Below are 72089 nucleotides of genomic sequence, written 5' to 3' on the forward strand. Positions count from 1 at the left end.
GGATAATGATGAAATATCTTTTAGAATCAGAAAAGGGAGGAATGGAAGATCTCTTACAGAGGAGAACCTGATGTAAGTGCTATTATAATTGTATCATCAGATACCATGTTTGACCCTCAGCTTAGTGGTGACACAGAGATAGTTATACATCTTAAGTTCATACTTTTTCTCCTGAGAAGCAGAATTTTTATAGTTAGAGTTTTAAAAATCTTCTGAGGGGCTTTATATAATTTTACTAAATGGTGCACAGAGTTTTCCTCACTAAAGCAGTAGTGGCAAGAATATAATTTTTAATAATGATCCACTAGTGTGACTAACAATCATATCACACATTTCTGAAAGTCTCATAGTTTGTTTTGTGGAAATTTTAACTCTAGATGTTAATTATTTTAATCATATTTTTCTCCTATTTGTATGCTGTGTTTTTCAGATTATGTACATTGCAGCTTGGGTCAAGCTATTTATCTGATTCCTGGTAAGTTAAGAGACTGGTTTAGAGAGGTGTTCATGAAATGATTTTATTTAAGACTTAAAACATATTTTAGTGAATATAAGATAATGAAAACTGGTAAAATTTATTGTATAATGCATAAGAACAAGAGCTTTTCTGTAAATCTGCTTATAAAAGACAATGTCTAAAATGTATGTGATCATTTCCCATAACCTATAGAATTGTTACTTTTATTGAACCAGGTACTGTTGTTTTCTCTTGATAAGAATAGAATTATCTCAGTATGATCTAGTTTAAAATACAAATGTTCAATATGACCCATTTAGGCTATAAGTCAGATTATTGAGATCAATTTGAAATTTCATTCTTCATGAGCTTTTTTTTCCTTTCTGAATGAATAGCTTGTAAGTTATTTTAAAAGTTAAACCTGGCATGTTTCATGAGCAGACAAAGAAACCTTATAATTTTTATAGTTTAATGTACAAAAAAGCTAATTATTTAATAATTCACTCATTATTAGTATTAGGAAATGACTGGTATTTATGTAGACTGAAACATACAACTTTTCATCTGTGAAGAAAATAACATTGGGTTATTTTTCTCTTCTAGTGGCAAATTTAAAGACCTGCTATGGCAATAAAGAAAGAGACTGAATTTGTCACTTTCACCTAAAGAAAAATGACAGACAAAAATCAAACCTGTGGTGTGGGACAGGATTTGATGCCCTATATGACTTGTGTGATTCACATACTGGAAGAATGGTTTGGTGTGGAGCAACTGGAGGATTATTTGAATTTTGCAAACTATCTCTTGTGGGTTTTCACACCACTAATACTTCTAATACTCCCTTACTTTACTATCTTTCTTCTCTACCTTACTATTATTTTCTTACACATTTATAAGAGGAAGAATGTATTAAAAGAAGCCTATTCTCATAATTTATGGGATGGTGCAAGGAAGACAGTGGCAACTCTGTGGGATGGACATGCAGCAGTTTGGCATGGTAAGCAAAATTACTTTGATCTCTGTGTTGCTCTCCATATGTGGCATCATTACATTTTGTTGATTGAGTTGATACTAAAAAATATAATGGAAAGACTATTTCCTACTACCTGTTTGTATGCATTGTGCATATTTAGGCCTTTTTAAAATTATTTCTTCCAAACATATTAGTTACACACTAAACAAAGGAACACTCAGCATTGTGTGAGGGAAAATATATAAATATAAGGGAAAATATATAAATAAGGTGTCTAAAGGAGTAAAAGACTAATTAAAATGCTATAGAAAGCTATTTTAAAATGCTTTATTTAGCACTTTTTTTTTTCAAAATAAGCTTCACTTTCCCAATGTAGAGATTTTGAAAAAATGAAATATTAAATAGTAATAATATTAAGTTAAATATAATTTATATACCACGATTTACACATTTTCTGTTTGATTTGTTTCAGAGGTCATTGTGTCTTCTGAATAAATGAGTGACAGTAAGTTTTTGTCCAGGATATTCATTCTTTTATTTATTATTTGAGAGACTGTGATAATTGCACTCTTAGTGATTGGTGGTTGGAGCTTCTTGGTTTGACTATTATAAAAGTTGCCCTCTAGTGGCCATTTTTTCCTTGACCAGTTTTTACTTCATTATTCTGCCAATGCTTTCCTATTTGTTGGTCTTTTTTTGCTTTTAGACTATCCAGAACTACAGCGGAATCAGTACAAATGTAACAAAGATGAGCTTTCTATATCATGTTGTTGAGCATCAAAATTATTTCACAGAAGGACATGGAAGGAAGCACAGACTTTGAAATATTGTATATTTGGTATATATATCAGGCTGCTCTTAGCAAAGGTCACCAGTGACATGCTTATCAGGTTGATATCATTTTAATACTACATACATTCTTACATACCTACAAATCTTTTTTTTTTTTTGTGGGCTGGCGGCCGGGGAACGAACCGGCGCTTTGGGTAGCCTAGCAGCCCAGCGCTCAACCGCTGCGCCACCAGGGGAGGCCCGCCTACAAATCTTTTTTGAACTCTATGGCATATACTGTTAAATGTTTACCAGGCATTCTTTTAAACCTTTTTATAGCTAGATTGATTTTATGTATTACTCCATTTTATTGTTAACCCTTGAGAGAATGAGGAACTGAATAACCAACAGGTTATTTGCCCAAAGCACACTCTTTGTATTAGGCAAGTAGGAAGAAGAGCTTGGATACAACCTCACATCAGGCTGTAAGGCCTGTGCTCTTGTGATGTGTGCTGATTCCCAACTTGGGGATTCAGGGACAAAAGCCATGATACTCAATAGGAACCATGTGCCTTTGATGTATTGAGTTGTTAATATTCACTCCCTAATAGAATGCTTTTGCAATCAGTACAACTCTCTTACCCTTTGATGGTGTTTTACATGAGCCCTCCTATGAGACTGCACCTTTGTTGATTGCATTGTTCATTATCTTTAAAAGATGCAAAATTTAGTGATACCAGTTGTAATACTTGTTGAGAATAAATATCCTCCTATATAAATGCTCCCCCTATATCATACCAGGAAAATACAAGTTGGAGTAATTGTTTTGTTTCAGGAGACATGATTAATCTGAATACATTCAAAAACTAAAATTACTTTGTAGCAGGCTATATAATTGGAAGTATTTTGAAATATGTACTTACTACTCAGGGGAAGTAAAACACATAGTTTATTGTTTAATGTTTTGCTACAATTTAACATTTATATTAGGATAATACTTATTTTAACTGATTTACTTTTTTTTTTTTTTTTGATTTATTTATTTATATAAGTACTGGGTACAGTCAGAAGCACGGGAGGGTGAGAGAATTCACCAGAGCCAGAGCGGGGAGCAGAACAGGCAGACTGATGAAATACACTGCTGAGGGGAGCAGCGGGCGTGGCAGCAGAGATCTGTCACACCATGTGGGACCCTCAGCAGTGGCCAGGGATCGATCGAACTGTCGCTGCAGAGGCTTCTGGCAGCTTTGCAGCCCTGGCGCTCAACTGTTGCGCCACCAGGGGAGGCCCTTAACTGATTTTCTTTACCTTGTTTAGTAACATATAAAAGATATGTGAAACTATGGAGAGCTGTGTGGAGATTTCTTGACCTACTAAACATAGAGCTTCCATATGATCCAGCAATTCCACTCCTAGGTAGTTACCCAAATGACACAGAAACAGTAATTCCAAAGGGCACCTGCATGCCTATGTTTATAGCAGCACTATTTACAATAGCTAAGCTATGGAAGCAACCCAAATGCCCAAAAATAGATGACTGGATCAAGAAGATGTGATACATATATACATATATATGATGGAATAATACTCAGCAATCAAAAAAGATAAACACACGCAGTTTGCAGCAACATGGATGAAGCTAGAAGGGATCATGCTCAGCGAAATAAGTCAGAAAGAAAAAGAAAAATACCGGATGGTCTCACTCATAGCAGGAATTTAGAAAATCTAAATAAGAGACCAGGAAAAAGACTAATCATTACAAAGTAAAAATCAAAATCAACAAGCAGCTATAAACCAGAAATACACTGTGGGGGGTGGGCCCGGAGAGAGAGGTGGGGAAAGGAAGGACTAGTGTCAAAATGAGGGGCGGGGGTGCAATTGTATGGGGAATATAACCAAAATGAAAATGCATACATTGTGCAAAGATGAAAAAAGATGTAAGAATTATATAAAATAAAATATTTAAATTAAAAAAATAATAAAAGATATGTGAAAGTTTGGATTTTAGTGTTAGATCAGTTTTATCATTTTGAACGTATAGATATTGGTGTCATTGATAACCATAATCATATCGTTTTGGTATCACATTGGTTTTAATTCATGTTTCTTTTTTTCTCTCTTTTTTAATAATTTTTTAATTTTTTACATCATTGTTCATTTTTAAACAATATTTGTTTCCCCCCATCCCCTCAGGTGTAGTCCCCATAGAGTTTCCTTCACCAATGCATCCGTGCACCATCACCTCAGTCTCCTGTGCCCATCCCTCCCTCCCTCTATCCCTCTCCCACCTCCTCCCCTTCTGGATGTCTCTGATTTATAATTGTCTGTTTTTGCTTTGTTGTGTTTTGTGCTGTTACTTTTATTTTTTTTACACTGATGTCTTATTGGGTTCCCCTATATTCCTGCTATAAGTGAAACCATCCAGTATTTTTCTTTTTCCTTCTGGCTTATTTCGCTGAGCATAATTCTTTCTAGCTCCATCCACGTTGCTGCAAATGGCATGTAATTTGTGTTTCTTAAGGAATCTTTAAAGGAATTTTTTAAATAATAAAATTGTTCATTGTAGAAAATGTGACAATCACATAAACTATAAAGAAGAAAATAATAGTCACCTAAAATGTGCCATGCATTTGAGTTCTGTAAAACTCAAATTGTGGTATGTTTATCATTTTTATGTATGGCATAATAGTGTTTTTTTGTGTCACCAAGCATTCTTAGTGACTTCTAATGACTACCTGGAGCTATTACTTATTGGACCAACTTACATAGTTTGTTTACTATAAATATCTTTGTATAGGAAACAGTCCAGTATTTTCTGGATTAAATTTTACCCTCATAACTGTACATACATGCTCTGATTTTTCAAAAAATTCTGATTCTTATGTGCTTTGCGATATAACATCTGTAGTATATCAAGAAACAGTAATTTGGTATTTCTTAAGTACCTGCATTTCTAGATAACTGTCTTGGTGATGGGTGAATGGAGTCCCTATCCTCCAAGTTGCTTGCAGCCTTTACACTGTAAAAATTTTGGTTTATGTTTCATAAAACATTTCTGGAAAATATGAATGGTATTTTAAAAAGCTAGGCTTGTCAAGTTTAGTGATTTCCCCTGAAATTTAATATAGTAAGGAAGATATCTAGATGTTTTTGAGAAAATTAGAAAAATTTTATTTTTACCACAACTGTAAAGGTACTTAGGACCATAACTTTGACTTCATAGAAATCAGAAGTATTTTATTTTTGAGGCTTGTCATGAACACCTGTTTCATCTTGAGTGTATATATGTGTGATTGTGGCTTAGTTTTTGTTTTACAGGAGGACTTTTTTCGTTGTTTGAAAGTGATGTTTATGCTTATATAACACTCATAACTGGTTCAATTAACTGGTAATACAAAAATTTGAGACAGTGCAGAAGTTTGATTAATTGGCCATATTATATCAGTTACTGATTTTTACTTTAAAAATGTGTAATAGTAGCACAAACTTTTATATTTTATTATATTTAAAGAAAAAGACATTTTATTCATTGAAAGTTTCCTATAAATAAAAACATGTAGCAGTTTTTTATGGGAAAATTAGATTTCAGTATCAAGAGAACATCTCCTTTTTAACTGAGTAGGATAAGTTTCATTTCTTGTTTTCTGAGAAAGATTATTAAACTACCTGTGTTTAAACTAGGTTCACTCTAGTTGTTGGATGGGTAACCTTGGACAAGTAACTGAACTTTCTTCCTTCCCCCTTCCTTCTTTCATCCTCCCCTTTCCCCTTTGCCTTCTCCTTCCTTCTTTCTTCCTTTTGCAACAAGTGATTATTTTAACTTCATTTTGAATTAAATTTAGAATAGGAAAAGTGGTAGAAATTATACTGAGAGATCTCATTTATTTTTTTTGCCCAGCTTTCCTTAATGTTAACAACTTGATACCCATTTGTACAATTATCAAATTAAGAATGGTATATGTTATTAACTACACTGTAGACCTTATTCAAGTCTTACCAGTTTTGCCACCACTGTCCTTTTCCCCGGATCTTATATTGCATTTATGTCTCTTCCAAACTGTGACAGATTTTTTTTCTTTTATTATCTTCACACTTTTGAGAGTCCTACCAGTTATTTTGTAGATTGTTCTTCAGTTTATATCTGATGTTTTCCATAATTAGATTGCAATTAAGCACTTTTGACAAGAATACCACAAAAAATGAAAATGTGTCTTTTTCAGAAAGTGCATTATTTCAGAGTTCCATGAGGCTGCTATGTCTTATTACTGATGACATTAACTTTCATCACTTGGTTAAGAAGGTGTCTGCCAGGTTTTTCCTCCATAAAATTTTTACTTTGTAATTGATAAATATGTTGGGGGAACTACTTTAAAACTATGCACATAACTTCTCAGAGACTTAATTTTTTTTGAAGCTCACTTTCCTCTTCTATAATGGGTTGTTATACAGAATGGGTAATGGGTATAATAGGACTCAGTGAAATTTCACTTTTTTAGCATAATTTCTATTAACGATCTAATGTACAGTGTTCGCTGTCATAGTTATAGAACATCTTTCTCTAATAACTTAGAAGGCACTGAAGTACCTCATCTGCCTCATGATCATTATTAAACAGACCTACACTGTTACTTACCCTTCAAGGTCCCTTGTATTTTCAAGGCATAGTTTTAGTTATCAGTTTTTTGACTTAGATAAGAAATATATTTGCCACCAGTATACATACATGAATATTCTGTATCATAAAAGTATACCTACTTTCTACATGTGATTTGCTCTATTTTCTGCTTGCTTTTATTTAACATGATAAGTACCAGTCATGACTCACTAAAGTGATTTTACAACTCATTATTAGGTTACCACCAACAATTGAAAATCACAGCTGCAGGTTAGCATGCCGTACCTGCAGTAGGAGGTGTGGTGTAGGCAGGAACATAGACTGTGCAGTCAGGCAAATGTCGGTTTACATTCTGGCCCCACCTGTGTGTGACTAAGTTCTGTGGGTTTTTCTCACTTGGGTTTCCTCATGTGTGGATGGTTTTTGTGAGGACTAAATGAGATAGCAACTCTTACAGATCCAGTACAGTGCCTGACATTCTTTGGGATAAAAATTACTCTTCACAGAGGTGGTAACTTTAGAACAAAACTTTAAAGGTTGCATGGGAAAAAAAAATATTTTACACCACTGTATTTAAAAACAAAATGGACAGTTTTGCACGAAAATAGAAATGGTCAAAATTGGTCAACAAGGAAGAAACAAATCAATAATCCTAAAATAAATAGGAACAGTGGTCAGTGTTTACCTCCTCTCTTCACAAGGGGCCAAGAGCCCACAATTTATGTTATACTTTTAAGTAATAAATAAGTTGCCCAACTTAAACTGTTTCAAAGCTTAGAAATAATGTAGAATTACAGTTTGTTTTCCATGGCTAGCATAGCTTTGCTGTCAAAACTAAGGAGAGCACAAACAAGATTTGCAGGTCAGTCTTATCTCAAAAACAGTTTTATAAAGTTCAGTATTTACAATGAAAAAAATCAGAGCCATGGAGGACTTTTTTATAAGTTCTACTTTAGCTAACAAAGAGAATATATGAGAAATTTTCAACAAACATGGTACATAAAGGAAAAATATTAAAACAATTTCAGTAAGTGGGGAATAGGACAAAGAGACTCCAACCACAATTGCTTAATGCTGTCCCTTAGGGTCCTAGGAATAAGTATAAACATTAGAAAAGACTTCTGAAAGAGCCAAGTGAGTTACTAACTTATCAATTCTAAAAAGATTGCTTTGCAGAGAAATGAGTATAAGAAAATACAGATTTCCTAACTGATCCTATGCTCATAGGCTACCAATAATCATTTTCAAAGTCAAAAGGAAAAATTCTATTTAAATCTAACAAAAACATATACAGGCTTTATGGGGCAACTTTATGGGGAATTAAAAAAAAAAAGATTTGAATAAGGAGATAGTCTCAATACAGGAAAGATGTTACTCTACATACTCCCAGATAGGTAATACTGATGCAATTCAAACACAAATTTTCATGCCACTGTCTATAATTCATATGAAAGAGCAAATAAAGAAGAATAAGACAGATTTAAAAAAAAAAATGAGCGTGATTTCCCTGTCATATCAAAGACATTAACTTTATAAAGCTTAAAATGTTGGTATTGGTATAGAGAAGATTTACCACAAATAGATCAAACTAATTAGAGTCCAGAAATGTGAATTAGTAAATGATTAAAAAAAGTGGTATTCCTGGGTCTCCCTAGTGGCATAGGGGTTAAGCCTCAGGGCCAACACTGATATGGCCTGAGTTCAATCCCAGACCAGGGAGCTCTACTTACTCTGCTCCCCAATCTGTCTGGTGAATCCCTTTACTACCCCTCCTCATAGCTTTGCCTTTGGCCTACACCCTGTTTCTTCTATACAAAAAATAAATAAAATCTTTAAAAAAAAGTGATATTCACATCAGCAGGTAAAGACATAGGAAAATCTTTGATGATCTCCAGGTAGAGAAGGTCTTAAAGAAGATAAAAACGAGGTTATTCAAAAATGATAACTATCAGTAGATGACATGTTAAATGACCAAGCAGATCAACAAAACAGATTAACACAAGGTATTTGCACTATATCTTAGAAAAAAATGTCCAAAAATAGATGACTGGATCAAGAAGATGTGGTACATATATACCATGGAATATTACTCAGCATTCAAAAAAGATAAACACATGCAATTTGCAGCAACATGGATGACGCTGGAAGGGATCATGCTCAGTGAAATAAGCCAAAAAGAAAAAGAAAAATACCGGATGGTCTCACTCATAGCAGGGATCTAGAAAACTTAAATAAGGGACCAGGAAAATGAATAACTGTAAGAAAGTGAAAATCAAAATCAACAAAAACTATGAACCAGAGACACTTTTTGGGGGGTGGGGGGCGGGAGGGGAGGGATTGGGGTCAGAATGGGGGGATTGCAATTGTATGGGGAATATAAAAATAAAATTTATTAATTAAAAAAAAAAAAAAAAGAAAAAAATGAATTAAAAAAAAATCCAAGATAAAAGTGACCCAAGCATGTGATCAGGAATCATAATAGCCAGTAGTTAGATGTATGAGCCCACTAGTTAGGAAAAGGCAAATTGAAATCAATAAAATATTTTTTACTTTAAGACTGGCAAAAATTAAAGTTTGATAACATTAAAAGATAACATTAAAACATGGGAATGTGGAGAAATGTGAACTCATTCATAATGCATGTGGGAAGTACTTTAGGACAGCCAGTTAGAAGAACAATTTGATAGTATCCTTTAAAATGGGCATATCACAGGACCAACAACTTTTCTTCTCAGTATCTGTTACAGCAATATACTCACGTGTTCAGTGCACAGGGATGCACATAAAGTGATGTTAATTGCAACACATTTGAAAACAATCCAGTTGAATAGGGAAATGGCTAAATGAACTATGATAGAAATTTATTATAAAATACTTAAAATCCATTAGAATATGATCATGTACTATCAAGGGTATGCCTCCAAGATAGAGTAAACAAAAAAGATAACTAGGTCATAGGGCTTCACTTATGTTGAATCACACATCAGTACCAGCAAATATAATGCAGGATGTATTTAGTATAGATGATTAGTTGTTCATGAGTAAGCATGCTAAATGATGAACTTGTAAAGGGAGAGTGAAGCTAGATTTTGAAGGATCTTGAGTGCAATTCTCAGGAGTTTGTTTTGTAGGTAGTTTAATTATATTTGCTTTCCTGTGGAAGATTCAAGAGTATGGCGTTGTTAATTTACCATTGTATGTAGGTGTGTAGGCTTAAAACTGACAAATTTAAAAGGGATCTATCTCTTCTGAGAGTATCTTTATTTAAATTCATGAAATTAATGTCTGAATCCAGTAGGCAGTTAACTCATTTACATAATAAATGCTGTGGTGATGAGACTAATGGATCTCCATGTGAGTTTCAAATCCCCTCTCTCTAGGCTGAGTTATCTTATCTGGGAAGTCAAAAAAAAATCAATGATGGTGGGGGTGGTGTAGTGACATACGTCTGAGAAAGTATGAACCTATTCTAAATCATACACAGTTTTGTAATCCGATGTTATTAAAGAAAAAAATCAGGACAGTTTTTAGAGAACTTGTTATCAGAGCAGAGGAGGTAAATAAATCCATATTTAATGGCATCAAGTAAGAGCCGTTTTCACAGAATAGGGATATTCTTAATAGGGCCTAGACTACTCAAAAATCTATTGAGGTTCACAACCCCTGGGCAGTGGTTAATTGGACAGTGACAGTTGTGTTTGTGATTGCTTTCACTGAGCTTCTACTTGTCAGATCTAACTGTGATTGCTGTCCTATGGGCAGGAGACAATGGGACTACCTTTTGAAACTAACGTTAGGAAGGGGAAGGGAGTAATGCATTTATAAGGTTTGGGAGCTAATGCACACAGAACTTGGTGAGTAAGTGAACACAGGGTGTGAGAAAGGAGGACTTAGTGCCCTAAGAGTTCTGCTAGTTGGGGAAATATGGGACAGTAAGTGCTCCATTTATAGACAACCATGTGAATAGAAGCACAGAGAGAAAATTTATTCAGGGTGCCACTATTAATTCATATGACGCATGAAAGACTGACTATTATATGATAGGCATTTTGGATCAAAATGGCCTGGCAAATGTTGAACTAGAATGATAATCCATTGGTGCTCTCTGAGTGAGGAGTGGTTTGATCACATCTATGCTCTGAGACTGGCACACTTAAATAATATTTGGAGTTCATGTTTAGTGGTACTGAGGTAAACACTTTGTCAGTGATTGAATTGATGTTTTCTGCTTTCGAACAGGTGATTTGTTAATATGAAAATAGTTCAATTATTAAAAAAAAAAAAAACACCTCTATCCGTTCTCTTCTCCCCCACACTTATTCCCACCCCCTGCCTTCTTCACCTCTGGTAACCTCATTTCTGTTTTCAGTATCCACTAGTTTGTTTTTATAGTTATAAGTACATTTAGTTGTATTTTTATGTTTTGTTTCCTTATATTGGGTACAATATAAGGAATACTATACTTGTGGTATAGTATAGTCATACTATACTTGTGGTCTTTATCTCTATGATTAATCTTGATTCCACAGTCCCTTGAGTTCCTTTTTCTTGCAAATGACAGAATCTTATCTTTCCTCATAGCTGAGTAGTAGTCCATTGTGTATATGTAGCACATCTTTATCCAATTATCTTATCAATGGCCACTTAAGTTGTTTCTGTATCATAGCATTTGTAAATAATACTATAATAAAAGTTGTGATACTTAGTTATTTGAATTGATAATTTCATCTTTAGTATGGTAAATCTATTTTTATTTAATTTTTTTGAGGAAGGTGCATACCACTTGCTACAACAGCTGCACCAGTTTACGTTCCCACCAACAGTGTATAGGATTCCTCATCACATCCTTGCTAGCACTTGTTAAGTCTTATTTAGTCATTCTCATAGGTGTGAGATGATACCTCATTGAGACATTGAGGTTTTAATTTGCATGTCCCTAATAAGTGCGTATTCTCTTTGAAAAAGTGTCTATTCAGATCTTCTGCCTATTTTCAATTGGGTTGTCTCGGTTTTTTTTTTTTTTGGTTGTTGTTAAATTGGATGAGTTCTTTATATATCTCATTCAGTAATCTGTCTTTTTAGTTTGCTGGTACTTTGATCCATTGTGCAAAGATTTTTTTTTTAATTTTATTTATTTACATCATTGTTCATTTTTGTATAATGTTTGATTTCTCCCCTCAGGTGTTATGCCCATAAAATTCCTACCCCCAAGTGACCCATGACCACCCCCCAAGTCACCATGACCATCACCATAGTCCCTTGTGCTCTTCCCTCTGCTCTCCTTACCCCTCCCCTGTGGTATGACTCAGTTCTATAGTATAGCAGCAAAAAGGCACAGAGCAGGATCTCTATGACATGAGCAGACGGGTGTAGGGCCAGGACTGGAAGGACACAGAGCAGTTTTTCTGATCTCATGCAGACCGGGTAAAGGAGGAGTCAGAGTCCTCAGTGGTTTTTGCAGGTCTTTTATTGGGGTTTACCCAGTACACAGCAGGCGGGGGGGCCGGGAGGCTGGCAGTCCTCCCAGCTCCCAGCAAATCCTCACTCTATCTGGGCTCTCCGGTGATCTCTGCTTCTGCTTCTTGGCTTCTCTCTCGGCTTCTGCTGGCGTCCCCATGATGCCACCCTTAAAAGCGCAGTCTTAGCCCGGGTGAATCCCATCTACCTATGTCCACACCCTATTTCAGGTGCCCGCCATCAGGCATGCATTCAGGACCACAAGGATCCATCATCTATCCTGATGGTGGGAGGGCAGAAAAGCCTGACATTTTCTTTACCCTACATGGGTAGGGGAGAGTCCTGGAGCCCTCGGTGCCTTTTTCAGGCCTTTATTGGAATTTTACCAGGTACACGGCAGGCAGGGGTGCTGTGGGGCCAGGAGGCTAGCAGGCCTCCTAGCTCCCAGTGAATCTTCACTCTTTCTGGGCTCTCCAGCATTTTCATGTGTGCTCATTCTCTTCTGCTTCTCTTTCATTCTGGTGTCCCCATGACACTGCCCTTAAAAGCCACTCTCAGACCAGGTGTAGCCATCTATGCATACTGTAAAGGCAGGTTGACCACATGGCAGGATCTCTATGACCAGAGCAGACGGAGTAAAGGAGGAGTCCTGGAGCCCTCGGTGGCTGTAAGGGCAGGATTGGACACGGTGCAGGTTTTCTGATCCCATGCAGACTGGGTAAAGGAGGAGTCAGAGTCCTCAGTAGTTTTGCAGGTTTTTTATTTGGGGTTCACCAGGCATATGGCAGGCAGGGGTGCTGGCTGGGGGGCTGGGGGCTGGGAGGCCTGCCAGGCCTGCAGGCCTCCCAGCCCCCAGCAAGTCTCCACTCTATCTGGGCTCTCTAGCGTTCGTTCTGCTGCTTCTCGGCTTCTCTTTCGGCTTCTGCTTCGGCTTCTACTGCTGCTACTGGTGCTGCTGCTGCTGCTGCTGGCGTCCCCGTGACGCCACCCTTAAAAGCACAGTCTTAGCTCAGCTGAATCCCATCTACCTATGCCCACACCCTATTCCAGGTGCCCGCCATCAGGCATGCATTCAGGACAAGGATCCATCATCTATCCTGATGGCGGAAGGGCAGAAAACCCTGACATTTTTCCTTACCCTACAGTGGCTTTTGTAGGCTTCTATTGGGATTTACCAGGTACACGGCTGGGGTGCCGGGGGACCTGGAGGCTGGTAGGCTTCCAAGCCCCAGCAAGTCTTCCCTCTTCTTGGGCTCTCCGGCCTTCTCTGGTTTTCTCCGCTTCTTTGCTCTCCGCTCCACTGGCGTCGCTGTGTTGCCACACTTATAAGCCTAGTCTCTCAGCACAGGTGCATCCAGTTACACATCCCCACACCCTACTCCAGGTGTCTACCATCAGGCATGCATTCAGGACCGCAAGGATCCATTATCAATCCTAATGGTGGGAGGGCAGAAAAGCCTGATACTTTTTCACTTACCCTACACATGCCTACACCCTACTCCAGCTGTCTGCCATCAGGCATGCATTTAGGACCACTGGGATCCATCATTAATCTTATGGCGGGAAGGCAGAAAAGCCTGGTAATCACTTACCTTACATACAGTATGCCTGCTAGTTTTGTCTTTTTTTTTTCCTGACCCCTTGTTTGGTTTCCCTACATTCTTCCGATAAGTGAAACCATCCAATATTTTTCTTTTTCTCCTTCTGACTTATTTCATTGAGCATAATCCTTCCATCTCTATCCATGTTGCTGAGAATGACATGAGTTTATCTTTTTTGATTGCTGAATAGTATGCTATGTGTGTAAATATCACATCTTCTTGATCCAGTCATCTGTTTTTGGGCATTTAGGTTGTTTCCATATCTTAGCTATTGGTAAATAGTGCTGTAATGAACATAGAAGTGCAGGTTTCCTTTTGAATTAATTTTTGGTGTCTTTTGGTAGATTTCTAGGAGTGGAATTGCTAGGTCACAAAGTAGTTCCATTTTAGTAGTTTGAGGGTCCTGTACATGGCTTTCCATAGTGAATGGTTGCACCAGTTTGCATTCCTACCAGCAATGTAAAAGAGTCCCTTTTTCTCATTGTCTTCCCTGGCATTTGCTGTTGTTAATTTTTTTTAATGTGAGCTATTCCTACTGGTGTGAGGTGGTATCTCATTGTGATTTTGATTTGCATTTCCCCGATTTTAAGTGATGTTGAACATTTTTTCATATAGTGTCTTTTTAACTCTTCTGCCCTTTTTTTGACTGGATTGTTTATTTTGTTCTTGTTGAGTTATGTAAGCCCTTTGATGTAAGTCCCTTATCAGTTGTGTGGAGTGCAAATATTTTCTCCCAATCTATAGGGTGTCCCTTTGTTTTGGTTATTGTTTCTTTCATTGTGCAAAAGTGTTTTAACTTGATGTAGTGTCACTTGTTTATTTTTGTTGTCATTTCCCTTGCTGTTGGGATTGAGTTCCCAAAAGTATATCATTAATGTCATAGAATGTGTCACCTATGCTTTCTTTGTATTGAAATCTTATGTTCAAGTCTTTAGTTCATTTGGATCTGTTCTGTGTGTAGAGTAAGATCCAGTTTTATTCTTTTACACGTGTTCATCCAGTTTCGTTTTTTTTTAAAGATTTATTTATTTTTACACAAGAGCTGGGGTACAGGCCAGAGGCACGGGAGGGTGACAGGATTCACTAGAGACAGAGCGGGGAGCAGAACAGGCAGATGACCGAAATACACTGCTAAGGGGGGCAGCGGGTACAACAGGAGAGGTCTGTCACGCCATGTGGGAATCTCCCTGGCCAGCCTGGAATGGAATCCGCGCTGCAGAGGCTGCCTCCAGCTTCACAGCGCTGCGCTGCGCTGCGCTCAGCCAGCTGTGCCATCAGGGAGGCCCATTCATCCGGTTTTGCTAGCATCATTTGTTGAAAAGACTCTCTTTTCTCTATTGTATGGTTTTAGCTCCTTTGTCATAAATTAGGTGTTGAAATAAGTGGATCATTTTTTTTTTGGCTCTTGATTCTGTTTCATTGATCTGTGTGTATGTTTTTATTCTAATACCATACTCTTCTGAGTATTATTGCAGTTTAAATTTGGTAACATAATATCTCCAGTTTTCTTTTTTCTCAGATTTGCTTATCTATTCTGGGTCTTTTGTCATTCCATATAAATTTTGACACTTTTAAATTCCATTTCCTTGAAAAGTACCATTGGAATATTGATAGGATTACTTTGAATCTCTATATTTCTTTTGGTAGGATGATCATTTTTATTTTAATTATTCTCCTCATCCATGAATATAGGATATCTTTCCATCTTTTTATTTCTTGCTATATATTTTTCAGTAGTGTCTTACAGTTTTCATTGTATCTTTCATCTCCTTTGTTATATTTCTCTTCAGTATTTAAATCTTTTTGATGTGATTTTAAATAGTATTGTTTCTTAATTTCTTTTTCTTTTTGCTTGTTATTTGCATGTAGAAATGCAGCAGATTCTTCTCTATTGTTTGTAGCCTGTTACCTTACAGTATTCATTTACTGTTTCTAAGTTTTTGGTGGAGTCTTTGGGGTTTTCTGTATATATTATGTTATCTATAATTAATGAAAATTTTCTTATTTTCTAGCCTGAATTCCTTCGATTTATTATTATCTAATTGCCCTGGCTAATACCTTTAATATTAAATTAGATGAAAGTGGTGAAGGTGGACAACCTTGGTTTGTTTCTGATCTTAAAGGAAAAAGGGAAAATATTCAGTTTTTACCATAGAATATAATAATTGATTATAGATTTTTAGTTTATGACTTTGTTATTTGAGGTGATATATGTTTCTTCTATACTCAATTTGTTGAAAGTTTATTATTATTTAAATTTTTTTTAATGTTCTGGAAAGCAAGAAGAACCTTAGGAATATTCTGTATATTAATATAATCCCTCAAAGAAAAGCATGCTTTTCTTTGCTTCAGTGTGTATTGGTTAAGTGCATGGTACATATGCAGAATCTCTCAAAGAAGTATTTTCTATTTCTTAGAAAATTTTATCAATGAGACAGTTGTTCCTTTTGGTAATTACCTCAGTGATTATAGCGTTAATTTACATTAAATTACTTGAAGTAGAATTAGGTAATTGTTAAGAAATGTTGAAACTATGTAAACACATAAAATCTTGAAATATCAGTAAATTTAATTTTTATGAGCATTGTCTTGAGTCCATTTAAAATATTATCAAGTGGTTTATTCCTTCAACACTACAATTACAGTCATTACACCTAATTTAATCTGTTAACTTTATCAGTTTAATGAAGATATTATAACCTATCTAATGAATGAATATACCATTTTAAAATTTAGACTGAATCCATTATTGTTTGAATTCTTGTTTGTTAGTGAATCAAAAAGGTATAAACTTAAAGAAATGAACAGATTGATAGTTTGAGATTTCCATATCCTGGACTTTTATCTCTGACATGTTAGTAGCAGACCCTCTTGAGACATTGTTGGGCAGTCTGGCCTTAGAAATTTCTTTATCTATTATTGGTATTGGCACTCAAAATTTCTTCCTTTTTACTCTTCCCTTTATTTTTTTGAGCCTAATTCTGTCCTTGGTCTCTGAACACTTGCTTTTTTTTCTTTTTTTTTTTGCCAGCACAAACTGAGGCCTTCATCTATGATGGTATGACAGAGTGGTAAGAAGGGAAGGGAAAGCAGCTCTTACAACTAGAGAGATGATCACATTTTATCTGCTCATGTTGTCTGTTCTCAGTCCTGTGGTAAAAATACCTAGGGTATTTTCTGCTAAGGCTTGGGTGGAGCTATTTCTCACAATCTACCAGCAATGAAAGATTACTGTGAAAAATGACTTGGCAGTTAGTAGCAATATGAAGGACAGTAGACATGTTTATCTCTTTAACTGATCGGAGAGAAAGAAAAGGTGGGCTGGAAGCCAGTCTTGAACTGCGATTAAGTTAGTGGTAAACCTAAAGAAATCATCTCCTTTCCCATTTCCACCACCCTTTCACCCTGTCATTTGTTCCTCTTGCTTAAACTCTTGTTCTTCTTTCCAGACACTTAAAGTAGGGTTTACATTGTGGCAGGAAGGATTGGTAAGAAACTACATGAATTCTAATCACTCTACAGGAGAGATGTTGCCTTGACATCCAGTTCAAATCTCTGATGACAATTTGTTCCCCACTCGTAGTAAGTGGTTAGAGTCAATGAAATCCCCCTTTTTTTTTAAAGATTTATTTATTTATTTATTTATTCATTCATTCAAGCACTGGGTACAGTCAGAAGCATGGGAGGGTGAGAGAATTCACTAGAACCAGAGCAGGGAGCAGAACAGGTAGAAGGACCGAAGTACACTGCTGAGGGGAGCAGTGGGCGGCAGGAGAGGTCTGTGCGCCATGTAGGACCCTCCTCCGGTGGCCGGGGAGCAGCCGGGGATTGAACCGGTGCTGTAGAGGCTGTGGGCAGCTTCGCAACCCAGCGCTCAACCGCTGTGCCACGGGGAGGCGCAGAAATCCCTTTTGTTTTTTATGAATAGAATGGGGGAAATTTCTAAAGAATTCATATGTATACATATATAAATGTCTTATGTGTGTATATTGTTTTATATATAATAAAACTTATGTATAAGATATATAATATATGATGTAATAATCAAAAATAAAATATATAAATGCTTTACATTTGTGAATAAAATAAAATTTTGCAGCATTATTAAATTATCCATTTGTATATAAGTTTTTTTGCTTTGAGTCACTAGTTAAGAAATTTTTGTATTTTTATTAATGAATTATTTTTTGAGTGCTAAATTTTATTTTAGGCTGTGTTAGGAATGGTTGTGTCAATTGTTATCTTCTACCCTTCGCTTTCCTTCCCTTTTCATCTACTCCTTTTTCTCTGTTCAATTCTCTGTTCATTTACTCACAACCTGCTATAAGCAGTGGCATCTTATACTCTATAGACCTGCTCTCTATCAAGCTTACATGGAAGGGTCCTGAGTCTTTCTTAGAAACTAGCAGATTCAATAAAGTGTGCTTGATATTTCAGACATGTGTGACTCTTTGGATATCCTCAATTAACAACCCCAAATAGTCCAAGTTCTAATGTTGTCTTTTCAGTTGGAACCTGAAGGTTCTACCTTAAGGATTCTATGATTCTCTGTTCCTGCATGATTTTCTTATAGAAGACAATACAATTGTTGTTTCTAGTCATAAACTTAAAAAATAATATTCCAACTATTATGTGAAGCACGTATAATATGATTATTTTCCTCCTATTGGCTGAAATTTCTAATCTGATTATGCATGTGTCCACTTTTTCAACTAGATCCTTGAATATACTGCGCATAGTTATTTTAAAGTTACTGTTTGAGAATGTAAACATTTGGATTTCTTTCATTTGATTAAACAGTCTCTTGACAGAGCATTGGTTTTGGTAGCTGTTTTATATGTTCTATAGTGATTTTAGTTTTCAGTTAAATTCAAGACATTGTAAGAGAATAGAGACTGAAGTACACAGTATTTGCAACAGAAAATTGGTCCTTCTCTGTGAGACCGCTAGTGAGTGTCAGTGTGGTGAGGGTTAATTAATTCAACTCACTAATTGAATTGGGTTTGGGTTTTGTTGTAAGTTACCTTCGGTTCAGCACAGACTTAAATCCTACCTTGCACAGGATCTTGGAGTGCTGGAAGGTTTTTCTTGGCATTCTTGTTCTAACCTTAATCTTGTATACCTGTGCCTTGGAAAGAATCTCTCTTATCCTTATCTCCTGCTCTTCTTTCAGGAAAAGGTTGCCTTTGTAGCTCCATGTGATACTTATGGGGGGGATGCGAGTGGTGGGGGCATTCCTTGATTTTCCTGGTTTAGCTAAAATTTTATTAGCCTTGTATTTCTGGGACTTGGGAGTGAGATTTTCTCAATGTCCTTTTTCTCTTTCTGGTGGCAGAGAGACTTTGGCCTGTTTAGGTAGGGATTTGGGGTTGTGGGCAAGTTTCCTGCTTTTCCTCCTAATGGGAGCATGCTTTATGTCATTTCAGGGCCCTGGATTTACCTCCAACTTCTTGAACAAATGTGTTGGCTTCTACTCTTCTTTAACATAGTGGGCTTTTGCCTCAGTCAGGGATGTTGGGGCCATGCAGGGAAAGGGTTTGGAGACTAGAGCTCTGTCCCATCAGATGCTTTTTGTATCTACCCTTTTCTTAGAAGGGTTGGAGGATTTCCCTTATCTCCAGTGTCAGATTTTCCAGTACAAAAGAAGCTTACAGGAAGCCAGTGGGGTTTTGTTCTCTGTACTGTTAGCAGAGGCTCGCATGGGTCTCTTGCCTGCCTTGCTGCTAATTGTGAGTACCCGAAAGGAACATGGAGGAAAGCTAGTGAGTGAGTATGGACTCTTGTTCATTTCTGGGCTTCTTAGGGATCCTACATTCAATCCTAGCCTGCACTAATATAAGAAAAGATTTGAATTTTTGTATTAGTAACCACTCTTTAATATAAATTAAGTAATGAATATATTTAAATATGTGAATTTTGTGTTTCTAACAGGTTATGAAGTTCATGGGATGGAAAAAATACCAGAAGAAGGGCCGGCACTTATAATTTTTTATCATGGAGCTATTCCCATAGATTTTTACTACTTCATGGCTAAAATTTTTATCCACAAGGGCAGAACTTGCCGAGTGGTAGCTGATCACTTTGTCTTTAAAATTCCAGGTAAACATTAATCATTGATAGAGTTTAAAATGTTTATCTTACAAATTATGTGATTTTATATCTTTGAGCTTATATCTTGAGCTCGATTTTATATCTTTGAGCTCTTTATGATAACATTTGGGAAAGGCATTTGTCTTTTTCAGGGTCACATACTTAGAACTCCAATTTGGGAATATTTAATTATCCTGTTTAGATATTATATCTAAATATAAAATAGTATGGCAAAAAAAATGTCATAATAAATCCTTGTTAATTCTTTTTTTTTTTAAAGTTTTATTTTTTTTATTTATGCATAGAAGAACTGGGGTATAGGCCAGAGATGTGGGTGGTGAGAGGATCACCAGAGACAGAGTGGGGAGCAGAACAGGGGGATCTACTGGAATACACTGCTGAGGGGAGCAGTGGGCAAGACAGAGGTCTGCTGCGCCATGTGGATTAGCTCCCTGGCCAGGATCCAACTCATGCCCTCATGCCACAGTGGCTGGGGATAGCTTTATAGTGCTGAGACTTAGCCGCTGTGCCACCAGGGAGGCCCCTTTATTAACAAGCATTTATATTTCCAATTTAAATCTTGAACTTCCCCTTTTTAAAAATGTAACTTTTGCCAAACAATGTTTTTATATTTTGTTATAGAAGGTTGATTTTGCATAACTTTTTCCATGAACTATTTATTTTTGGAGTTTAATTTTACTGTAATTAGAGTCTGATTACTGTCATTTTGGTGGCAGATCAAAATTAGTAAAAAAAAATTAGGATTTATTGTCTTACATAAGAATATAGCATTGCCTAAGATATCCTACCCTAAAGAATTTATTATGTCTCTTATACTTGACTTGATTAGTGAACTTATAACTCTTAAAATTGAGCACTATATTCTTTTTAATCTTTTCATAAAGGCTTTGTACCTTTTCAAAAAGACTAAGTAAATGGTTTAAGCACAATAGAGTTTTTAAAAAGGTTTAGAAAAAAATTCTGAAATAATATCATTAAGATCAAATCTTATTTTCCTCTGCACCAGTCTCCAGAAACAAGCCAGTATGTTCCCTTTAATAATTAAAGCGAAACCCACCCATTAACTAGACAGACAAACAACAAACAGTGCATTAAACAATCTCAAAGCCTTTTATAGACATGATTAATGCAATGTGTAACTTTGTGTATAAACTAAATTGGCTATAAAGGGCTTTTCTTTAGAAAGTAAATTCACTTTATAATAAATTTGGGAAATAACAGTTATTTTGATTTATTTTACTTCATTTTAATTTGCATATTTTCACATGTAATGCAAATTATTTTATTCTTTTTAAAAAAAAATAATGGTAGCATTAACATTTTACCATGTTTTATGAGGAGTAATTTTAATGGATGACTGAAATATTTACCTAAGTGGTTTTTTCTTATGGAATGTTAGATTGCTTCCTATTTTCAAAAAGTAAATAATAGAATGTGAAAAGTTTTACTTAGCATTTGGCTTTTAATGTTTTTCCTTCTTTATGGTCTTGTAGTTTTTTAAGCTCCCCCCGTTCATACATTTATTATGAGAATACATTTACTAAATTAGTGAGCTTTTAATGTAGTGTAAGATGAAAGTTATTTTAGTCTTAACACTTATGATCTTGCTTCAGATCTTGCTTCAGATCCTCACAAGAAGTTTGATTAATTTGCCCAGTTTTCACTATCCATCCCCATATTTCCCAGTCTCAAGAAATGAGGTGAATGAGCATTAGTCCTCTGATGTTTGAGTTTAGGGTTGGGTAAAATATTTAATTGCTGATAAGATTATTTCTTTTATCCATAAATAGTTGTAATTTGAAAAACTGTATAATATTAATATTCAGAATTAGCTGTTCCTAAATCAAGCACTTGCTTTATTAAAAACTCAATTATTTTGCTATTAATGATTTTTTAAAAGCAACCTCTGACTTTTAATTTCAGTCAATTTGATTTTGGCTTACTAATTTTGGTAGAACTAAGTATAGTTAGATGCACATTCTCATATTAAGGGTTAAGGTGAGGTTAGATTTGTGATTACTGATAGGAGGTGATTTCTGATTGCTCTAATAAATGTTGTAGACAGTCTTTGGCTATGCGATACTGTAGAAATAGCTGTGCACTAGACATACCTGGACTGGAAGCTCTGCCCTGCCATTTGCTGGATGTGTGACTTTGAGCAAGCTGCTTATTTTTGAGTTAGCTTTCCTCATCTCTAAAATGGGGTAAAGAATCCCTGTCTTTCAAGGATTTTGTGGGTTTTAATTAAGAGTTTGAACATGTAAAGTAGCCAGAATAGTAGGTGATCAATAAGATATAGCTATTGCTTCACTAGCAGTATTAATCCTATATTAATTTTAAGTGTTCTTGTTAATTGAAAAGAAGTAAAAATGTACTGATTTAAGTATACACTGCAAATTATATAGGTTGTAAACATTACTACTCTTGAAGAATTGGACAAGAAGTACTTAAGATGTATCTTCATGCTAATGTTTCTTACAGGGTTTAGTTTATTACTTGATGTATTTTGTGCTCTACATGGACCAAGAGAAAAATGTGTTGAAATTCTGAGAAGTGGTCACTTGTTAGCTATTTCACCAGGTGGAGTTCGAGAAGCCCTAATTAGTGATGAAACCTACAACATCATATGGGGTAATCGTAAAGGCTTCGCTCAGGTTGCAATTGATGCAAAAGTGGTGAGTTGTGTAAACCTAATTATTAAAGTAAAGCTAGGTTGATTTGAAAATAGATACTTAAATAGTGAGCCAAAGTAAATAAGAATTTAGACATTACATTACATTACTTTAAAAATCCATGTATCTAACGCTTAAAAGGTAGCATAGAAAAATTTCCTTGGTCATGGAAGCCATCTTAACAAAGAAATCAACCTTAAAAGCAATAAATTGGCAAATATTTAGCAAAGTTTTATTTTTACATTTGAAAATCTGGCCTTTTCTGATTTATAAAATTCTTTGTATTTCTTCAGTTATACTTTTTTCGTAAGTATAATCAGTCCAGTTCTGTATATCTTGATCTTTTGGTACAATTGATTGGTGTGTTTCAGTGATGGTTGTTGTTTGGTTTCATTACAGTTCTTTTTTCTGTGACCAATTACAATAAAAATCAAATAATATATGACTCCTATAATTTTTTTCAACAAATGTGATCAGCTAGCACTGTGAATGAAGAGGAGAAATAGATGTTAGTGTCCTGTAGACCTTTTATAAAGACTTTTTGCAAATGTGTTTGTCAATAAAATTAAGTGTTCCTCTGGAATTCACCATAGTTATTATACTTAGTATACTGGAGAATGTGAATGCCATTTGTTCTTTTGCTTTGGAAAAGTATTTCCATTTTTGGTCTCTGTATTGTGCTTGGTCCTATGAAACATTTATTACTTATGGAATGTTTCTTCTTTGTTTTCTTTTTATTTTCATTTTAGATTGTCATAAAAAGAACTCATACTGCCTTTGACAAGGTGGTATTCTTTTCTCACACCAATTAGTTAGAGGCTGCTGCTAGTACTTTGACATTTCAGTATTTTTGTATACTCACTGCTGCCAAATAAAGAGACCAGTCTGCACCCTTTAACTTGCCTGTTCATCTTGCAAATATAGATTGTTGATTAAAAAGGAAAAGATTATTGATGACTCATTCCAATCCAAGATCAGTATTTGAAGAAAAATGGAAATTTTCTCTTTATTTTTTAGTTGTAAAGTTCCAATAAAGTAAAATCCATGGAGTTCTATTCTCTCCTGTACATATGTATACATTACTCCTAGAAATACATTATTGCCATAGTGCTTTAATAATGTGATCCTAGTGTAAGGGTCAGTGTGCTTGTCCAAGTATTTCATAATAGACAACATAAGAACTTGAACATGACTGTCCTATAGTGTATTATAAATTTCCTAAAGACAAGGCCATCTAATTATGTTCTGCATCCCTAGAACAATGACTTGTATTTGCTAAGCTATATTTGTTGAATTGGGTTAATTTTTTATAGTACATGTTAAATACTTCTGGAAAGGAGCCTTTTGAATTTAATTTTATGTTAATAGTGACATAGAATACTCATATAAAGAACACTTTATTTTCTAAAATGTTTTAAGCACTGGTGTAGAAAACAAAACCTTAAACTCTGAATAATATAGAGTAAGAGTACAAAAGGATATTTGTACATTTATACAAAAGTTAAGTATAATCAATGTAATACATATTAAAACAATGATAAAAACCTAGTCAAAGATAATTTAGTTTTTAGGATTATATTTTAAAAGAATTATATCTCCTAAGGTTTAAGATAAAAGTGACAAAAGTATATTTGGAATCTCAAATTGATCATGAGATTGTAATTCCTTATCCCTAAGTTTACAGTTTTAATGAACATTGTCTGGAAGATTGCCTGAAAGGCAAAATTATTATATAGAGAAAGTAACTCTTTTTCCTATCCATGGAAGAGTTCCTATATAATCAATTTAGATAATCTAGATAATTTAAGATTTTTCTGTTCAGAATTTGAGAAAACAGCCTTTTACAAGTTTAAAAACAAGCAAAATTTTTTAAAATTGCTTACTTATAACATAGCATAAATTTGATAAATACTCTACAACCCCAGCCTTTTGTAGTGTTTTTGAAGACTTTTGTTGGTACTCCTGTATAGTAAGTAGGTGACATATGTAATTATTCCAATGTTACAGATGAGGAAACTCAGGCACAGAGAGATGAAGGGCTGGAGGGACCGGGTCATACAGCAAGGCAGAAGCAGAGCAGAGCATACAGTTCAGAACTGCAGGCAGCCGGTGCAGTTGCCATCCCTGACTGCATTTCACAGTGAGTCCGCTGACCTGAAGATTAGAGGGCCTTCCAGATACATGAGAGAAATTTTTCACTTATTTATGGATATAGTTGTAAATTGCACAGATAATATATTTGGAAAATCCGTTCATAGGCCTCACAGAATTATTATGAACTTCGAGTAAAAATTTTGCACTGTCCAGAACTAACATTTAGATTGTGATGTGATAATAGGAAAAAAGAATAGGCTATTAATTCAAGTTTGTAAAATATTGGTAGAAAATATTTAAGATTCATTTGAAAGTTATGGATAATATAAATTTATATAACTTAAATTACTCATTTTGTGAATTCCTGAGAATTATAACTTTTATGAGAATTTTTAGGTAACTTCATAACTAATAAGTTATGGGAAAAATAGCCCATTTACTCTAATATAACAGATGTAAAAAAAAAGTGTTTCAATAAAATTGTTTATATGTATTATCTTAATTTTAAAAAAACTTTGATAGAATAATTATTATTGTCATTTTATATATGAAGAAACTGAACCTTAGACAAGATAAGTATCTTTTCTAATAGTTCTTTTTCTTTTTAGTGGCAAAGACTCCAAGACCATATTAAAGTAACTTATTCTCCTAAGAGTAGTTTTAAGAAAATAAACATTCTATCTCTTGCACACATCTATGCACATACACACACATACAGAGACACATGTACATGTAAACAGTTCAATGCTAGCTTGTATATGAAGTATGTATAAGTAAAGGAATGTATAATTATTCTATAGTATCATGTTATAACAAGGTCATGCTTGTAGCTTTAAGACTATAAGCTTGAATGCAAACTTAGAAACCATATGCCCAGAGAGTAGCCTGCAAAACAGAACCAACTAGGGTAAGCTTTCTCCTTTACTACCTTCTAGGTTCTGGGATCTGTTTTTTAAAGGATGATGTGTAATCTGGAAAGTCTTTATGAAGTTTATGAAGTGCATACTGCAATACAGAATTCAAGCCTCATGCTCACTAGTAGACATTTGTAGCATAAGTGATCAAAGAAGGCAAGATAGGGTGTGGATATGTGTGTGTGTTGAAAGGTTTCTGCTCCTTCTTGGACATTTTAAGTTCCCAACTCTAAAAACATAACTTAGGACATTAAGATTTCAACCATCATTTTATTTTACGAAACTGGTGGTGGTTTCCTAGATCATAATCTCTAGTTTTTTTTTTTTTTTTCCAGAAAAAGTCAGTGTACTTTGTCTTATATGTCACTTGTTAAATTCTTCATCTGACTGGTTTCCTTTAACTTGAATTCTTTTTTTCCTAATTGATTTTAAGATTGCCACTATCTATTTCTGACCCTTTGTATTCAGAGAATACAAATTAATTCATTAGATGTATTATTTCTCTGTTCTGTTTATTTATTCCTTCTGTAATTCATCCTTTACATTTTCTTTTGCCACTTAGTGTATTCCAGGCACTGTTTTAGGTTCCAGGGGGTAGAACAGTGAACAAAATGTTCCTGCTATTGAGTTTCTTCCTTCGGATGACTAGAAGCAATAAATAAATCATTGATCATATATATCTGTATATACATGTTAATGGTGATAAGTTTTATGAAGAGAGCTATTCCTGTAGCCTCTTCTTTTTGTCCTCTGTATTTTACTGTTTTCCAAAGCTGCATAGGAATGGCCTTTTAAATGTCAGCTTATTTAAATATGTCAAACCCTGTTCACTGAGGCAGGTAATTCTGTATTAGAGAAATACTCATGATAGATTCTAAGTGATACCTTCTTCAGGCTTTTTTGCTGTATTTTAAAACAACATTTAATTCAGTATATTTTGTTTACACTTTAAATGTTTTATTGTATATTTTTATCTACTTAAGTTTCACATGGCATAATCTCCTTATGTGGTCCTTTGCTGCAATCCATTTTTAAAATGATACTTAGTTAAGTTTTCTATTTTTAAAAAGTGTATTTTATCATTGATATTCATAGAAAAATAAAAACCAGGTAAAATTCATGACGCAATTCTTATATATATGCTTTTCCTTTTTTTTGCAGTGTGTCTTATTCATATTTCATTGTTGTTGAACTTTATTAGATATAGCAAACTCAAAAAAAATGGTGTTTCTCAAAATACTATGACGTCTTCCTAAACCTGACTTTTAAATGTATGTAAATTTCCTTGTAGAGAGATCAACTGTCTTGTAACCTTTTCTTCACTGAACACCCTATTCTAAAGCCCATAGAAACCTATTTAATTTTCCACATTCATTTACTTAATGAAATTAATGATAACTGTAATCTTTATTTTGAGTTTAAGGGTTTATGTGGAGTGATAGGAAAAGTTGATAAATGAAATATGTATGTAATACCACTAGAGGGTAGTGTTTCCAATTTATAGTTTTGCACGTGATCTGATAAATCACACTGATAAATATACCTTTATTTTATTTATTTTTTATTTTTTATGCTCAATTAATATTTTTAATATTTTATTTTATATAATTCTTACATCATTTTTCATTTTTGCACAATGTATGCATTTTCATTTTGTTTATATTCCCCATACAATTGCACCCTCCCCTTAATTTGACCTTAGTCCTTCCTCTCCCTGCCCCCTCCAATATACCTTTATTTTAAAGATAACTTATTTTCATAAACAGGCCCTCAGAAGTTTGCATTAGTGACTCATAGAGATATTACATGGACTAATTTATTTTTAATTCAAATTCTCTTTAGCCCATTATTCCTATGTTTACACAAAATATTCGAGAAGGCTTTAGATCACTTGGAGGAACAAGTAAGTTCTGATTCATATCACTTTTCTAATTATAATATATTTTAAATATTTGGACTTTGAGACCCTGTAAGGAATCCTTTTGAATTATTACTTTAGATAATAGATTTAGTATATTGATGTTTAAAGTCTGAATGATAACTGGTTCTAAGCAATGGTGGTTCTTAGTTGTTGGATTGTTTTAAGAGTCTCATATGCATACTGAATGGACTTTTTTCCATAATTGACTTTATAAAATTGCAGTATGAATTGTCAAATTTACTGTGTTAAACTGTGCTGTTGAGGTTGAGAATAAATATATGTATTCTAACCCCCAGAGAAATTACAGTTTAAAAAATAGATGACAGTGTGATATTGAATTAAGATTAACAACCAATGGATATCACTTGCTTTATTTGTTACTTTTTATTTTCTATTTCTTGTTTTTTAAAGAATATTTTGAATCTTGATATATTTACACTGAACAGTGCTTTTTGTTTACCTTCAATTTATTGATGGCAAAATAAACTTTGAGTCTCATTATAGAAGAGATAACATTTGAGCATGCTTTTCTTGTTGTCATGTCTCAGTTGTTTTCCTTTTCTTTTAGAAATTTCATTATTTGTTTTGTGCATCCCATGGTTCATGTATTATTATGTTTTATATCCCTAGCATTGTATCATTAATATTCTCACCTACATACAAATTCCCTCCTAAAGCACTTTAAACTTCTTTCTTTTGTCTAATGTTGGTCTGTTGTTGATATTCCACTATTTTAGGTCATGCTTTTTCTTTTTCTCAAATTTAAAGTAGAAAGGTGGATTGATGTGATATTTAACATCTGTTCTAGAATTATTTTGTACAATTTTCTCTGAGATCAGTTCTTTAGAATTTGTCACATATCAGAAATTACTCCTAATCTTGTTTTAAAATTCCCTTTTGACTGCTTTTTGACTTTTCTTGACTTTAAAAGTAGAAAAATACCATAAATTAGTATCTAGTGATTTTTTTTTGAGTATTACTTTGGGCTTTATGATATATTCTATGTTTCATATGTAGAAAGTATTTTAAAGTTTAAGTGCAGTTTATAGATATGTTGTCTTCTTTGAATTCCATTTTTTTAAAACTTAGTTTTATTTTTTTTAATTTCTTTGAATTCTTTAAAAAAAAAACTTAACCATAGTTCATCAGTTTATTTTACACTGACTGCCACTTTTTAATCCTGTTAAATTTTATATTTGGTCATTAGCATTAAAATTTTTTTGCTTTTTGATTTCCCTAATTTATAATAATTATGTTCATAGTCTTTACCTAGTTTATTGGTGCATTTTAGTTTCATTTTTATGTAAGTTTATTTTATGCTTCCATCTTTTCTTTCACTCATGTAAGTCACATATTTGTGAGTTTCTGGATTTTTTTAGTGTAATTTTGTTTGTAGTCTTTACACTTTGCTTTGCAATAATGGGAATTAATTTGCCATTTTTAATTCTCATATTTGTAAAGCACATTTTTTTTAAACTTTAAAGCATTTCTAAGTTTACAAAAAAATTGAGCAGAAAGCTCAGAAAGGACCTAGATACCCCCTCATCATGTCCAGTTTCTCCTATTAGTAACATCTTGCAATAGTTTTGTACATTTGTTACCATTGATAAAAAGCTCATTTTTAAAAAAACATAATTATTTGTGAAGAGGAGATACTATTTGATATCTTCTATGTTTTACATAATTAGTTGAAAGTTTACAGTTATGTGTTGAGTATTTATTAACCAATTAAAATGATTTTGTTTACTTTAACACAGGGTTATTTAGGTGGCTTTATGAAAAATTCCGCTATCCATTTGCTCCAATGTATGGAGGTTTTCCAGTGAAATTACGTACCTATTTAGGTGATCCCATTCCGTATGATCCAAAGATAACAGCAGAAGAATTAGCTGAAAAGGTAATTATTCATTCTTTCTTACTCTTAGGATAGATTTTTACCTTTAAGTATTAAAATTTTATTCACTTATTCTAAAAGCATGTTCTAAATTAGTGGTGAGTTCTCCCCAAGGGACATTTGGCATTGTCTGGAGACAAATTTTTTTATTATTATAATGGGCAGGCTGCTATCTGGTGGTGCTGCATGCATCTAGTGGGTAAAGGGTAAGGATACTAGAAAGCAGTCTGCATTATACAGGATGACTCCCCCAATTTCCCAACAAAGAACTATCCGTTCTAAAGTATCAATAGTGTTGAGAATCCTTGTTCTTGGCACTGATGATTAAAGAATTTAGTTTAGTGATATTTAGAAGAAGAATACTTGGACCTTCATGAAAAGAAAGATATTATTTTTGCCTGGTAGAAATATCTTGGGAGGAAAATGGAATGGAAGTCAGATTGTTCCTAGCTGAACTTTCTCTTTGCTGTGTGACCAAGGATACTCTTCACCTCACTCTTCTAGTCTGCAAAGCAGGAAAGAAAATAGTACCTACTCATAGTTTTCCCTGAAGGTTACATGAGATTGCTCTGTTTGTTGTTTAGAACAGTGTATGGCAGATAGGAAATTCTCCATGTAGAGTGGCTGGTGCTTAATCTTAATCTTAGAGACTTGCAGTCCAAATCAATGTTATAAGGTGGATAAGTGTTACCACACTGTGTGCTTACAACAGAGTGTCTCAACCTGGGCACAGTCACCTTTTTTTGTGGGGGCTGACCTTTGCATTGCAGGATGTTTACCAGCATCTCTGTTCACCTAGATACCAGAAGTATTCCCATCCCCACCCCTAATCAATCGTAACAGTGAAAATATGTCTCAGCACATTGTCATAGGTGGGCCACAATGTCCCCTGGTTGAGAACTGCTATCTTGAGGTATAATGGAAGCAGAAAGGAAAAGCATATAAATTTTATCTAGATGCTTGCTGGAGGTAGGTGATATTTGAACTGAGTTTTGAAAAACAAGAGGGGATTAACTGAACAAAGAATAGAGGAAATATATAATGGGAAGGTGATATGAAATATAGTGTAAAATCTTTGAGGAGTAGATAGTTTATTGTAGATGAGGCTAGAAATGTAGGAAGGGTTTAGACTTTGATGGCCTATAATTGATTTTGTTTCTTGAAAGCCAGGGTGGGTGCTGTTGGAAGCAGATGAATGTCTTAATAGGTTTGAACTTAGAAAGATTACTGGAATAAGTGAAAGTGACTTTGGGAAGAGTAGAAGCTCAAAAAGAAAAGGGACGGTTTTGTGAAGGAAAATACTAGGAAAAGTTTCCTAGAATGAGGTAACTTTGCACTGGGTGTTCAAAGATGGGCCTGTGGATTTTGGGCATGAGGGAAGTGTATGAACAATGAAAAAGTGACAGGAAAGTAGATTGCATAGCACAACAGTGTTGAACAGTCTAAAATGATTAGAATAAGAAGATTGGGAAGTACTGCCTAATAAATCCTCCTCTAGGAATTTTGCAAAGCCCAGGAACTCAATAAAATTTCTAGAAACCCTCTGCCAACAATGTCCATATTACTTTGTCTCAAAGAGCATTTTCTAGTCTCATCTGACCAAAATTCTCCCTGTTTTTCTTTTTTTTTTAAAGATTTATTTATTTTATTTATGCATACAAGAACTGGGGTACAGGCCAGAAGTGTGGGAGGGTGAGAGGATTCTCCAGAGACAGAGTGGGGAACAGAACAGGTAGACTGACTGAAATACACTGCTGAGGGGAGCAGCGGGCAAGACAGGAGAGGTCTGCCGTGCCATGTGGGTAGCTCCCCGGCTGGCCAGGATCGAACCTGCGCTGCAGAGGCTATGAACAGCTATCCAGACTGCGTTCAACCACCTGCGCCATGAGGGAGGCCCACCCTGTTTTTCTTTGTGTAGCACTTACAGCTATGAAGTAAACGTGGGTCGTTAGCTTAGTGAGTAGAGTTTGATTGAGATGAGACTGAGAAATTAAGTAGGAGCTACATTTTTAGGCCCTTAAACATCAAATTAAGGAATTTGTCTACCAACTACTTTTCAATTAGGATAAACTTTGGAAGTTGCTCATGTCAGTCCCACCCTAATTTTTTGGCCAAAACAAGTAATTGTAAATTCATCTTTAAATGCTTTGTAAAGGTGATTGTAGCAATTGTCATTGCTTAGATACATATAAAAAAAGTGCATTCTTCCAATTCCTAACACAGTGTTGGATATTTAAGTACAGATCAATAAATGTTCAGTGAATGAATGAATTAAATAACTATTTCCATATTTACTTGAATATGGAGACAAAGTACAGATTTGTGAGATTTTATAGAGCCAGATTACTCACTAATTCTGAATATTTGCCTGGAGGATATCTAGATCTATGTTTATGTAGGTAATTTTTGGAATATTGTACATGAGTTTGGGAGAGTAGTCAAATTGATGCTGAAGATTTAGAAATTGTATTGAGACAGTTGTTGAAGCCATTACCTTTACAAGACAGGTTAGAGAGAGAAAGAGAACTGAAGAGGGTGTAAGAGATGTAACATTTAAATAGGAAGGCCAAGGAAGAATCAAAGTTGAATGAAAGGGAGTGGGAGAGAGGTAGGAAACCAAGTAAATTCGTGGGAAAGAAGTCGGCAGTAGAGGTTTTTTAAAAAATAGAAATGATCAACTCAACTTACCCATTTTTAAGTTTTTAGTTTGGTAGTGTTAAACAATGTACATTGTTCTGTAGTATAATAGATTTCTTAACTTTTTCATCTTGCAAAACTGAATCTCTCAAACCACTAAACACCAACTCCCTATTTCTTTTTTTTTTTTTTTTCCTATCAATACCTTACTCTGGTTCTTTTATGGGTGCACAATATTCCAATTTTTCCAGTTTTATGGAGATATGAGTGACATATAACATTGTATAAATTTAAGATGTACAGTGGCAAGATTGATACATGTGTATTACAGAATGATTGCCACAATAAGTTAGTTAATAGTTCCATCCCTGACATAATTACCACATTTTCCGTGTGTTCAGTGACAGTATTTAAGATCTACTCTCTCAGCACTTTCAAACATGTCATGAGGAGGTGTTACCTATTATCACTATGCTCTACATTATATCCTCAGAAATTACTCTTGTTGTAATTGGAAGATTGTGCTCTTTACCAACATCTTCCCATTCCTGCCTTGCCCAGTTCCTGCCAAACACCATTCTATTCTGTTTCTATGATTTCTGCTTTTTTAGACTCTACATATAAGTGAAATCATACACTAACTCTGCAGTTCTGCCTCTCCATAAATGCTGTAACTACCCTTCTACTTTTTCTCTAAGTGAGTTTGACTACTTTAGATACCACGTTAGATCCTATAGTATAATGATCCCTAAATTTTCACAAATTCAAAGTTATTAGCATCCAAATTAATGTAGAAATGAAACCATATTTGAAAAATGGGTGACAAATTCAATTTAATTTGGTATTAGAGATTTTAACTAGAGCTATTAGGCAAGAATAGGAAATAAAAGGAATTCAGATCGGAAAAGAAGAAATTGAAACTCATTATTTATAGATTATGATGATGTTATGTATAGAAAATCCTAAAGACTACATCAAAAAGCTATTGGAAATAATAAATGAATATAGTAAAGTGACAGGTTACAAAATCAACATACACATATTTGCTGCATTTTTTTATAGACAAATAATGAACAATAAGAAAAAGAAATTAAGAAAATAATTCCATTCACAGTTGCAGTAATTAGAATGGAATACTATTCAGCAATCAAAAAAAGATAAACTAATGACATTTGCAGCAAAATGGAGGTGGAAGGATTATGCTCAGTGAAATAAGTCAGCAGGAAAAAGAAAAATATTGGATTGTTTCACTTATAGGAGGAATATAGGGGAACCAAATAAGACACAGTGGTGGGAAGAGGGGGAGATAACAATACAAAACACAACACAACAAAACAAAAACAGACAATTATAAGCCAGAGACATCCTGCAGGGGAGGGGGAGGGAGAGGAATTGGAAGGAGGGAGTGAGAGAGGAGCACAGGGGACTGTGGTGATGGTGCACTGGTGAATTGGTGGAGGAAATTCTGTGGGGACTACACCTGAGGGGGGGGAAGCAAACATTGTTTAAAAATGAATAATGATGTAAATTATATATAAATAAATAAATTTTAAAAAAGAATTAAATGCCTAAGAATTAACCTAGCCAAGGAGGTGAAGGACTCGTACAATGAAAACTACAGGACTACTAAAGGATATAGATAGAGTATGATTTAGAGGGTTGGAAAGACAGTCCATATTCAAAGATGAGAAGAATTATAGTCAAGACAACCTTTCTACCAAAAGCTATAAATACATTTAATGGAATTCCATTATAATGCCAATGATATTCTTCAGAGAAATATAGCAAAAAAATTCAATTTTTATAGGACCATAAAAGGCCTAGAATAGCTAAAACAATACTGAGAATAAAGGAGAAATGTAGGTGTCATGTTACCTGATATGATATTAGAATAAAAAGCCAGCCGCGAGGATCAGTGGAATAGAATTGAAAACCCAGAAGTAAATCCACACACATATCTGTTATGTAATCTGTTACGTAAGCCACAATCATGCAATGGAGAAAGGAGAGTTTCGTCAACAAATGGTGTTGGGAAATCTGGGCAGTAATATGTGAAAGAATGAAGTTGGATCATTTTCTAACTCCATGTACAGAAATAAATTCAAAATGGATTAAATACTTAGATATAAGAACTGCAAAGGAAAATAAACAGAAAGAAACATTGATATATTTCTTGACATTAGTGATAAAGATGTTTTTGGAGACTCAATCCCAATGGCAGTGGAAATAAAAGCAAAAAGGATTACCTCAAATTAAAAAGGTTTTACACAGAGAAAATACATGTCTGTTGAAAAGATATTGTACTGAGTCAGAGAAAATATTGACACATTAAACATCCAAAAATGGGCTACTATCCAAGATATGTAAAATAAATTTATTCAATTTAACGAAAAAAAAAAGCACATATAATTAATGGGCAGGATGTCTAAACAGACATTTCACTAAAAAGGATACCCAGAAGGTCATTAGATACATGGAAAAATGTTCATCGTTGCTTTTAATAAGGGAGATGCATATCAAAACCACAATGAGTATCATTTCACACCTCTGAGAATGGCACATGTTAAAATGATATTTCCAAAAACAAATGCTAGAGAGGATGTGGCGAAACAGGAATCCTGTTATATTGGGGGAAATGTAAACTAGTGTAGCCGTTTTAGAAAGCAGTCTTAAAAAATCAAGAATAGAAATACCATATGACCCAGTGTTGCTGTTTTTTGGGCATCTGTCCAAAGGATATGAAACCATCAACTCAAAAAATTATATGCTCTACAGTGTTTATGTAGCATTATTTGTAATAATTGAAACATTGAAACAGCTTATGTGCCCACTAATATAGGATCCGATTAAAAAAGAGGTGGTATAGCCACACAATGGAGTAATATTCAGTCATAAGGAAAGATGAAATGTTGCCGTTTATAGCAAAGTTTGAGGAATTGTGTGTAGTAAAGCAAGTCAGAATGACAAAAACAAATAATGAATGTTTATACAGCAAGAGATTTGATAAAGAAAAATATTTAATAAAAACTAAATATTGAAACAACCCCAATGCCTCAAAATAGACAGCTTCATCAAAACATTGTGGTATATTTATAAATGGAATATTACTTAGTGATCAAAAAAGACAAATTCAGGCCATTTGCGGCAATGTGGATGGAGTTGGAAGGGATTATGCTAGCAGATAATACCGATGGTCTCACTTATATGTGGAATATAAAGAAACCAAACAAAAGGGCAAGAAAAAGACAAAACTAGCAAGCTGACCGTAGAACTGAGGCACACAGTAGAGGAGGGGACAGGATGGAAGGGACAAAACAAGAGAGGGATGAACACAAGGGAATGTGGGGATGGTTCACCGATGATGTGGTGACAGAAGAACTATGGGGACTACAACAATATAAGAAACAAATTTTAATTAATATAAAAGTTTAAAAACTACTGGACACTTATAAATGAAGTGAGGTTAGGGGGGAGAAGGAAGGAGAAAGGATCAAAGGGGATGGGATAACAAATTAAAAAATGGATGACAGACTGTTCGGGCATTTGTGCAAAAGAGCAGTTTGTAAATAATCTAAATCTAAATGAAAATATTATGTACTGAAGAGGACACTTACTTGGGATATTTCCTTAAAGTTTTATCAGTCTTAATCTCTTCTTTTTCCTTGCTTGCAATTTCTCTCTCTCTCTGCCTCTTGACATTCTCATACACAAATACACATATAAATACAAATTTATATACACACGTGTATCATATATACATGTATTATTAAGGTGGAAAGAAAATGGAGAGAAGAGATAGATTTGAGTGAGTGATATTGGAGAGATGAAACGGGACCAACGATGAATGACTATTGTGAATGAGAAGCAGAAAATGTTAAGGTTGCCTTCTAGGTTTGGATTGACTTGGCTACATACATGGTAGTGTCATTTGGGGAAAAAAGTGAAGTCATGAAAGGAGAAAGTATGGGGGATAGGATGTTAGTTTAGGATTAAGAAGTCTTAAGTTAGAGGTGCCTTTCAAACATTTTCAGGAAGTCATACTGTACATTCCTATCTGAAACTGGGGACTGGAGAGATATAAATTTGGGAGTGATCAGCAAATAGGTGGCAATTAAATATATAGGTCAGGTTATTGAAATGTTAAAGAGTAAGTTAGTGCCTGATTTTGAGATTCAAAGGAGATTGAAAGGGAGCAGTTTGAAAGCTGGAGAAAAACCTAGCTTTTTTTCTGGTGTGCCTATGAGGGCTCCAGAAGAATCATCAATGATGACTGAGATAAAAAGACTGTCCATTGGATTTATTGGTAAAAGGGGGGTCATTGGTGATCTTTGCAAGACTTGTATTTTTCTTAATACCTATCCCTGATATTCCCCTGAAAATTCTTCATTGATACCTCAATTCATACACTTGATATTTAACTCCCTTTATGATTGAGTTGAAATCTAAGTTTAAAACATATCATTTAGCTTTTGAAAACATACTTGAAACCCCAGCCATCTCTCACTAACTTGCCATTCCTTAAACAGTTGTTTCCTGTGGTCTTTTTTTGTTGTGCTTCGTCCTTCACTGTTACTGAAATATTTCCGGTTTGTGAATTTTGAACTTCCAGATATCCTTTTTCACATGTTGGACGACACATCTCTCACATTATCTTACATATTTTAATTACTTTGTACTTAATTATGCTTATCAAATTATGAGCTTTTTGAAGTTAGAGGCTATATCACTATTACAGCTTCCAAAGCATCTTATGCTTCCTGAATTAATAATAAAATTTTAAAATATATACTGTGTAGTGCACTACCTATGTGGTAGTAGTCATTGTGCCAATTACCCGAGGACTTGGCTTCAATCTTTTTATTTGTGTTTATTAATTTCACTTAAAAAGAAATGAAAGGGGCCTTCCTGGTGGCGCAAGGGGTTAAGCATCACATTATGAGGCAATCCACAGCCTCTAAAGCATGGGTTCGATCCCTGGGCCGGCCAGAGAGAAACACACATGGCGAGGCAGACCTCTCCTGACTCGCCTGCTGCTCCCCTCGGCAGTGTGTTTCATTCAGTCTGCTTGTTCTGTTCCTCACTCTGTCTCTGGTGGATCCTCTCACCCCCCTCATCTCTGGCCTGTACCCCAGCTCTTATATGCATAAATAAATAAATCTTAAAAAAAAAAGAGGGGCCTCCCCTGGTGGCGCAGCGGTTGAGCACTGGGCTGCGAGGCTGCCTGCAACCTCTGCAGTGTCGGTTCAATCCCTGGCCGCCGGTGAGGGTTCCACATGGCGCTCAGACCTCTCCTGCTGCCTCAGCAGTGTAGCTTGGTCCCTCTGCCTATTCTGTTCCCCGCTCTGGCTTTGGTGAATTCTCTCACCCTCCCACGCTTGTATGAATAAATAAATAAATCTTTAAAAAAAAAAGAGAGATGAAGGTCCAAGATTTGTAAAAAGAAGACTTTCTGAAAGGTTGTCATCTGAAACAAAGTGTACGTGAACGTACATATACGTACTATGTATGTACTTAAATGAAATAGCTAGATACCACAAACTGATTTAAATATAAAAACTTGAAATTTGTCAAGAATTTAATGGGAAACAGTTTTAGAAGATTTCTTGATATATCCCAATTGACTTCCTTGCTATGACTTAATTAAAATGTCTGGAAATTGAGACAATAAACTAAAAAGTATGTCAGCTCATTCATAACTTTCCTCACTTTTTCCTGTTGCGTTGCCTCATGTAATTGTTTCATGTGTACAATGATGAAAGAAAAAATGCACATACTTACTAGTTACTAGAAAGCAGTGAAACTTGCATTTGCGTACTATGTTTTTTCTTCTGTGTGTGTGTTTTTTTTTCCCTTTTGAGTGTTTACTGTATACAGGATATTGTACTCAGTATCATTAAAGTATTGAAGTATATCTTAAGGATCTTACAACCTAGTGTTGAAAATGGTCGTGAGATAATAATGCAAATATAGTAAGTGTAAGAAAATGCTATGGTGTACGGTGAAGGAAGCCATTAATTTTGAGGAGATATGGGTGCTAATTTGGGGAAGACTTCTTGAAAGTAGTACTGTATAAAAATCTTTACAAAGTAAATGATATGTATTGAGAACTAAAAGAATATTGGCTTTTCTTTTGTTTTCTTAATAGACAAAGAATGCTGTTCAAGCTTTGATAGATACGCACCAAAGAATACCAGGAAACATTATGAGTGCTCTGTTAGAACGTTTTCATAAAAAACAAAAGATCCACCAGAAGATGACTTAATACATTTATATCGATATGTTTGTCTCTGTAGTACTGTCTTCTAAATTTTGTGGTTCTATAATAAGCATTTTTTAAAATCATGCTAATAGACATCTTTTGCTGAATTTGTTTAAAATTGTATTGTCAATTTTGCTTTTATAATCAATTGTATCAGATTTAAACAACTCATTACATGCCTAATAATTCAGAAAATGATCATGTTTCTTTTTATAAATTCCTAATAATGTATAATGAACATATTGATTCCTAACATTAAGGTTAGTAATAATAGGAATTTAAGTTAAACATTTCTAAGTAATGCATCTAGTTTCTGTATCTGTTGTACTCAACTAATTTTGTGAGATGTGTAACCTAGGGTCTAGTACTGATTGATGCTTAAGTTAGAAAATAATGCTTTTTTAAAAAATCTCCCCTAACTCCTTTCTTGATCTTGGGCAAATCACATAATATTTTTTTTGTGCCTCATCAGTTATTAACTTTTTAAAAACATGTTAATGATATGTTGGGGATTATTATTTTATGATCTTTATATCTGCTGTGGTTGATAACTGTAGAATGAAGATTTTAACCAAATTAAACAATATCAAGATCTTTTAGAGGTTTTTGTATATATTTTGTCCATAGGATGTTTAAATTATGACTTCAGGTATGATGTCCAGTTGCCAAGCACAAAGAAGATGTACTGTTTTTCAAATTGAATAAAAACAAAATTAGGAAATGTAAAATTTCTGATTAATATTTTTAGTATTATATTTTTAATGAGAGTCTACAAACAATATAGGGTGTGCTTGCTATACATTATCAGCCCTACAATTTGGCTTTTAAGAGTGTAAGGTTAAATCACTGTCGTGCTCTGCATTCATATGTTAGAAACTGATTCTAGGCTGATGAGCTAAGCAAAAGTTCTGCCTTTGCTCAATATTGTGTCTTACTCAGTCTGACTTTGCAACCAGTCAAATGGTTTATTGTTTCAATAAAAACATACTTGAATGATGAACTTATGTGAACAAGTTTTCTGAAAAATTAATGGTTTTCAATTTGTTGTCTCCTTGAAATCTGAATTTAAAAAGTATTTAAACAAAATAGTACCAGAAATCAAATGCAGTATCTCCCTCTCTCTTTTCTAGATATTAAATTATTGGGATTTTTGTATAGATTTTTGTATTATAGGTATATATATGATATGTGTAATGTATATAAAATTAAGCAACATAAAAATAAAAGCTGAATTACAATAATTTCTTGTGAAATTATATGTGTGATGTTCTTCATCCCTTTAAATGATTTTTTTTGTCTCTGCATTTCTCACCATGATCATATTCATCTATCTTAACCACTATGAATAAGCCTTAGTTTCTAATGTAGTAAATATATTTTCATTTCAGTTTCAGAGAAGTGTCCATTAATGATTTGTAGGTTTTTTTTCTCCTACAAATTTAAAAACTGCAGAAAGAGCAACATTCATTGTTAACGAAGCAAAAGCTGTTGTTTTTTACTCAATTTTTCGTTCTCTCATACTCAAACTAATGGGAAAAGTCTGTCTCACTTGATTCAAGATCTTTAACTTTGCTATTGGAATTTAAATCTCATTTATTTTTATTTATTTATTTATTTTAAATAGAGGCATGTTTTATTTATTTGTTTGTTTGTTTTTGTTTATACATGCACTGGGTACAGTCAGAAGCACGGGAGGGTGAGAGAATTCACCAGAGCCAGAGCGGGGAGCAGAGCAGGCAGAAGGACTGAAGTACACTGCTGAGGGGAGCAGCAGGCGGCAGGAGAGGTCTGCGCGCCATGTGGGACCCTCCTCTGGTGGCCGGGGAGCAGCTGGGGATCGAACCGGCGCCTCCGAGGCCGCGGGCAGCTTCGCAACCCAGCGCTCAACCGCTGCACCACCGGGGAGGCCCTTAAATCTCATTTAGAAGAGAGAGGGAATATGACACAATATTCCCTTATATTTATAGAAAGGTAAACGGAAATCCATGTTCCTGACTCTTTTCGAAGAGCATGTTCACAAGTCAGAATCAGATACAGACTCTCCAGAAGCATAAACGTGTCATGCTTTCACAGGAAATCTTTGATGCCCTTTTAAAACCTTTCATTATGGAGCAATTTCACACTTACTGAGAAGTGGCAATAATAATGCAAAGTACTTTCATATACTCTTCACTGAGGTTCACCAATTGTTATGGCACATTTGTTTTATTCTCTTTACATGCCCCTTGTCCTATCTACATATATAAAAGATTTTCTCCTGAATCATCTAATAGGAAATCACAGATACCATGCTCTTACCTTTACCGTTAGCTGCAAGACCCTCCATTTCCTGCCACCAGAATAGTGATCAACATTAGGAAATTAATCGTTGATATTAGTCGTATCAGATCAAAAGACTGGATTCAAATTCTACCAGTTATCTCAATAATAACCTGTACATACATTTCTCTTTGATCCATGGTTCATGGCAGGATCACACATTACATTTAGTTTTTCTATCGCTCTAGTCACCTTTAATCTGGAGTGATTTCCCAGCCCTTCTTTGTACTAATATTTTGAAGGGGGCAGACTATTTATCTTGTAGATAACTTTTCGATCTATTTCCCCTGATAATTTCTTCATGATTTGATTCAGTTATGCATTACTCCGGAAATACCATGTAAATGGTGCTATTTTCTTTCCAATGTATCACGTAAGAAGATGTACATCTTGGTATATGTCAGTAGTGTAGTAACTTTTATCACTTGGTTAAAATGCCTCCCACCAGATTTCTTGCCTGTAAAATATTCTTCCTTTGTAATGAGTAAGTTCATGGACAAAAACTTTGATACCCACCATTATCACCTACTAGTTTTAGCATCCTTAGACTATTGCCTGAGTAAATTACTTCTATGAGTGTTTTGAAATTTGACTTCCTATTTTACATTTATTGGTTGACATTCCGTATGTTGTAAGAATTTAGAGAAATAACACTTTCTTGATTGATTGATAGATAGATAGAATATATATCTTATTCTCTGTTTCTTTCTCTTTGCTGATACTGTAGAAAGGTTCTCCAAGTTTTTTTCTGTAAAGGTGACCATTTTAGAGTAAATAATTTTAGAGTAAATAATTTTTAGAGTAAATAATTTTGATGTGACTTGTTAACTGTCCTAACAAGGTGGGGTTTTAAAGTCCATAAGTTGATTGGTTGCCTGTTTATTCATCCTTGCAAGTTTTTAATCAGCAGGCATTTGTAAAAATTATATGTTATATGCCTAAGCATTGCTATATGTCAGGGGTCAGAACATTTTCAGTAAAAATACAGATAGAAAATATTTCACACTTTACAAGGCAAATAGTATTTGTTATGATTATTCAACTTTGCTATTGTGTTTTGAAAGCAGCTATATATTACACATAGATACATGAGCATTGCTATATGCCAATAAAACTATTTATGGAGACTGAAGTTTTAATTTTACATCACAAAATTATCTTGTTTTGAATTTCCCCCAAATATTTAAAAACATAAAAACCATTCCTAGCTTGTGTCCCACACAAAAGCAGGTATTGGGCTGGATTTGACCCTTGAGCTGTCACTGCTAACCCCTGCACGAAAACTCAGTTTCACTGTTGTTTTCACAGTCATATTTTTGTTGTTGATTTTCTTCCCATTTATGGTTATCATCTACAATAATTCTGTTCTATATTACTTCTGCTTTTCTACTTTTCTTTAGGTTTAGTTAGTGTTTATGACTTGAGATTTTGAGATGGATACTTAGATCACTGATTTTTCAGTCTTCCAATAAATGCATTTAAATTTCTAAGTGCTACTCTGCATCTCACAAATTTTGATGTTCTTCTTATCATTCAATTCAAAATATACTTACTTTTATTTGCTTTCTTTATTTCCATCTTTGATACTAAGATCATCACTTAGAAAATTGTATTGCCAATGAAATACCATTTTACACCAGTGAGATACCATTTTACAGCACATTTTACAGCCATTTTACAGCACATTTTACAGCCATTTACAGCCAATGAGATACCATTTTACAGCACATTTTAAAAGAACTAGCAACAACAAATATTGGTGAGGATGTGGAGAAAAAGGAACTCTCCTGCACAGCTAGTGGGAGTGCAAACTGGTCCAACTACTATGGTGAGCTGTGTGGAGATCCCTCAATCTGCTGAAGATGGAGCTTCCATATGATCCAGCAATTCCACTCTAAAGGACACAGAAACATTAATTCAAAAGGGCACCTGCACCCCTATGTTTACAGCAGCACTACTTACAATAGCTAAGCTCCAGAAACAACCCAAATGCCCACAAATAGATGACTGGATCAAGAAGATGTAGAATATTACTGGAATATTACTCAGCAATCCAAAAAGATAAACTCATGCAATTTGCAGCAACATGGATGGAGCTGAAAAGGATCATGCTCAGCAAAATAAGCCAGAAAGAAAAAGAAAAATACCAGATGGTCTCACTCATAGCAGGAATTAAGGAAACCTAAATAAGGGACCAGGAAAAAGACTAATTCTAATAAAGTAAAAATCAAAATCAAGAAGCACCTATAAACCAGAGACACATGGGAGGGAGTAGGATCAAAACAAGGGGGGTGGGAATTGTATGGGGACTATAACCAAGATGAAAATGCTTACATTGTGCAAAAATGAAAAATGATGTTAAAAAATACATAAAATTACAAAATAATAAAAAATATAAGTAGAGGGAAAATGAATGCTACAAGATGAAAGAAAAAGAAAATGGTATTGTTTTTAAGAATTTTTCCCTTACTTGTTTATAGTTAATTCCTGGCTTAATTCTCCTGTGGTAAGACCCTGCTTTCAATTCCTTTGTGTATATATTCAGAAGTGGGATTGCTGGACCATGGTATTTCTGTTTAATTTTTGAGGACCCACTAGACAAGCTTTCTGCTCTTCTACAGGGTAATTTGATCCAAAGAGATGTTCTAGAAGGTAACAAGAAAGATGTTTTAATTTCTTTCAGAAAGCTGATAATAAATTTGGTAATAGAAAGTTACAAGTGGATAAAAAGTCAAGGCAATGGTTAAGGGGAATGACATGAGGACAGTAAGGAAAAAGCAGGTGGTAGAGATCTGAAGAACTCAAGTGAAGAAAAATATTCTGGAAAGGTAGGAATATCATTGCTACAACTGAGGAAGAATGTGTTCTGGATTCCTGTACTTTGAGGGAGTAAAACCAGATTCGATAGAAGAGTCTTTTTAAAAATATATACCAGCATTTTCAACATTACCACACCCATAAAGCATAAATACTGTACAATTACAGAATTAAAAACACTGACGTTTGGAATCTGAGCAGGGTCTTCTTACTTTCCAACCACAAATCCTTTCCCTGAGAGATGAGAAAACATGTTTTTCTTTTTCGTATATTTTTCCTTGAAGTGTTAATAGAAGCATGAGGTGTGACCTATAAAATAAGGCAGAGTAAGGGAAAATAAGGGGAAATTATGTAAAATTTCCGGGAATTGTTCCAGAAAAAAATTCTTACACAATAGGTACTCAAATTATTTGACAAATAATGTCAAATAAAGGAACAAAAGCATTGCATTTCAGTCTTTAAGACACATCTTAAAACAAATTACTTGTTTAAATGTCATAATTAAAAATAAAGATATAGTATGGAAACTTTGATGTAAGTTTAAATTAAGTAATTTATTGGGCATTAGATGTAAATCTATATATTTTTAAGCAAAGGGTTTTTCACTAATTCAGTCTAGTCTCAAGCTTTCTCAATCTTTTAAGTGACATTGCTCTGTCTTTAATCCAGGGCCCTTGACCTGCGTACCTTTCACCCATGTGTGAAAAGAGGAGCTACGTATTTCGGGGTCACTCAGGGACACAGATTTCAGGACTCATAGTTCCCAAGCAGTCTTTCAGGAGTCTTTCACAGCACTTTCAGGGAGTGGTTGTTATGGAAACAGGGAGATGATGTTCATAGCAGCACTAGTGGGCGCTGTCACTGACCTGTTTGGGGGGGGGGGTCACAATGCTTTAAAGTCTAGGGTGACAGGTACCTTGGAGACAGGCTGCTGGAGGGCCAGTCAGTCAGAGAAGCAGGGGGTGAAGGAGAAATACCTCTGCCCTCCAAGCACCTGCTGTTGCCTCCAGATGATGAAATTCAATCTGAAGCCCATGGAAGGCATGCTGGGATGCAGGCAAGCGGGCTTCAGAAACAACAGAGGGGCTTCCCAGATCACAGGGCATGGCAGGGAGAGGAGGGTAATGGACACAAGGAGGCGGGGGCAGTGGTGGTCAGAGTAAGCAGCGCAGGATGATAGGAAAAAGTGGCAGCAAGTGGACAGAACAAACCCCGACTCCTTTAAGAGAGGACCATTGCTTTTAAGCAAGTCAAGTGGTAAAAGTTCATGGCGGACAGCAGAGGGCCTTAGGATGAATGAAGCTAATCCATCCTCCCTGGATGACACTTCCAGCACTCATCAATACATATTTATGCAGCACTTACTACTGCAGCAAGGCTACTCTCTACTCTGGAGCTTAGAAGGAGTCAGTCTCTGATATGTTCTGCTTGGATGGCAGAGTGTTTTGTTCATTTTGTTTAATTTGAATTTCAGTTTCTTTAGGTCAGCCTGATCTGCCTTGAGCATCAAAGGCTCCATGGCTCAGTCCCGTCCTGCAACAGCCCTCCTCACACTTGCCCCCGCGGGCATGGGAGTAGAGTAGGCTGTGTCTTGAGTTCCAGAGGTTTTCAGTGTAGTTTACCATCCACAAAACAGTCTCCTTACCAGGCTGTAGGTTTCCTGTTACTGTTTAACATGGCACCCTGACAGCTCACTTGCCCCACAGGCCAACACCTATATCCTCCTAGGCTGGGTACTGCCTCTCTGCTCTAGCTTCTGTCTGGACTCTGCTATACTCTTCTTGCTCATCTCTGGTCACACTGAGTGCTTGAGTCAACTTAGGACAAGTGTAGACTGAATTCTCCAGACCAGCCTAGGGGCTTCTAGCATTGGCAACTCTTGGGGCTTTTGTGCTCTCATCAGCCAGTACTACCAGCTGCTCCCAAGTCTTGCTGGGAGGCTAAGCGCCACTATACTCACAGGCTTAGGTCTTCAAGGAAGGACTTGAGTTCCTCTACCTCACCCAGATGCCACCCAGCATAGTTCCAGCAATATCTGGGGAAGGGTTTGGCTTTGGCAAAGAAGTTGATACTGAGCAATGGGCTCGCTGTCTGACATGCATAGAAGCGGATACCTATAATAGGCTTTGAGAAAAGAAAGCATTTGTTGTGTTGTTGTTTGCAAGCGATTGGCAAGGAGGCAGAAGAAAAACTAAAATTTGTCCTAGTTAAGAAAGGGAATGAGGTTATATAGGTTTTAGGAAATAAGTTAAGAAAAAAGGAGTTCAATTGTGTTGGCTAGGGAGTGGCGTATGAGCAAAGAAATGTGGTCTTGGCTGAAGTTCATTGGTTAGTTACAGGACACATGGTACATAGAAAAATATGAAGAGGATTTTCTTCAGATAACTGGAGTTTTGAACCTCTGTGGGTGGTCCTTCACTTTTTGGTAGCCCCTTTCCTCTCTATTTTTGGTCTCGTGGATCCAGCCAGCCCTAAGGACTCTGCTCCTGGTTAATCATTTCTGCAAACGTTTAGGTTGTATCACTCTTGTAGATGAGGTCAAGAATCTGGTGTGTCTGTGAAAGCGAGATTTAGAAAGAAATTTAGATATGTTTTATGTAGTCTAGGAAACTGGAGTTTATGCAGCTTAGGAAACTGGGGCCAGTCTGATCTTGGTTTCAAAGTGGTTCCAAACTCAATGGACATTTATCTTCAGTAACTGCCAAATTGAAATCTTAGATTTTCAGAGGGACACTTGACCTGAAACATAATTTATATATCAAGGATGAAAATACATCTTCTGTATGTGTTTAGTGTTTATTTATTTGTACATGTACTTTCCCCCCTAAGGGATACAGGGGTTAGAACCTCACGGTTGATGCCTGAAGTTCATATAACATAAATAAGGAATGTTTTCTTTTTCTGTTCTTTAAAGTCATCTTTTTTTTTAGATTTTTATTTATTTTTGCATACAAGAGCTGGGGTACAGGACAGAGATGTGGGGTGGGGGGTGAGAGGATTCACCAGAGACGGACCGGGGAGCAGAACAGACAGACTGACTGAAATATACTGCTGAGGGGAGCAGCGGGCGAGGCAGGAGAGGTCTGCCTTGCCATGTGGGTTGCTCCCTGGCTGACCAGGGATTGAACTTGTGCTGCAGAGGCTTCTGATTGCTTCATAGTGTGGTGGTTAACCCCTTGAACCACCAGGGAGACCCCTAAACTCATCTCTTTTAAGTGTTCATGTTTGTTTTGTATTCAACAATTATAAAAAAACAACAGAAAAAACTACAAGGCTTACTTTGGGGGAAAAAGAATGGTGAGTGGGTTATGTTTATTTTTTTCTTTGCACCCTCTGTGCTGATGATGTATTTTTATAATAAATGAAAGCAAGAATGGTCCATATTTAATTTTAGGTGTTAGATTCCGTAGACATAAATCCTGTCTATCTCCCCAAAACTTTAGTAAGATCACTACATGGCCTACTAGGAGTGAGATTTGAGGGGATTTTTTGTGTATATCAAGGAAAGAGTACAGGATTTGTCTGTGTGGATTACCAGCAGTTCCTAGAGAGTTAATTCAGGCCCTTCTAGGAAATAATTGAACTGAATTGATTCAATAGAAGTTAGAGTCTGGAGACCATGATAACTAAGTAAGCATAATGTGGCTGGGAATTTTCAGAATTTAGTGTCCCTTAATTTCTGCAGCAACTCTGAAAGGTAATTATTATCAATATCCCTATGTTATATGAAGTAACAGAAGCTAGCAGCATAAGTTTTTCCATTAAGATCAGGTACATGACAAGGATGTTCATCTCACCACTACTATTCAATATACTTTTGGACACCCTAGTTAGAGTAGGAATCTTAAAAACTCCACTAAAATACTATTAGAAACAATAAGACAATATTGGAATATGGCAGGCTACAAAATCTGTCTGTTACATTCCTATATACAAATAATGAAATAGAAATTAAGAAAACAAAACAATCCTACTTATAATAGCATCAAAAAGCACTCAATACATAGGAATAAACCTAACAAAGGAGGTGAAAGACCTATTCAAAGAAAATTATGACATTTTAAAAGAAATAGAAGATACAAGGAAATAGAAAGATATACCAAACTTATGGATTGGGAGAAATAACATTGTAAAATATCCACCTAACCAAAAGCAATATATAAATTTAGTGCAATTCCTATCAAAATTTCAAGGGAGTTTTTCATAGAAATAGGGAAAACATTATTGAAATTCATATAAAACCACAGAAGACAATGAATAGCCCTAATCTTGAGGAAAAAGAAGAGAAATTAAATATCACACTCCCAGATATTAAACTAAACTACAAGTCTGTAAAAATAAAAAAAGTTATGGTGCTGGAATAAAAACAGACAAGAAGACCAATGAAATAGAATTGAGATCCTGGAAACAAACCTACATTTACATGACAGTTAAATTATCATGAGGATACAGGATTATACAATGACAAATGGCACTAGGAAATCTGGCTAGCCACATGCAGAAAAATGAAGCTAGACTTTCCTCTCATACAAAAATTAACTTCAGTGGATTAAAGACTTGAATGTAAGACCAGAAACCATAAAATATGTAGAAGAAAACATGCAAAACACTTTAAGATGTTGACTTCCGGATATCTTTAGAATTTAAGAGGGAGAAAACAAACATACATTCAACTCCAATGGGAGGGAAAACAAAAGCAAAAATAAACAAAAGGGACTACATCAAGCTAAGAAACTCTGTACAGTGAAAGAAACTATCATTAAAACAAACAGAAAAACACCCTACTGATTGGGAGAAAAATTTTCCACGTAATACTTTTGACAAGGGACTTAATATCCAAGATCTACAAAGAACTCATACAACACAACATAAAATGAAGAACCCAATCAAAAAAATGGGCAGATGATCCAGCAATTCCACTCCTAGGTATTTACCCAAAGGACACAGAAACATCAATTCCAAAGAACACCTGTACCCCTATGTTTATAGCAGCACTGTTTACAATAGCTAAGCTTTGTAAACAACCCAAATGCCCACAAATAGATGACTGGATCAAGAAGATGTGGTACATATATACCATGTAATATTACTCAGCATTCAAAAAAGATAAACACATGCAATTTGCAGCAACATGGATGGCGCTGGAAGGGATCATGCTCAGCAAAATAAGCCAAAAAGAAAAAGAAAAATACCGGATGGTCTCACTCATAGCAGGAATCTAGAAAACTTAAATAAGGGACCAGGAAAATGAATATAAGAAAGTGAAAATCAAAATCAACAAAAAATTATGAACCAGAGACACTTTTTGGGGGGCGGGGGGCGGGAGGGGAAGGATTGGGGTCAGAATGGGGCGTTTGCAATTGTATGGGGGAATATAAAAATAAAATTTATTATTTAAAAAAAAATGGGCAGAATTGCAAAATAGACACTGCTTGAAAGAAGACATTCAGAAGACCAACAGGCACATGAAAAAATATTCAACATCACTTATCATAAGGGAAATGCAAATCAAAATCACATTGAGATACCACCTCACTCCAGTAATAATGGCCCATATCAGGGCCTCCCCGGCCGGCACAGGTGGTTGAGTGCTGCACTGTGAAGCTGCCTGCAGCCTCTGCAGCACAGGTTCTTTCCCTGCCGGCCAGCGAGAATCCCACATGGCAAAGCAGACCTCTCCTGTCTCGCCCGTTGCTCCCCTCAGCAGTGTATTTCAGTCAGTCTGCCTGTTCTGTGCCCTGCTCTGTCTCTGGTGAATCCTCTCACCCTCCTGTGCATCTGGCCTGTACTCCAGTTCTTGTATAAAAATAAATAAATCTTTAAAAAAAAAAAAAGAATGGCCCATATCAAAAAGACCAGAAACAACCAATCCTGACTAATATGGGGATCAAATGATATATAATTTGGTATAAGCAATTTTCCTTTTTCTCTAACAATGGAAAAAAGCACATCATGGTGGTCATGTGGAAGAGTTTTGGATTTCAAGTTCTCAGAGAATTTACTGTCTCCATTTCCTCCCAGTTATGTGAGCTTGGGCAGAATTACCTACCCTCCAAACCACCGTCCAGCACTATGAAAAGCCAGAGTAATGAAAGCTCCTGTACAAAGTTTCATTGAGAGGATTAATACAAATTATCCCTGTAAAGTGTTTAGTTCTTTAGGATATCTAGTTGCAAAGTATGTAAAACACAATGTACTAGATCCCATTCATCACAGATATTTGGTACTCTGTAAATATCTGCTATTATTATTATTGTTATTTTCCTAGTGTGTATGTGCAACATAACCTTTGGACTTATATTAAATACTTCACATGTAATTCTGTTAAATTTTATATTCATTTCACCCTGTTATTTCAAACTCTAATATCTCATTGACTCTGTCAGTCAACATACTGATAGTTCTTTCTTTTAAAAATGTATTTATTTATTGACTTACTGTTAACCTTTGTTGAGAAATGTTTCTTTGTATTGTGATTCATCCACCAGTTACATAGACACATTTTCTCTCAAGTTTGATCCAAATTGTCAGCCAATATGACTCCTCTGTCCTGCCATACGAGCTTCTCTGAATGTTACTTGGACCTTACCTGATATTAAGCCTGTATCATATATATCTTATTTCTCTTCATTGCCCAAACCACCTGATTTTTACTTGCAGGGTTTACCCTTTTAGAGTCTAAGAGGGAAGAAAACTAAGATTTATTAAGTACCTGCTGAATGTTGGGCTCAGCGTTAATGTTCCCAGCCCCAACCCCAACCCAAAAGAGTGGGTCCTTTGGCTTCTAGAGCAAGAATTCACCAGAGAGTCCTTGATATAGTCAAACCAAGAAAGGTTTTATAAAAACTTGTGCGCAAGGAAACCAGTGCCAGAAAGGAGAATTTAACCTGGCTCCCTGAGCCAATCTTAAAAGGGCTTGCATGGGGTTAGTTCTGGGCCAGGCTAGAGTAAAGCATGTGCAGAAGAGCAACATGTTCCTATGTATGTTGCGTGTCTCATTATTAGCATGCTAATGAGGCCCACTTTTCAGTCAGGGTCTTTGCTAACTGTGACTGTGGAGCCCCAAGTACTTCTCTCCATGATGTGGCATGGCAATTGATGCTAAAGTCACAACTTCTGTCAAGATTGATGGTTCCTCTGTCAAGTCATGGTGCGTGATGGGGCAATCTGAGGTTGTTAAGACCAGGTGTCCCAACAGCTCCTGCCAGCTGTGATAGGTCCATCTGTTGGAGGCAGGATGAACTGTGCTCACTTCTGTCGGTTGTGGGACAGAAATGACTTCAAAGTACAAGGCCAAACAATTCTCCAGATGGTTAGGACACATGGAGGTAATTTCCTCACCAGAGACAGTTTCATGACCAGCTCGAAATTTTAATTAATTTAATCTGTTTCACTAGTACTTTTTAGGTCATGTCTTTTCACTCTTACCTTGAGTGTTCTGTAAACACAGAGGAGCCAGAAGCTCACAGAGGTCAAATAACTGGCCATCAAAGTGCTATTCTGCCTGCAAGTTCTTGACTTTTTCTACAACTACACTGCTGTCTCCATTTCCGGTACTGATTGTGGCCTAGGCAGGCTGGTGGCAATCTTCCTTGATGCTGTGAAGACTCATCATCAGGCTAGGTGTGGTGGGTGCCACAGCACACTGTCATGTCCCATCATGACAGAGGTGCTCTTTCCCCAGCTGCTGAATTCTCCAGGTTGTGCATCTCCCCTGAAATTGCCTCTGCCAAAGAGATGACAGCATTGTCCAAGAGAACATGCTTCCCCAGGCACTAGCACACATCCAGGCACTGGTCCATGTGGGTGAAGCACAGGCCTGACCCCTATCTCAATTCAGGATGCCACTAAAGGGCCTAGCCTGGTTCAGAACATCCCATGGGAATGGAGAGGCGTCTTATAACTTCTTCTCCTGCCAGTCCAGTTTCTTTCACTTCCTTGTAGTCCAGACTGAAGCCCTGTGCTCACTAACATCAATCTCAGAAACCATATGCACTTCTTTTTCATCTCTATGAATGTACCCTGTTTCTAGCTCTAGCTGGCTTCTCTTCCAGTTCTGACCATGGAGTCCTAAACCTGAATCCCTTCTTATCCCTCATATCCACTGTAGAGGCAGGAAGGGCACAGTGCAGGATCTTTATGACCCGAACAGACAGGTTAAAGGAGAGGATCCTGGTATCCTCGGTGGCTTTTGCAGGCTTTTATTGGGATTTACCAGGTATACAGCAGGCAGAGGTGCCAGGAGGCCGGGATGCTAGCACAACTCCCAGCCTCCAGTAAGTCTTTACTATTTCTGGACTCTCTGATGTTCTCTTGTGGCCCTTTCTTCTCTGCTCCTTTCGCTCTACTTCACTCTCTTCTTTTGCTCTTTCATTCTGCTGGCGTCCCCTTGATGCTGCCCTTATAAGCCCAGTCTTAGTCCAGGTGTACCCACTTACACATGCCCACACCCTACTCCAGGTGACCACAATCAGGCATGCATTCAGTGCCACAAGGATCCATCATCAATCCTAATGGCGGGAGGGCAGAAAAGCCTTACACGTTTTTACCTTACCCTACATCCATCCAGGTACCTATGGATCTTTTGCCTGCCCAGCTGCTGGAGCCATGTATATTACCTGCTCCTAGGCTCCCAAATATGATGTGTGGTTTTCCCCAATCTCTCATTAAATTAACTTTTTCCAAAAAATATCAGAATTCATTCTTAGCACATCAACATTGGTTTTATTTGACTATCTCTTTAGTATCAAAGTGATCATAAACCATCTGCTTGATCAACAGAGCTCATTGTGTTAAACAGTGTACATGTGCATTAAAAGAATGCATTTGACTTTTACTATTTGCATTTTCTTTTATCAGCAATCTGCTTTTTCTCTGAATCCTTTTTGAAAAGTAAGACATTTATCCAAGTTTATCCCCTGGAAATTTTGGGCTCTATTTACTACTGTCCAAAATTCCTTGGATATTACTAATTATAAAATCCAAATTCCTCTGGACATGAAGATTTGGAAATATCAAAAGCAATTAGAAATTGCTGCATTTTGACAAATATCTTACGCAGCAATTCCTTTGAAAAAGGTTTATTCACACTTTTCTAATTTTAAAATATATTCTAATGAAAGAGACCAAATCTAAATAGTGTTTTGTTATTAAATGTTGAGCTTTTATATTAAATATTTTTAATTTGTTATTTACTGCTCTGTTATGAAATGTTTAGTATTCACTAACTAAACAGCTCACAGCCATGTGCTAAATCTTTTAGAGACATTAGTTAATTCTAAGGAAACTGCGAGGTATTTATATTTATTTATATGAGGTATAAATCATCTCTAATACAAAATATATGAAATGGACATTTCTATAGAGAAGCAGAAATTTAGACCTCCAGGGGTTAGAGCACTCACCCATAGTCATGTAAGCAGTAATAACAGAGGGGAGAATCCTCTTCACTGTCTACCCCAGAATCTACCCTTTCCACATCCACACCCTGCTCCCCTCTGTGGCTCCATGAGTGGGTCTACCCCTCTTTTCTTCTTGCTGTCTAAAAGATTCTTTTTTTTTTTTTTTGCCTGTGATGATTAATTTTATATGTTGACTTGGTTGGGCCACAGGGTGCCCAGCTATTTGTTCAAACATATTCTTAGTTTATCTGTGAGGGTGTTTCAGGATGAAATTAACATTTAAATTGGTGGAATGATTTGCATTCCCACATTTATTGCACCACCATTTACAACAGACAAAATGGTGGAAACAACCTAAGTACCCCAAAACTGATGAGTGGATCAAGAAGTTGTGGTATACGTGCACAATGAAATATTACTCAACAATCAAAAAAGATAAACTCATAACATGTACAGCAACAGGGATGGAGCTAGAAGGAATAATGCTTAGTGAAATAAATCATACAGTTTTATTTCTCTGGAGAATCTTGACTAATACTTTGTTCTTAGCACCATCACTTCATTTTGTGCTTCAGTTTGGAATACTGAACTAGAATTTCATTTCACACCATTTTGGAACTTGCTCTTGGGTATTTACTAGTTCCTCCAACTTTTATAAACAATTTTTTAAAATTTGATATCACTGGGCCTCCCCGGTGGCGCAGCGGTTGAGCGCTGGGTTGCGAAGCTGCCCGCGGCCTCTGCGGCGCCCTATCGATCCCCAGCAGCTCCCCGGCCACCGGAGGAGGGTCCCACATGGCACGCAGACCTCTCCTGCCGCCCGCTGCTCCCCTCAGCAGTGTACTTCGGTCCTTTTGCCTGTTCTGCTCCCCGCTCTGACTCTGGTGAATTATCTCACCCTCCCGCGCTTCTGACTGTACCCAGTGCATGTATAAACAAAACAAACAAACAAATAAATAAATAAATAAAACATGCCTCTATAAAAAAAATAAATAAAATTTGATATCACTGAAGGACAATTGTATAACAACATGGGTTGTGCTATCTGTCCTTCCATTTCTTCATACTTTGTGTGGACATTATGAGCACTTATTTTTTTGGATCCCTCATTCTTCTTAAGACAGCTTCCTCTTTTTAGAATCTCCAAATATAGAAATGTGCTTATTTTAATCCAAAGTTGAATGCGTCTGCTCATAATTCCTTTTCTGAGCTTACAAGATATCATCCCTTTTCACCTTTCCAACCAGTTCTTGTTCACAACTGAGTTAGAATAAAAATTCCTTGTATTATTCTGTCTATTGAATGTGGGATGTAATTTTTTTAAGAAAAATCAAAATTTTAAGCTGCATTTTGAGTGTTTCTTCATGGTCAAATGAAATCCTCAGCAAAGGTTTTATATTTCACTGACGGCTTTTCATTTGGAGAGTGTTGTGCAACCATTCCAGCACACGTAGTTTCACTGTTAGTTCTCGCAGATGAAAAGAGAATTTTGGAGACTTTAGTGGATTTTTCAGGCCTTTAATAACGAAACAGGACACGTCATTTTTCAAATCCCTTTTTAGTTTTCATGGTAAATAGCAAATGTTTTTCTGAGATCTTCGTATTAGTTCTACAGATGAAAACAGATATGCAGTCCCACAAAGAATTACCTTAAATAGTTCATACACATATTTCTTTTCCTATAAAGGTCTAAAAATTAACTCAATCTAAAGAAAAAACAAATGGTGAAGTCATATTTACTGAAATTCTTTATGAAAACTGAAGAATCGGGCCTCCCCTGGTGATGCAGGCAGTTGAGCGCCATGCTGTGAAGCTGTCTGCAGCCTCTGCAGTGCTGTTCGATCCCGGTGGCTGAGGGTCCCACATGGCGCAGCAGACCTCTCCTGTGGCTCCCGCTGCTCCCTCAGCAGTTTATTTCGTCTGTCTGCCTGTTCTGTTTCCTGCTCTGTCTCTGGTGAATCCTCTCACCCTCCCTCACATCTGGCCTGTACCCCGGTTCTTATATAAATAAATAAATCTTTAAAAAATAAAAAAGGAAACTGAAGAATCTAATTTTGAATTATGTGCAACAATTAGTATCTCACAGTGAAAACAAAAAACAAATCTCACAAAAAACAAATCTCCCGTAGACCTGTGGGAAATTAAAAATGATCACCACACCGACAAATGAAAAGGAATTTACTAAAAAGGACAAGTATCAGAAAGTAATTGTAAATATTTATTTATTTATTTTTAAAGATTTGTTTATTTATACAAGAGCTGGGGTACAGGCCAGAGGTGTGGGGAGTGAGGATTCACCAGAGACAGAGTGGGGAGCAGAACAGGCAGATTGAGAGAAATATACTGATGAGGGGAGCAGTGGGCCAGACAGGAGAGGTCTGCCACGCCATGTGGGACCCTCGCTGGCCAGCGGGGATCGAACCAGCGCTGCAGAGGCTGTGGACAACATCACAGCGCTGCACTCAACCCGCTGCACCACTGGGGAGGCCCAGTAATTGTAAATATTTAAACCAACCTGTTTCTGAACTTCAAGTAGGAATTTGAAGGAGCATTGTTTAAAATTAAGTAGACCCAGTAAAAATTTTTACTCAAATGTATAACCTACTATCTTCAGATGAACTTTCAATTTCATGCAGATTACTGATATATTAACATACTTGGTCTACTGCAGTGAAATGGAAACTTTCTAAATAACATCTAATTAAAATTCTTTACAATAGTTTGAGACTGTAGTACAACAGATAAAGTCCTGTTCTCTCCTGTTTAAGAAAAAAAATAATGAAACAGGGAACAGTATACACAGGCCGGCAGAGAGGGACTGAGAGATACTGAGAGGCATAACAGCAACTGGACTGCCTACTCCCTGCTCACTGTTTTGTGTCCATAGTCAAACAACTGATACATTGCTGGAAATGCAAGGCCCATCTGTTGTTTGCTGGGTGTCAGAAAAGCGGAAAACAACATTTCATGGTTATGGGCTGTCTGATTCTTTGGAAGGTGAAAAATTCCTTATTAACTCATTTTCCTTACAGGGAGAGAGTTGTTTTTTCTTTCTCTGCCTTTACTTGAACTTTCTTGCTTTATATAATCTCCCCTCTCTTCTATTACTTTTGAGTTTGTTTTTTTTTTTAATACACAAAGAGTAACTTTTTGTAAAAAAAAAAAAAGAATAGTTATAAGATATAAGAGTACCAGGGAAGTAAAAAGTACATCAGGAACAAATTTTGATACCATATTCCTTCAGCTAGTCAAAATGACATATTTGTGTTCTACTTCATATCAGTTCTCTTTAGAACTTTAGTACCTTTAGACAAGTTATTTTTTTAAAGAAATTTTTGTCCACTATTAGCATATCTCTTACAAACTATCCTCCAGTAAATACATTTAAATACTATCCTCCAGTAAATACAAATGTATCATTAAATACAAATAAAAATTACATATATTCATCCCTTAGTGATCTTTCTGAGGTGAAATAAGATCTACCTTGATGAATGTTTGAGTAACGTTCTTGGTATCTGATGCCTAGTGCCCAGTTCTGATACAGTGCAGCAAGGGGCACTAAATCTGGCCAAGGACACTGCCCAAACATTTTATCAGAAATTATCTGAGTTCTTCACCCACGTGCACAATTGCAAGACTACTCAAGTTCAGAGAACTACAATAATGGGATTTATTTAGCAAACCAGGTACAACAAAGAGTTACTGAGGCCAAAAATGGCCTCACCCGAAGCAGTGCCCAGTGTTTTGAAGTCCTAAACAAAAGCAGATAAGATGGCATCTTCCCATCACTGAGGATGTCGCGCTCCTCTCCCTAACAATAGGCCATGTGCCCAAGATGGCCTCTTCCTGCCTCTGCCGACCTGGAGCACGGCACAACCAGATGATAGGCCAGGTTCCTACTCACAAAGACACAACAGGAGATGCTCCTGTAGCTGCTGAGATGCCCCAGCATAGCACCAAATAAGTGACACTCAAAACAGCACCTACAGTGGCTGAACAACCTAACAAATGGCCACACTCATGCATCTCAGCAAGGCATCTGGCTCCGGGTTTTCACCTTCTCCAGGCTGCAACAACAGCAAAACCAGGAACAGTTTCAGTTGCTCGGCTAATTGCAAAACCTCTGAAACTTTCCTTTCCGAGATTGGCTGCTGGAGGCCTCTCCACTTTCACCAGAGGCCCCCAACAGACTTCTGCAAGATTCTGCAAGATCGGTGGGGGCCAACATTGCTGACCCCAAAAACAGAGTCCCAAATGCTGGATCAAAAATGCTGAATCTGAAACACTGAATCTGAAGCGTTGAATCATGAAGACTGAAAAATCCTGGGCAGCTTTTGCACTCTGTTATATTTCTTATCAGCCCCTCCATCCCAAAATGTGATTTTTTTTTTAGCATTTTCCCTGGGGCTATATATCCTTACCAATATCCCCTCCAGGGAGCACCACCTGTAACAGTCTTTGGCTTTAGCCACTGATTACAGTTTCAGAATGGTGATTTATAAGAGCACTTTTTTTCAGTTTAAAGATATATTTGTAATTTACATACAATACATTTTACTCTTTGATGTACAATTCTATGGGTTTTGAATGCATCACCATTTACTCATTAGCACAGTCAAGATACAGAACTGGTACACAGCCAGAGATTAACTGAAAAGCCCCCACAAGCCCGGCCCCATCTGGCCACCAGTCTGAGCACAGAGGGGGATCCAGTGATTTGGAGCCAAGCGTGTGATCCTGCCACCACAGGGTAGACTGTGGGACCATAAGACCCTCCTTGGAATTAAACAAATACAGAAGGAGGAGAGTCTCTGCGACAGCGGCCACTAACATATTCATAGTACTACTGCCCTACTGGAATTCAGACATGACAGTTTTTGACTCGATTGGACCACTAGTTTCTGACATCCCAGAAAGAGCACACCAAAAAGAATTAACATTATCAAAACGGCCATCCTACCGAAAGCAATATACAGATTCAATGCTATTGCAATAAAAATTTCAATGACATTCTTCAAAGAAATAGGACAGTTATTGATGAAATTCATATGGAATCCCCAAAAATCCTGAATAGCCAAAGCTCCCCTGAAAAAAAAAAAAGAAGGGAATGGAGGCATCACATTTGAAGTACTCCCAGGCTTCAAACTACAAAGCCATAATCATCAAAACTGCATGGTATTGGAACAAGAACAGACACACCAACCAATGGAACTGAATAGAAAAATCCAGAAATAAACCCACAGATTTATGGTCAACTAATCTTTAACAAAGGAGCAAAGAATATGAAATGGAGCAAAGAAAGTTTTTTCAATAAACGGTGCTGGGAAAAATGGGTTGCTACATGCAAAAGAATGAAGCTTGACTACTACCTCACACCATGCACAAAAACCAACTCAAAATGGATTAAAGAACTAGACATAAGACCTGAAACCATAAAATATCTAGAAGGAAATATAGGCAAAACACTTCATGACATGCACCTCAGTAACATCTTTACAGACACATCACCCAAAGCAGTGATAGTGAAGGCAAAGATAAACAGCTGGGACTACATCAAATTAAAGAGCTTCTGCACAGCAAAAGAGACAATAACCAAAACAAAGAGAAACCCCACCGACTGGGAGGAAATTCTTGCACCCAACACTAATGATAAAGGACTGATCACAAAAATCTGCAAAGAGCTGATGAGACTCAACAAAAACAAAAACAAAATAATCTAGTCAAAAAATGGGCAGAAGAGCTAAAAAGAAACTTCTCCGAAGAGGAAATGCATATGTCCAACAGGCATATGAAAAAATGTTCAACGTCAGTTGTAATCAGGGAACTGTAAATCAAAACTACAATGAGATACCATCTTACACCAGTGAGAATGGCACATATTAAAAAAACTAGCAACAACAAATGTTGGCAAGGGTGTGGAGAAAAAGGATTGCTGCATTGCTGGCGGGAGTGCAAACTGGTCCAACCACTATGGAGAGCTGTGTGGAGATTTCTGGACCTACTATACAAAGAGCTTCCATATGATCCAGCAATTCCACTCCTAGGTATTTACCCAAATGACACAGAAACAGTAATTCCAGGGCGCCCGCACCCCTATGTTTTTAGCAGCACTATTTACAATAGCTAAGCTATGGAAACAACCCAAATACCCACAAATAGATGGATCAAGAAGATGTGGTACACATACACAATGGAATATTACCAGCAATCAAAAAAGATAAACACATGCAATTTGCAGCAACATGGATGGAGATAGAAGGGATCATGCTCAGTGAAATAAGCCAGGAAGTAAATGAAAAATACCGAATGGTCTCACCCATAGCAGGAATTTAGAAAACCTAAATAAGGGACCAGGAAAAAGATTAATTAATACAAAGTAAAAATCAAAATCAACAAGCAACTATAAACCAGAGACATACTACAGGGGTGGGGGGATGGGGAGAGGAAGGATTAGGGTCAAAATAAGGAAGGGTGCAATTGTATGGGGAATATAACCAAAATGAAAATGTATATATTGTGCAAAAATGAAAAATGATGTAAGAATTATATAAAATAAAATGTATTTTTTAAAAAGATACAGAACTGCTACATCATCCATATCAAAATTTCCATGAGCCTCTTTTGTAGTCAATGCTTCTCTATCTCCAGCCCTTAGTAACTACCATTCTGTTTCCTAATGTCATAGCACAGAAAGTCTTATTAACAGAGTCATACATTCCCTATAAAGCATTTTGGGTCTGGCTTTTTTCACTTACCATAACACACTTAAGATTCATCTTTTCATCACCTGTATCAACAGTTTATTCCTTTTTTCTTGCAGAACATTAGTCTATAGCATGAAGAGCAGTCTATCCATGAAGATACATAAATTTTATTTGTATTTAATGATATCAACCAAATGTATTTACTGGAGGATAGTTTGTAAGATATTATTTAAAGACAATAACGTCTTTAACTATTCCTCAATAGAGAAACATTTGGGATATTTCCAGTCTCTAGCTATTATGAATAATGTTGCTATAATATTTTGTATAGGTTTTAGGTAAACATAGCTTTTGTTCCCCTTGGACAAATACTTAAGAGTCAGATTACTACATTTGGTAGTTTCCCGGAGCTTCCACAGCAAATTACTATAAACTTGATGACCTAAAACAGAAATTTATTCTTTCATAATTTTGAAGTTCAGAAGTTCAAAGTATAAGTCTGCAAGGTCACACAAGGAAGATTCCATTCCTCCTGTGTTTTAGTTTCTGGTGGTTGCCAGCTTCCTTTGGCATGTGGCCACTTCACTCTAATTCTCTACTTCTGTCTTTATATGTCTTCTCTTATGTTTCTGTCTTCTCCCCATTGTAGTCAATGCTGATTGTCAATACTGATAATCAATGCTGTAGTCAATGCTGATAATCATATTCCAATGTGTGGGCTCCACTTTTGACTCCAGGTGACAAAGAAACTCATTTAGTCTGAGTGCAAACAGCTCCTGTAAGGTTTACTGGTGGAGATGAGGATATAGGTGGAAGCCAGGTGTCACTCCAGGTGACATATTATTTTTCTTATAACTTGAATCATTTCTTGAATCATGTTATTTCCTTCTGGGTAAACTGTATTCCTTACTTGATTACACTGAGCCAGTCAGAATTCTTGGTTGCAAGCAACAGAAACCAAATCTAGTTAACTTAAATATTGCCTTTACATTGTTTCTCAACATTCAGAATCCTAGCTTGGGACATTCAACTGGCTAAATCACAACACATGCTCTTGTCTTTGCTGTGAGGGAGCTGGGAAAAAATTCTAAGTGTCCCTCCAAGTTAGCTGCTCTACAGGGAGCATCTCATTTTCTCAAATGGTTTTTCTCCCAAAAAGGAAGCATGTTTAGTTTCTTGGTAACCAAAACAAAACAATACAAAAATCACAAATGTTTGCTGTATAGACCACAATAATTCCTTTAGTCATTGTTTTTCAGCAGGGAAGATTGAATAATACTTTTCAGCTTCTAGTTTCATAAAGGAGAAATTTGTTTTCTTAATTTTTTTTTATTTACTCCGATCACTGTTGTGGCTTGGAGCTAAAGGGAAGATATAAAGTTTCAACTTACAGCATTATCTTTACCAAAACTTTTCATGCTGTCCAGATTTGTTAGCTAATGCTTCTCACTTGTAGAGCCATTGTTTACCATATTAAAAATGTCATAACCAAAACTACAATTCTTTAAAACACCACTAATAAAACCCCCAGACTAGTGGTAAACTATTTTTTAAAGCATATGCAGTTAGCATGTGGCTCTATGACAGGACAGAAACCTGGCCCTCCTTCCAGACTCCCTTCTGACGCCTCTTTCTAGCTTTCTGGGTTGACATAATACCTGAATAATATTGCTTCCATTTTTGGATTTTGTTTAAACTTTACACAGAAGAGTGTGGTATTTATTTGCCTTTGGGAAGGGCCATCCATAGCCTGATGATGCTACCTGGTTGCATCAGGCAGTTAGCTTCCCTAGAGGAGAAGCTTCCCTAAACTAAGCTTCCCTTAGTTCCTTATTTTGAACTTAGCTGGCAAGGGGAAAGCGAGAGACGAGTAGAAGCCAGGCATGTGCATTTCCCTCCTTTCTCTCTGCTGTGGTCTACTCTGAGCTGCTTTTTTGCTATCCTTCTGGAAGATCATGTGTGATAACTAAATGTGCTGCTGAGCAACCTGCTGCTTTTCTTTGCCGCTGAATGAAAGACAATAGCTCAAGAGGTAACACTAATGCAGTCTACTGCCTTGCCCCACAGTGTAGTGCTTGCCTCTCTTCTCTTATTTTCACATTTCCTGAAACAAAGTTCTAATGTCTTAATCTTTGCCTCAGGCTCTGCTTTCTAGAGGATCTGGGCTAAAAGCAAGACATGAAATTTGAGACAACAACTGCCAGTGGGTTTACTCTATCCATGACTATTGAATAGGACCAGTATAAGGCTGACTAACTTCCATAACTACTCCATTGTGAAAATCTAGGTAAAGGGTAGGGAATTTATCTCTCACTCTTAATAGAGATTACAAACAAAATTCAGTCTTCCAGAGCATATAGTTTAGATGTTATAAATTTATAAATATGAGCATTGATTTATAAAGGCCAGGAATGAGAGGAAAGTCAAGATTTTACTAATATTAAATGGATTAAGAATAATGTTAATAATTATGAACTGGTTGGAATAGGGACAGGTAGTGCAATCTGGGCACTGGCAACTAGGGGGCCCAAGAAGACATGTTCTTTTCCAATCTTTATCAGATTTCTGTTGGAAAGCTGAAGTAGTTTAGCAGACTCAGGAAGTTTCCTTCTATAGATCTATAATAGTAATCATTTCTAGTCCTCTCATCATGTGTATAATAATTCTGCATTCTGTTTATAATCTTATCATCCTAAAAACATTTCTTGATTTGTTTTAAAAGTCTAACCTGAAATGTTAAATAAAGAATAATTGATCATTAGAAAAATCATTTGACTGTTCACATGACAACATTTATAGGCATTCTTCATTGGAAATATATCCATTTTTACAAAATTAAGACTATTTTAACCCTTCGAAGCTCCCATTTCTCTAAATTCACCTTGTAATTTTAATCATTTTTACATAATTTAGTTCAAAATGGTGTCAACTTGCCTTGCTCTGTTTCCTTATTTTGAACTTAGTTGCCTAAGTAGGATATAAACCTTTTCAGAGCTGTGACTGTCTTTTTATGTCCTTTGCATCCTTCAGGGCATAGCAAATGCTTGGGCACATACTAGATGCTTAGCACCTACCTGCAGAAAAAAACTGTAAACAAAATAAACAAGCAATTGATCGCTATAGAAATCTAATTCCTAAATATAAGTTAGGGCTAGTTTGTCTCTGATAGAAAACCTCACCTAACAATGGTTTCAAAATATTTGAAGTTTTATCTTTTTTCAGCTATAGGAAATTTGTGTCTTGGACTCATTATCCCCTATTGCCTCATGAGTGGAGTCACAGTGCACGACTGCTTAGGTATTTTAGTCCAGGCCCTCCTGTATTTTATTCCAGGTCACATGCTTCAGGAAGGAGTCTGAGCTCTGCCCACACCTTTGGAATGCTGGACTTCTCACATTGTACTTTAGCTTATGTTTCAATGCCCAGCAAGTACTCAGCCAACTATATTAGCTGCAAGAGGGGCTGGTGCCAACATGTCCAGCTGAAATATGAAGTCCTATTCTTGAGGAAGAAGAGAGGAGAACACTGGAAAAAAGAGGGGGAGGGGCATCAGTGGAATATGGTGGAGGATTATGGGTGTTTTTTGCCCGACGTGGTGTTGTGACCTACAACTTTAGATGTGTGAACATATGCCTCTAAAGTTTTTTATATAGGTTTTTTTTTTTGGCATAGTAGAACTGGGGTGCAGGTCAGAGTTGCGGGGGGGTTTCACCAGAGAAAGAGTGGGGAGTAGAACAGGCAGACTGATGATACACTGCTGAGGGGAGCAGCGGGCAGCAGGAGAGGTCTGCGTGCCATGTGGGACCCTCCTCCAGTGGCCGGGGATCGAACTTGCTCTGCAGAGGCTGCGGGCAGCTTCGCAACCCAGCGCTCAACCGCTGCGCCACCGGGGAGGCCCTGTTTTGAAATTTTATAATGGAGGTATAACATCAAAATAGAAGTCTCCAGGGAAGGGTTTTTAGTTTTGGTTGGAACAATTTTTTTTCATTTAAATCCTACTTAACAGAAAATAGTAAAGCATACTCATTATAATGAACTTGTCTAAAAGTTAATAAAGAGAAAAAAAGGATTATCATCTGCCTGCAATCCCTGGGCCTCTGAGAGTGCACTATCAGTATTGTGGGGTGCAAGGCATGCCTTCCTCTCCTCCCTATGCACAAACATATACAAATACATATGCACATTGGTCAGTTGTTATCCCATGATTTTTTTGTGTGTGAGTGTTTTCTTTTTGCAAGGTCAGATCTGACTACAAGCATTATCTTGAAACCAGCTTTAAAAAAATTTTGACTACCCCCAAAATAAATATTTATAGATCTAACTCATTCTTCCTAAAAGATGCATAGTACCCCATAATGCAAATATCTTTTAATTAATAAAACCATCTTTTTACTGGTGGCCATTCAGAAACTCACTTACCAATCAATTGTGTTAGACTATCTCTTTTCTACAAAAGGAGCTTGCAGAAAAACTCTTTAAGAACACCAAGTCTGAGAAACAGCAATGTTTCTGCAACTCTATTAGTGGGCAGTAATAATAGGACAGATATTCCATTGAGGACCTGAGAAGAGAAAAATACCATCAACCCTTCAAAACATAAGTATTAGTGATGTGACAGTGTATAACTATTGCAGAATTTCGAACTATAAGAACGTCAAAATGCCAAAGAGAACAAATGTATTGCTGAGGTTAGAATCAATCTTCCAGAGAACTAAGCATTAAGTTAATTAAAATAATAATTTTGTGGTTAGTGTGCATGGAAATCTTCATGTTGTTAGTAAAGAGAAGAAAAATCATCTAAAAGTGATATCTCCAGGGTAGAAATTAAGCAGATATATTAAAAATGACTGGTCATATAATCTAACTAATGAGAAGTAACAAGCCCTTTCATAACAAAGGCTCTCGATTAGTGGTCCTGCACAGCTCAGCCTGTTGCAGGCCCAGCAATCTGTCCTAATAAAACTCATGAGTAACTGTCTCCTCTTAGGTCCATAAGCATTGCATTAACTGGCAGCTAGACCTTGCTTTATAGTTCCAGGCCCCTTTCCAATGCCTCTAGTAACTCACAATGCTTATAAGACTCTGTCGTAAATACTGTAAATAAATGAGGATTCCAACTTAAAAGCAGCCGACACCTTTTGTGTGCTCACTATGAGCCATTTGCTATTCAAGGTGCTTTATATGTATCAGGTTAAAACTCCTTACAATACCCTTAGCAAGTAGGCATCACCCGAGTGCTTTCCCTCATTTGGATACTAACTCATGTGCAGTTAGAGACACGCGGTCCACATAACTCGAAGGTGTCATGATTCATAGTGGTCTTTACCTCCCAGCTTGCTGATACATTTTTCTAGTTGATCAACAGCAAACTTTTTATGAATAAAGAAAAAATACATAACAATAAGTAAAAACATAGCAGTGCTTTTCTGTTTGCTAGATGGGATGCTTCTGATTCATGAATTGTTCTTGTAAAGTCAATTAGATCTTTTAAAAACTATACGCAAAAAAAGTAGGAAAAAGACTGAACTGCAAAAGTGCCTTCTTTGGTGCACACAACTGCTTTGACGCATTCAAGAACCACTATTCTATCCACAAAGTTAAGCTACCTGGGGAAACTGTTAGGACTGATGAAGAAGCTTTGAGACCTCGCCCTGAGGTTTTTTCCCCCCTCGATAAAGAAAGTTGCTCCTGTAATTGTGTTACAGTTTCAATTCTGATGTAACAGGTGTCTGCTGGAAGCAAGTGCCTTCAAAGACCCACCGCTTGAAAGCGGAAGCACAGACTCTGGGCGCAAAGGGCGATGAACTCTTATCCTCGGTGCCACTCCCACGGTCTCGGACCTCAGTCTACTAATCTGCTGCCAAACTGTGTCTTCTAAAATTGAATGTGTCCTCGTGTGATGAGGTCTCTGCCTTTGAAGTAGCCGGAAATGCTGAGATTCACTTCTTATTCAGAAACTGGCAAACCAGTCAAGCCCTAAAACCACAATGAAGTACCCTGTGAAAAAACGGAGTACAAAATCCCTATTTCAGTGAGGTCTGGAGGCTATGAAAGAGGGCCGTGCATGTGTAACTCAGCGAACACAGGACACACAGCGCCCAGCATGTAAGTGCGGCTGCTTCCAGCCCTAGAGGAAGAAAAAGGCGGCCTCCGAAGTCACCCTATAAGACATACACCTTTTGATCTGCCTTTTTCATTGTTGTTTCTCAGTAAGCCCATCTTGTTGGTGAACTAACTGCTTTTTGTTAAAGGTACACAACCCCAGCCAAGAAGCAGGACTCAAAGTTATTAAAAGACACTTTATTAAAAAAATATTAACTAACCCAAGTAACATCTCTAGGTAATACCTTAAAACAGGGAGAAAAGAAACTCACCCGCACAGTTGTTCCTAGGTATCTGGGGGAGGTTGGTTCCAGGACCCCTAGGGATACCAAAATCTCTAAGGGCTCAAGTTCCCTAGATAACTTGGCAAGGTATTTGCATATAATGTATGCACATCATCCCATATACATTAAATCATCTCTAGATTACTTTTAATACTTAATACAATGTAAATGCTATGTAAATAAGTGTGATACCACAGTGTTGAGGGAGTAATGACTAGGGAAAATGTCTGTACATGCACATGTTCAGAACAGATACAACTCTCCTAGGCCTAATTGCATAGTATACATTTTTGATCTACCATTGGTTGAATCCATGCAAGCAGAACCTGTGAATATGGAGGACTGAATGTATTCAATTTGTAATTAAGAAAATTGAAATATTTGATTAAAACTATAGGAAAAGGATATAAAAAATAGAAGAACACAGAAAACCCATGTGTGGGTGGTCTCATTTAGATAAGGTCTCATGTTATTAACATGGTTATGAAGAAGCATGTACCTTACTATTTATCCTTTCACCTTCCTCCCACCCCTTGGTTTTTGTCATACATATTTTTTCCCCCTTTAGTCTCTCTGTACCTTACTCCTATTTTTCCTTTGCTAAGCTGCACAATCTCCCCAATTGCTCCAGATTTTCTTGGCTAACACTTGTTCAATAAGATCACATGTCCTTGATGGCCTTTTGACTTGTTTGCCAGAGTTGCTGCCTCCCTGCAAGATAGGGCACTTTTTCTATTTAATTTGTCATGTTTGCAATTCCTTAATATTCCACCAGAAACATTAAAGCACTGTGGTTGAAAACTTAAATTCTAGAGACAGTTGACCTGGATTTGAATGCAACCTCTTCTACTTCTTAGCTGTAATAGCCTGGCCAACTCATATCACCACTTTAGGTCTTAGTTTCCTTAAATCTGTAAATTGAAGGTGATGGTAACATTAGCTAGTGAATAGCATGGTGGTGCAAAAAACATATGCAACTTATGTGGCACAGTGCATGGCATATATACTAGTACAGGACATGTTGTTAATGTTACTAATCAGCAGTGGCTTATATCACTGTTAGATCCTTGCTTTCTTTTGGAATTCTCACCGTATTACAAATAAATAAACCGAAATGTATAAAATGATTAAAACATGTTCTAATGATAAAAACCTTTCAACTGAGTTCATATAAAAAGGTAATTTAATTGATTGATTAAAAAAATCACCAATATACTTAAATCCCAAGCAAAAAGATCTACTAGCTAGAAAAATGTCATCAGTTCAAATGCTTTTATCTATTGATAAGTCAGAAAAAGTCTAGAATGTAGCCCTAACAAAGAAGTCCTCTCTGCAAAATGCATTGTATTGAGTTTTCTGCAAATCGAATCTAGAAATTGCTTATTTTTATTGATTGGTACTGCCATCATGAAATGCTATTAAGAGGTGTCCTTTAAGTGTTCCAGGATACAATTAAGTAGATTTTTGTGAATCTGTGTAGAATAAGTTTTGGAAATAAACAATTGTATTTTATGTGTGCTTAATGCAGAAAAAGAATAATTGGGCTTAAATTTGGGCAAGCATGATATTGATTAAGCTTCTTGAGATCAATGTGATAAAGCACTATTATAGGCTAGACAGGGAGGCTGTGAATTCCATAGTGTTTCCATAATACACACACAAACACACACATGCAGATAGACATACACACATATATATATGTCTATCTGCGTGTGTGTGTTTGTGTGTATTATATATAATACATACATATACATATACATATACATATACATACATATATATATACACATACCATATAAAAGGCACATTCTATTCATTTTCTCCTGGAAAAATGTTTTTCCTCACCTACCAGAGTCACATTATTTGAGCAGGTATCCTCTCATGTCCTTTTTCTACTCACTAAATTTAAAGATGTTACTAGTTTTTTATGAAAAAGAGGGATTACAATATTCTTTATGCACTTCATATTGCCCTACTTGTTACCATTTTGAAGTCACTTTATCCAAACAAAAGCAAAACCCTCTTTTCAGGTTCATATCTTCTGCTACAGCATCGTTCATGTGTCTTTGCTGCTGCTGTCTACTGACCTCCAGGTTTATTTACAATTGCCTTCCCCAATGCAACCATAGATCCCCTACAATTTCTGAATGAATGAAAGACCTCACACTCTAAATTGCAGCTGGCCATGACATTGGAGGTCCATGGTTGACTAGCCGTTCCTATTTCTTCCTTGCTGAAGAATCACTCTTGGGTTTGGGTACCAACCCCTTCCTACATGACACCCTTAGTATTGCCAAATCATGTAAGCAATCCCCTCTCCCTTGCATATGACCCAAGTTTGGGCCATAGTTCCAGAAGGATAACTGTACTGATGACTTCTAGGAAACATTTTCCTTATGGATTAAAAACTATAAATATCACAGGAAATAGTTCCTCATCTTCCTTGCTCATTATTATGTTTGGATAAATCACAGGAACCACATCCACTATTTTGCAACCAAAGGGAGCCAAGCTGTCAGACTAAGAACGGCAGAGTGAAAAATGTGGAGAAATAAAACAAGTGGTGAAATTCTAAATTAACTAAACCTGGAGTTGTCTTACTTCTTGATAAAGGAAGAAATGCTTTTGTTGTAAGCCAGGAACTTCTTTTTTAAATTGTGGTATTTTTCATCCTGATATTTCCTCATAATTAGATCTAGGCTATTTTGGACAGGAGAACTGCTGAAATGAAGTGCTGTTCTGTGCTTCCAGGTGCAGCTCTCAGGAGGCACACAGTGTCTATTTCTCCCAATATTGGTGAGCTTCATCTGATCACCTAAGATGTCTGTCTTGTTTCTCCACTCTGATGTCAGTTTTCCTCCTATAATTAATGAGTATTTTGTAGGCTAAAACTGGCCAAGGACACTGCCCAAATAGTTTACTGGTCGCTGTCTGAGTTCTTCACCTGTGCACACAATTCCAAGACTACTCAGGTTCAGAGAACAACAATAACGGGATTTATTTAACAAACCAGGGAAAATCAAAGTGTTACTGAGGCCAAAAATGGCCTTTACCTCACCCAAAGCAGTGTCCGGTGTTTTCAAGTCCTAAACAAAAGGCAGCTAAGATGGTGTCATCCTGCCACTGAGGATGTAGAGCTCCTCCCCCAAACAATAGGCCGTGTGTCCAGGATGGCATCTTCCTGCCACTGTGGAGCTAAAGCATGCGGCAGCCAGACTAAAGCATGCGGCAGCCAGACTATAGGACAGGTTCCAACTCAAAAAACACAGCAGGAGATGCTCCCGGAGCAGCCGAGATGCTCCAGCACAGCACCAGACAAGCAACACTCAAAATAGCAGCTACCATGGCCAAACAGCCTGACAAACGGCCACACTCACAGCTCAGCGAGGTGCCCGGTTCTGGGTCTTTGCCTTCCCTACCATCCTGTAACAGAAGCAAAATCAGGAACAGTTTCAGTTGCTCGGCTGCTTGCAAAGCCTTGAACTTTTACTCTCTGAGCTTGGCTGCTGAAGGCCTCACCAAGTCCCTCTGAGGCCTGCACCAGCCTCTGGAAATCGGTGGTGGGGACCAAAATTGCTGACCCCAGAAACTCTGAATTCCAAACACTGAATCCTGAACACTGAATAATCCACGGCTGCTTCTGTAGTCCCTTATATGTCTTATCAGTCCCTTCACTCCAAAATGAGATACTTTAGCATTTTCCCTGGGGTTATCTATCCTCACCAGCAACCCCGTCCAGAGGGCACTACTAGTAACAATCCTTGGCTTCAGCCACCAGTTACAGGGAGGTACTTAGTACTTTGGTAGTCTAAGCTGTGTGTTCCTCATTAAACTTTTACCCACTAGCGTTAGTGTTGATTGGCCCCCATATCATAGTGTTGATTGGCCCCCATATGATCATTGCTAAACCATGTGCCCTGCATAATTATTTATTTATTTATTTATTTATTTTTTTTATAGAGGCATGTTTTTATTTATTTATTTGTTTGTTTGTTTTTTGTTTATACATGCACTGGGTACAGTCAGAAGCGCGGGAGGGTGAGAGAATTCACCAGAGCCAGAGCAGGGAGCAGAGCAGGCAGAAGGACCGAAGTACACTGCTGAGGGGAGCAGCGGGCGGCAGGAGAGGTCTGCGCGCCATGTGGGACCCTCCTCCGGTGGCCGGGGAGCAGCCGGGGATCGAACCGGCGTCGCAGAGGCCACGGGCAGCTTCGCAACCCAGCGCTCAACCGCTGCGCCACCGGGGAGGCCCTGCCCTGCATAATTTTTAAAGTTAAAAAAATTGCAGTACAATTTACATAGCATAAAATATAGCATTTTAAGTTTTTGTAAGGTTATAATTCTGTGGCATAAAATACATTCACATTGTTGTGCAGTCATCAAACACCACCATCCATCTCTAGAACTTTTTCATCATTCCCAAACTGTAGAATCCCCAGCCCCCACCCCCCTGGTTTTCCGGGATATTGTCTTGGTGCCCAGTGTTCTGCTTGTCAGCTAGGTGTAGAGTCATGCAGGGGGCCTCTCACCAAGGGCAAATGTCTTGGTATGAGGAACATACTGGAAAACCAGAATCTGCTGAAAACAGCAGATATATATTAGAATAGAAATAATTAGCTTGGGCTGTCCCCCACCCCCCCAGGCAATAGCCCTTGGTCTCTCCACCCTAGTTTACATCCCTAATCCCATCACCCACACATGTACACTCCTTATGTACTTGCCCCACCTTTGTACTCAATGCTAATAAATAGGAGACTGCCTTTGGATCGGGGCTGCACATTATTTCCAGGGTAGCCCCTCTAGGCTTCTCATTGCTCCATGTGGACTCTGAGTAATCTTTCTCTCATCCCACACCACTTTCAACATTGCTTCCCCACGAGGTGACACCAAACTGAAATTTTATTCCTATTAAACAAAGACTACACATTCCTACTTCTCTCAGCACCAGACAACCTCTGTTCTACATTTTGTCTCCATGAGTTTGACAATGATAGATAACACATATAAATGAAATCATGCAATATTTGTCCATTTGTATCTGTGTTGTTTTAACATGATACCTTCAAGTTTCATCCACATGTCAAAATTTTATTCCATTTTAAGAGCACATTTTGTTTGTTCTTTTATTCACCTCTGGACATTTGGATTCTTTCCATCTTTTGGCCACTGTGAATCAGGCTGCTCTGAACACTGATTTACAGATATCTACATCTTTACTCAGACATCTTGTCATAGTTTAGTAAAGGAGGGTCGCTGCCTCCTGTTTAGGTCCATCCTGCAAAGATGTGTCCCTGCAGAGTCACTCTCCACTTTTCCCAACCTGGACTCTGCTCTGGAAAGACACTCCCTGGCCATATGGCTTCTGGTGGAGTTTTGGCCAAGGGACTGCATCAGTAGGAGCTTGGGGAGTGGGAGAGGAACCATGTGAAACCTGGGAAAATTCATCATGTGCTCAGAACTTCAAGTCACAACTTAGACACAGAGTGCAACAATGGGGTTTGCTTACAAAGGGGTGAGAGAGATAAGGAAATTAGGAGGAAGGGAAGAGTTTCTAAAACCACAAATGGCCATCTGTCTCACTCCGGATAGTGCCCAGAGCATACAGTAGTTCAAACCTGAAGTTGATAATGCAAGATTGTCCCTTTAACAAGAGCCTGCAGCTGGTGACACACTGATCAGTGGTGGACCAGGACCCAGCTCATGGTGACTGCTGGATATAGTGACAGGTGACACTGCGAGGCAGCACTGCAGCAGCCAAAAGTAGTAATATGAAGGCTGGGCTGGGTAACACCAGATGCAACAGCAACAAGGGGGAGTGCTGGACATGCCAGAGGCACGGGCAGTGATCAGGCATGGTGCCAGGGGATCAGAAGTAGTAGACAGCTATTAACAGGCCAGCAGTGCCAATTAGCACCTATTAGCAGACACTGATGTGGAGGCTCAGGCACTGTAGTATAGCTCTTTAAATATGCCAGTCACAGGCAAACAGCAGGCAGCTCTTTAGAGGCACTGGTCACAGGCCAGTGGTACCAGCGGGCAGGAAGATCAGGCACCAGCGGTTAGGAAGCGGTTTGAAGAAGTGC

The 72089-nt window shown here is 36.7% G+C and overlaps 1 protein-coding gene across 3 annotated transcripts; it reads left to right on the forward strand.

Moving 5' to 3' along the window:
* Positions 1 to 1129: 1129 nt before the first annotated feature.
* TMEM68 (transmembrane protein 68) lies at positions 1130 to 38401 on the forward strand (the record flags this gene model as incomplete). 3 transcript variants are annotated; one of them, XM_084230913.1, is made up of 6 exons in its annotated part: positions 1130 to 1454; positions 19806 to 19973; positions 22467 to 22660; positions 27508 to 27568; positions 29344 to 29483; positions 38263 to 38401. In XM_084230913.1, 6 exons carry the CDS (start codon positions 1130 to 1132, stop codon positions 38377 to 38379), a joined length of 1005 nt encoding a protein of 334 aa, XP_084087039.1. In that variant the 3' UTR covers positions 38380 to 38401. The 3 variants fall into 3 exon arrangements, with proteins under 3 accessions (XP_084087039.1, XP_084087040.1, XP_084087041.1); XM_084230914.1 differs by lacking the exons at positions 27508 to 27568; positions 29344 to 29483; XM_084230915.1 differs by lacking the exons at positions 1130 to 1454; positions 29344 to 29483 and having other exon boundaries at positions 19823 to 19973.
* Positions 38402 to 72089: the final 33688 nt, after the last annotated feature.

Source organism: Talpa europaea (genome assembly GCF_964194135.1).
Source record: "Talpa europaea genome assembly, chromosome: 3".
In the NCBI taxonomy this organism is placed as follows: Eukaryota; Metazoa; Chordata; class Mammalia; order Eulipotyphla; family Talpidae; genus Talpa; species Talpa europaea.